At 42.8% G+C, this 72,089-nt stretch overlaps 1 protein-coding gene across 8 annotated transcripts; it reads right to left on the reverse strand.

Annotated features, from left to right (window-relative positions):
• Positions 1-1,220: 1,220 nt before the first annotated feature.
• Positions 1,221-35,996, reverse strand: DPY19L4 (dpy-19 like 4). Of its 8 annotated transcripts, none has more exons than XM_087749672.1 (19): positions 35,760-35,996; positions 32,200-32,307; positions 31,106-31,230; positions 30,386-30,476; positions 28,511-28,632; positions 27,499-27,644; positions 25,622-25,745; positions 24,923-25,054; positions 23,525-23,656; positions 23,337-23,435; positions 22,037-22,110; positions 20,047-20,205; positions 17,826-17,945; positions 16,588-16,708; positions 15,054-15,110; positions 12,638-12,720; positions 10,703-10,835; positions 10,227-10,385; positions 1,221-6,935 (listed from the first exon to the last, which is right to left on the reverse strand). In XM_087749672.1, the coding sequence occupies exons 1-19, from the start codon at positions 35,899-35,901 to the stop codon at positions 6,771-6,773; spliced, it is 2,292 nt and encodes a 763-aa protein (XP_087605798.1). In that variant the 5' UTR covers positions 35,902-35,996; the 3' UTR covers positions 1,221-6,770. The 8 variants fall into 8 exon arrangements, with proteins under 8 accessions (XP_087605798.1, XP_087605806.1, XP_087605790.1 ...); XM_087749680.1 differs by having other exon boundaries at positions 20,047-20,070; positions 24,923-25,057; XM_087749664.1 differs by having other exon boundaries at positions 24,923-25,057.
• Between the last annotated feature and the right edge of the window lie 36,093 nt (positions 35,997-72,089).

Genomic DNA, 72,089 nt, shown 5'->3' on the forward strand with positions numbered 1-72,089 from the left:
AAACGTGTGGATGTGGAGCTTAGGGAGATGGTTTAGAGGTCCACCAGGCAGTGAGGTTAACAGCTTGGACTTGATGATCTCAGAGGTCCTTTCCAACCCTGACGATTCCATGATTTTGTGATTCTAAGGCGGCTGCATTCTTACCCATCTTTTGTCAACTTTCTCCAGAGGGAAGAATGGCTTACGGCATCATTTGATATTTACCTGAATCTTACAGAATCTGCTGGTATTTACTGCAACAATGTTAAAAAAAAAAAAAAAAAAGTCAGTCTTAACAGTGTTTTGGTCTTTCTGTAACCAGCCAGTAGAGCACCATCAGGAGTCAAGGCTTGACAGCAGACACTACAGTCAAAACTTTGAAACAAGAAGTTGTTCCAAGGCACGGTCAAGCTGTTCAGAATGCTGAAGGCAAACGTGTATATACTGCTGGTGTGTCAGAACCTACTGAATAGTTCAGTATGACGCTCTATTGCTTTGCGTTTGTATATTCTATAATGCATCTCATCTCATTACTATTAAAAAATGTCTGTCATGTTTGTTACCTAAGCAATCTGAAAGCATACAGGAATTGAAGTATGCTAGTCTGGGTCACAGCAAAAATTGGAAAATCTGGGGAACTAGGTCCTAGAAACAGATTACAGAGCCACTATTTAGTAGGGAAAAAAACCCCAAACCAACGGTAATTTTACCTAACACCTCTCAAACATTGATTATAATCAGATATATATTTTATACAGATATATACACACATAAAATATATACACATTTATATACACCTATTTATGTACACATCTAAATATAAATTCTATTATAGATAATAGCATATTCTGTATTTCACAGCTGGTAACCATGGTCTCCGTTTTGGATAAAGACAGGGAAGAGTACACAAACACCAACAAATATTTCATGGTGCCAGGAATCTCCATTCCCATTTCAGCTAAGCAATCACAAAGCCTGGGTGCTTGAAGAATTCACGGATAAGCTTAAATACTCCAACATCACCGCATTTCATCTTTTTAAAATTAAGCTTGATTCCTGACTGGTCTAAAAGGAAGCAGTCTGATGACTTGTTCAAACCCATTAAGAATTAAAGATGTAAATACCTATTTTTTAGGTGCTGCATGACTGATTTTTGGAGAGCACTTTATCAGGTATTTTTATCATCTTTAGAATTTAACTGAAATAATGTCAAGGTTTTCATGTCATTACATGGTGAATTATTACAAAGCAGTCTGCATTCCAAGACTTCTCTCCTACTAATAATATCTTCTAAAATGATAGAAGGCTCCAATATATGTAATCACGATCTGTAAAAATTCAAGACAGATGATACATTAGTTGATTAAAAAAAATCAGTAAGCATTTGATATTGCATAGCAATTTATTTCCAGGTGACGTGCTTGCCGTAGGAGGATCTTTAGGGAGCAAGTCGGAGTTCAACAGTTCCGTATGAAGCACCTCGTATTTTGCTGCGCCTCCTTATACTGTTGTGTCTCAACAGGTCGGCACCGTCAGCACGGCCTATGGATCCTGTCTGAGCAGGCTGCTAATCCTCAAGAGCCCTAAGAGCATTTACGCTGCCCCGTCAAGACAGGTATTTGAGCTATGCTGTGCAGTCCTCACTTGACTGAAAATTGCATATGCAAATAATACAACAGAATACAAAAGTCATTTTATTACCGCAACGGAGGAAGGAGGTTCATTCACTATGAACTACATGGTTTTTGTGAAAGGGTATTAGATTTCTCAAAAGAAAGCATAAACTGCTTTGTGTCCCAAACAATCCATACTTTCTGCACTTGGCTTTTATTACAATTTTATTTTTTTTTTTCACAGAAAAAGTTTATCACAAGAGAAAAATATTTACTGTGTATACATTATTTTGATAAAAAAAAACTGTCCAAGACAACAAACAGGATAAAAGGAATTGGATTCCTTAGGTCTGTTATGAAATACCTGCACATAGATATGTCCATACGCCACATATATGACTGCTAAATGTCACTGTTAACAAGTAAAGCACCACCAGTAATTCTGCATTATTGCAGTAACACAGTTTGAAACTTTGAAAGGCATTAAACACCCACCTCTTTTCCATCAAATAAATAGGTAACCTTAAACATCACTTGAAAGGCAGAATAACATACATTTAACTGCGCTGAAGTTGAAAACGTTGCCAGATTAATTACACAATTAAACATCTAGTTGAGGTACCAAACAATTCAGAAGACCTTTAGGCATCGCTAGCCCTGCATTTGGCGTAGTGAGAGTGCAGCAACACAATGGCGATATTTTCTTTTAGCTGTACTGATGATGTAGAAATGATTACTAAAATAACACACGCTGCATGTTTTAGAATTTTTGCTTTTTCCCCCACCCCCTAAAGTTAAGTTTTAAAAAGAGTACTAAAGGCATGATTATACAGATTTATGTTGAGGTATTATTTCACATGAAATATTGCTTGTGTTGGAATAAACTCAGCTTTTCTTTCATCTCTAATACCATCGTACTCTACAGTCCACCTGCCCATCAATATTTAGGAGATTTAGAGATTCAACCACCATTAGAGGTAACAGAAGTTACTCATTGTGTCTCCAAATCGCAATAGTAAAACAGACATCTCTAAATGCAAATACAACACGCGTGCCCACACATTCACACAAACAGCCTACGCTTTCTCCTGTTCGATTTTTGGTTAAAGAATACAAAACACGTAGTTAACGGCAGTCATTAAGAAGTGTTTCAATGACAGATTACAATCCCTACGACCTGATCTTGCAGCTCCTATTCATGTGAATTGCATGGGAAAGCTGATGAAGGGTCACAAGATTTGGACATTTGCAGGTGACTTAGTAAAAATAAGGTGGTAAGAACAAGATTTGGTCCCTAGCCTTCTACCTTTCAGTAAAGAGCAATGCCACCAGAGCAAATAGTTTGAAGAATTTTCAATGCCCGTTAAACCTTTTGGCCCTCTTTCTTCTATATTTGTGTATTTCCTCCTTACCCTCCCGAACGGAAATTCTATTTAAGATTGTATTGTATTAAATTGTATTTCCATTTACTTTGGAAGAAATAAAACCCAGTATTTTTTTAAATAATATGAACAGAAGCTTATGTTCTGAAATGCCTTTACTTAATTAGTCTCAAATATCTCCTGCCAAATCTATCAACTGAGTTCAAGTATGTGGTAATTCAGGAAGTGAAAGAGCGTTTTTTTAAGATTAAGACAAAGCTGTACCTGTCAGTTTAGCTGTGGTTTAATTAAACTTTAATCCACAAGTCTAATGGTAACAGGTGAGTGCCTGAAAACACTAGACTCAATTTATTCTTTCCAGGTAATTTTTTTGCATTTACTAAGATCAAGCAGATCAGAAATTGGAAATGTGAAGGAGGAAATAAGCCAGCAAAATAGCAACACCAATTGCTATGCAAATTCTCATTCTTCCCAGTGAAGAGCTGTTAATCAGACGGCTGGCACCCATCCTCGCTGCACCACTGACTACACAAGCACCCTCAGAGGCTGGGGTATTAAGACACAACGGAAGCTCTAGAAATCAGAGGGATGGGAATTTAAAAAAAAAAAAAATCTTCACAAAAAGAAACACCAATTGAGTTTTTTGTTTGTTTAATAAAAGCTCGCAAGGCACGTTTCAACTGAATTGCAACATCTATAGCAAAGCAGATCAAAATTCGCAAAACGTTCCCCTAGCCCTTTCAGGCAGTTAAACCTGTGACCTGGTTGAAAACCAAGCTAGGGTTGTGTCTACAAGTCTGATGTAATTATGCTCTATTGTCCTTATCCTTGAGGGGTATCATGAAACTTACTGTTCCCTTTTCACAGAAGGTGGAGATTAGAATAGACAATAGTATTTTTGCTAATCCATAGCTGGATAAGAACTTCAAGCTTATCATTTGCTTTGTAAGATATGATTCTTCCCGTCACTCATTTTAAAATTGATGCCTTTTTACTGGAACACGAGCAATGTTTCTCCCACGTAAAAGGCTCCTTCTGCTACTTAAGGCTGCTGTGCCAATGGTGCTGCAATACAATTTTCTCTAATATAAAAAGCAAGATAAAAATCTTAAATGATTCTCCTAAAGCAGAATCAATCAAAGTATCAAGAATACATCTTAAAAACTATGACAAAACTAATAATAACAACTATGTCACAGTTCAAATGAAGTTCAACAGGTTCATTTAAACATGTATAAAGGCCAACGTGCTACAAGATAGTTTTCTTTAGATGTATGGATGACCTTGTTTGTGTTTTTCTTAACATGTGTGCTCTACATGTAAGTATTCAAACTACATCCTATGTGGTAACTAATTTAATACATACAGCATTGCGGTAAAACACAACAGGTAGTCAAGGATAGTTAAATATTGCATCTTGGCATGGCAGTCTAAGGCACAAAGCCGTAAACTATGCGACTTCATCCACCCAAGTGCAGTTGTAACCCTGAAGTTTGCTACCTGGAATGCCTTATTGCTGTTATGAAATGGTATTCATGAACGATTAACTTCAGGCGAGTAAACGACTGACACACAGACACGCAATTCCTTGACAGTAACTCAAACAAACTGAAATTGTTAATAAAGGAACTCTAAACTTAATTCCAAATATTACATCTACAGCCATACTAGCACATACAGAGAAGGTTGCTGCAGGCCTGCAATAGCTTAAGTTAATACACTAGCTTCTGTTGCTATCTAGTAATTGAAAAGTCTGCAACAGTCCAGTGCAGGAAAACACACGCGCTTGTGCATAAGCAAATAAATGCAGGCTGCATTTGACCAGAGACACACATACACACTGTCCTCAACACAACGACTGTATCCCCAGAAAGGATATTTACTTTTAACTTGTAACTCAGTTATTCTGATAAATGTTTCTCTCAATGATCACATCCAGTATATTTGATGGATTTATCTGAACATTGGTTTCAAATAAAATGGATAATTTAACATCTTGTCAAGACTCACAGGCCTAAAAATATAACTGAAAGTAACAAATAGATTACAGAAATGTTGACTTTTACAACAATAAAGCTTTTTTCTTTTAAATCACTCCAATAGTGATAATAGGTTTTAAAAAAATCTCAGCACTATCTGTTAGTGTAGAGTAAGCACACGTGTCTGCATAGAGCAGGCAGGAATCACGCGTATACACCAACATGCTGCAGTTCCCAATAGCTTCAGAGTTAAAATCTCTGAATTTGCATTTTATCAACAAGTGCAGTAAGGATCGTTTTGCAGCTTTCATTTGCAGAATGGTTTGCAGATTTTTCAGTTGCAGGTTCATCCTATTATGCCAGATCCTTCATTAAAGAATCTGGGCTCCAAAGAATCATTCCCACATGCCTGATAGACTGGTCTCTGGGCCAGGTGTTACAAGAATCCATAACTGCAGGTAACTCCTAACGGGTGAATAACCTCTTCCAAAATTTACATCCTGGCTTTTTGTCCAGCTACACCTACAGAAGCAAAGTTACCGTTACCTTTTGTTGGATTTTTCCATTCACAACACCAGGATTAGGCCCAGAGTTGGAATTAAAGCATCATTCTCTTGAAAGCATATCAGCCAGCAACAAACAGGATGAAGAGATAATTTGTTAAGAAAAATAGTTGTAGAGGCAAAGGGGGTGATACAAGGAAGACAAATTTTAGAGGGAAGCAAGATTGCAGAGTACTTTCCCAAATTTTCAAAGATCTCAGTGTAGTTGCATAATTGATATAAAAATAGCTATGAACAACTGTACCATTATTTTTTAATGGTGGTGATTATAGTGCTTTAAATTACAGTTATGGCACTATCTTAACATAACTGTCACATAAGAAGTTGAATGAAATGAATATCACCCGTCCCTCCCCATACACACACATATACACCAGCACGCACATGGAGGGGGTGACAGAGAAGTGCAGAAGTCTCAGTAGCAAACCTAGTTGTCCTGCTACACTTGTCTAAAAACAAGTATGGCATACTGTCGTATACTGGCCCATTCTGACAGCTGCTAAGACACACATGTGCATACGCACGTACACATTTAAGCATGGAAAAACCTTGAAGACAAGTTCTTTCCAAACTGAAGGTCTGACCTTGTCAACTCCTACTGCTAGGTCTAAGTCCAAGCACTTCCACCAACAGGTCTCCAACAGCGTAGAGGTCAGTGCCGTAATCTAAGGAAGCGTTGTTCAAATAAAATCTTCCTTATTTGATTTATACAAACACTATAGCTACACATAAGATGTATGAATGTGTGTTTGATAAACATACAAGTGTTTACAGTGGAAGACAGGAAGAATTAAAACAACAGAAAACCAAAAACCCCAAACACTTACTTGAAAAGACTCGGGATACTGATTGCTTTCTTGCTAGAAAATACAAGCTATACGACTTAAATGAGCTCTTTAATTAATTTTTCTGCATTTACTGAAGTCTACCCACATCAGCTCTCCAATACTAAAGTTAGAAATCGCATTTACATGAAGATTAAGATGGTTTATAATGGGAAGAAAAATGCAAAAATGTGGAAGACTGTCACGCTTTGTAGAGACTGTAAAATTAACAATTTTTCCCGTTTCCTTCAAGGATGGTATCTGTGTCCGTTGATCCGTAGTTCAGAGAATTCCAGTTTGGTAAAATAAAGTTGTCAATACACTGCATGTGCGCACATGTATCTGCAAAAATAACTTCCTTGATCAAAAGGAACTTTTCCAACTGAATTTCATTCACAATCAATCCTTGGAAAGAAGCTCGTATGCTTTTTCACGACTGGAAGGATATCACAGTGTTGATTCTATATACAAAGTAGGATCTATTCCAGTATACCCGAGTAAAATAATTCACATATGGAGAATAGTTCATTTTGATTTCATGACAAAATCGTCCATATTTTGAGTAGGCATAACTGTCACCTTCCTCACAAACCACCTGTCAGAAAAGAAGATCTAATTAAAATACTGAAGATAAGTGGTTACAGAACATAATTCTGTACATTTAATTTACTTCTGTATTCTGTAAATTTCATTTACGATAGACATTTAATTTCCATGCTGTACAATTCCAATAATCTGAAAACATATTCCCCTATAATTTGTTTAGCAATCTAAAATAACCTTTGTGAATTAACACCTTTGTCAGGATAGCAGACATTAAAATCACTGTACCACATTCATACAATGAAGAACAACAGCAATGGAAATTATCCACATGCCCCATTTACCCAGTACTGCACACAGCATACCACCTATGTAGGGAAGGAAATTCTCAATTACCGTTTCCAGGCCAAATAAGTTTGACATACCTAATAAAGACTGAAGACACACACATATATCACCCTATAAATTCCAATCGATTGATTTGGAAGCAAATTGCTTGTGCGTTTTAGCATCTACTATCTGGTATCCTTGAAAAAATCCCTTTGCTACTCCTTCTAATGGCACAAGTTTACATGGGTTTAAAAAAAGGCGGTAAGACAAATTAATGGAGAAAAATCTGTCGGTGGCTACCAAACACAAAGATATCTCCCTTGAGCTACAGTCCTTCAGCAACAGACTGCTGTCTTGCCCTGTTAATAATCATATGCTCTCAGCCAGTGTCACAAACAAGATATCGCACTAGGACTATAGGACATAGTCCAAGCTAGAAAGTAATACTTGTCTTCTTAAACACAGCAATTTGGAAAATACATCCATAGACCTGTCAACAGCATAACAGCCTGTCCACTGTCTCACTTACTTGCGGAATAAGTAAATGCTGCAGTCTCCAACTACATATGCACTAGCTTCCACTAGTTTGGAAAGTCTTGATAATCTTTCAGTACGCCTTAGACAATTTTTGTTAGCAAGCAAACTGAGAGTTTTGTTTCAAAGCTTCCTGAGACAACACACTATATCAACTATCAGGAACAAATTATGTCAACTTTCTGAAAAAAATACTTTATTTCTGTTGGCCATTCCAATATTTTTTCTACAACTATCATTTTTAGCATCCAAACCAGTACGGACTCAGCCACAGACAGGAAGCATAAGTGATGTTCATTACTATCCAACCAATCTTTTTCTAAAAACATTGCACACTCAGTTGCCTACACTTAAATGTATATAGCAGTTGTTTTGTTACAGATTTAGATTACAGACATTCAGCAGAACAGATTTTAACTGAAACTCTAATCATGAACCTTCTTTTCCCCTTCTTAATCTCTCCACTATAAATAGGATAACCTTTGTCACTTCAACAATCCTAATTACACAAAAATAGTAAATGACCGGTTTTGGGTACTGACAGTGTTTTGTGTGGCATTTATCAAAGACGGGCTCCTTGCATTGGATGCTGTCTTTTGATGTTTTTTTCCCCTCCTTTGATTGAAATTATAATCGCAAGCAACAGCCGCTCTGAAAAGTACTGGGAAGTGTTCCTTAGTATGAGCTCCTGAACAATTGGGTGTTAGGAATTAAAGGAGGAAGAAACTCATTCTGATCTATGAATCAAGCAAAAACTTAAAAACCTGACAGTAAAACTGTGCCGCTGAAGTTAGGATGCGATCAGGATTATGTGTGAGAGAGAGGCATGCAGAAAGCATGGAGATGAGAAATACAGGGGTATGAGGGAACAGAATCCTGAAATTGTGGTTAATTGTTCCAGCTGACATCCTAAGTGTGAAGAGGGAACAGGAACATGCAAAAAACAGATCTGAGAAGAAACTGAGAGATAACGTGCTGATGCCCTCTGAGGCAGGGCTTTACTGCTTTTGTAATAACCTCTTCAGGTGTTACAGTCTTAAACATTTATAGATAGTTAAATGGTATTTAATGATGGCGGTTATTCATACACACACACTCTGTTATGGTTACAACATGGAATAATCATGGCATACATGATTTTAGCAGCAAGCCAAAGAAAGAAAAAGGACAGATTTCAGCAATGGTGAGGAAGTTAATAGAAAAACAGAGACAGTTTATCCTCCATGGATAAACTGGCCAGGAAACCTACAAGTGAAACTGACACCAGTTGGAGATTCCTGGGGAAATTAAAGAGTAATCCCCTAAAAACATATCACACCCTATAATTACTCCTCCAAATGAAAGCAACTACAGAAATTAAATGACTGCATTACAAGTTCTTTTGAAACGTGTATCATTGAAAGTAGAGCTTATAAAATACCTACCATAGATGAACAGCTTGGATTTTTCCCCAAGAATGGAATATATAACTATATACAAGAAACATATGTATCCTCCCCGTTTAAAAAAAAAAAAAAAAAAAAAAAAAAAAAAGCATTCAAACCAAGGATTAACTTGGTATAGTTAATACACAATAGGCTGTACTGTCAAGCAGATGCTTAAGTTCTTTTTCTTAGTCAGGAAACCAACCAAATGAAGCTAACCTGTGATTGCTTAGAAGTAACCGGTGACTCCCTCTCTCCTGTTGACCTGAGAATAAGCAACCAAACCCTAAGTGAGTTTAGGGCCACTCCTGCCTTTATAAAGTCAAAACTTTTGCTGGAAAGTTCCCAGGAAGCAGATGACCAAGTGGTAATGAGATCACTTTATAAACCCCATCCCATTCCCTGCTTCAGCAGCAAGAGCAGCACTATAAGCGTTCAGAACAGACACAGCATGGCAATGACTGAAGTAACAGTCATGGATATCTTTGTAACTCTACAGTTTATTCAACGAATCTTTCTACCCACTATGGCTTAAACTATCTATCGGGGTGCTAACTTATCTGCAAGACTGAAATGAACAGACTTGTAACCTCATCACTACCAAACAGGCTGTACTGAACTGAATGCAGGCTGGTCCTCATCCCAGGCAGAGTTTTAGAAGAACTGACTTTATCAGTTTTAAAATTTCATCTTTAAAGCTAGTAAAGAATGCCCTCTGAGGCAGGGCTTTACTGCTTTTGTAATAAGCTTTTCAGGTGTTACAGTCTTAAACATTTATAGATAGTTAAATGGTATTTAATGATTGGCAGAAAAGCAGCACAACTAGATACTAATGTATTACGAGGGATTAGGGCAGGTAAAGAATAGTAGGGGGTAAGAGTACGGGTGTGTAAGAAACAGACAACCCAAAACTTAATTGATCACTTTTTAAATTTATAAGTCTTTGTCTACATGTCAATTACAATCAGAAAAACAAGATCAGCATTATAAGAAGATTTCTTTTTGAATGAATTATTTATGCATTCAAACATTCATTTTTTCTTACTGTTACTTACATGACCATTAGCAATATCCAATAGATCTTTAACTCTACATCCTCTTACAGGTCCCACTTCATTGCAAATTGAATCTTCAATAACCAGAAAATTGGCTTTGTAAGATGTGAGTATCTTATAAATATCTTCTGCTGACCTCTTTGAATAAATCTGATAAATCTATAAATTAAGAAAACATATTCATGCAATGCAAAAATCAGTGATAAATTAAATACTTGGGGAGGTGGTATTTGGAATGCCGCTCACATGCGGTGGGAGTGGCACCAAACAAATAATTTGCATTGCCAGGTGGCCTGGGAGTCACAGAAGAGCAATGCAAACGTGTGTGTCATGAGGAATGTTACAAGGTCATCTTCTTTGGAGCATTAACATTTACAGTACGCCCACACATCTCAATCAGGCACTTCAGTCTTACATGATGGAACAGTCTATAAATCACTGATAGTACACACACATTTATGGAATTAGATACTCACATTTTCATTTCTTTTTAGAAGATCATCATCATTATATAAAGGCAAGCTCGACACCATCCATCCGGTACAAAGCTTAATCACACCCATTAACTGTGGGCTGCCTGCAAACACAGCAGCCACAGGAGCCTGTCGTCTGCAAAAGCAACATCAACATACATGTCTGAGTACAGGATGCATTTCTCAAAACAAAGTTTTTAATTTTAAACACTGTGTGAATCTTTTAAGGTGCTATGGTGTGAATTGGAGTGCATGAAGATATTGTTGGAGGTCTAATTACAATTGGTGTTAATGCTGCAGTGGCAGTAGTTCCCTTGCCAGGAAAAGCTCAGACCTGCAGCAGTTTGGAGTTGGCGAGGAAGGTCTCCCGCTGGGGCAAGGGCTGATGGCCATGCTCCTCTCCTCCTTGCAATCCATAGAGCACCATTCAGAGTGGTCCTGGAATGGATCAAACTATTGCTTTTCTGAATGGTTGCTGACTTGTGACAAAACAACCTTGGGAGGGAGGGCAGGTAGAAGGAGAAACAACATATGTTATCTTGTAAGGGAAAGATTCGTGATTATTTTCATTTGATCTCTAGGACCATGTATTTAATCGCCTACGAATAAGTAGTGTCATGATATAGAATAACATCTACAGTAATTATGTTTCTGGGTTTGGTTTCATCTTTTGACTATTTGTGTTCCTGCATTAGTGAAAGAAAACAGTCATTGTCACATTTTATTACAGACTTTGGGCAACTTTTCCTGCAGAGAAAATTCAAAATAAATTCATTTTATCAGAGAGAAAATTCTAAGAAAATATACTATAATAATGACATTCAATTAAAATTCCAATATGGATATCTAAGTATATCCTTAAGAAAAAAAAAATCCTTATTTTCATTAAAAATATGAACAGCTGCTACAAATAAGGGTAGTCAAATTGCTCTTAGCTGAGTGAATCTCAATGCAATTCACCATGATTAATTATGTACTTGAAGTGTAATATATGCAGACTAATGTAAAAGCCATTAGGTACTTGGCATTATTCCACTTGCTGCCTTGAAGAGCTACAGCAGTGACAAACAACATACACTACTATTAACAGAAAGAAGAAATTGGCTGGAACACCGTAATTACCAGCCTTGTCTTTTCTGAAGATGAATAGGTTGACATTAAAGACTACATAAACACAAAAAATAATATTCTAAAAAAAAAAAAAAAAAGACAGTTAAAGATAAGTTATCTGAACACATGGGATCTAACTTTCAGAGAAGTGCAGATCCTAATGATATAATTCAAAGTTAGATTGAATGAGGCCAGAATCCAGTTCTGAAACTTTTGGTGAGAAGAAAAATATATGTGTGACAATGACTTGACTCGGTATTAGCTATGCATATGGCTCAGTATGAACTATATAACATAGCTCAGTATTTGCTATGCCCTGCCTAGCCAGACAGAGAAGAACCTTTCCAGCCTTCTGGTCAAAGGGGAAGTCTGAATCATACATGTTGCACTGCATGTTTCTTGACCGGTCTCTAAATCCTTACATTCAGACATTTCATTTTACTGGCTCATGCACACAAGAATTTCAGTGTTTCTGTCCCCTGTGGAATTACAATCAACATGAATCCCCTAATCTACTGAAAAGTTAGCGTGCGAAGAGCAAAGCACTAAGATGTCCACCTTTATTTGGAAATTGGGTCTAGTAATGATATCAAGCATGATTTGCTTGTGTGTTTCAGGATCTTCTCCTCTTATAATCAATGATGAATTCCTGTTTCTTTCCATGGGAGTAATACCAAACTTAAAATACACATTTCTCCTCCCTCTACATCATGTAATGACTTAGCAAGGGAAAACACAGATTATTAATAGCAGTAACTCCACAAAATGCTGAGACAAAAACACTCTGACATAAAGAAGTAAAATAGAAATGTAGGACTTCATACTTACTTTATCCATGTCATGAGTTCTACTGTATCAGGATCATAGAATTCTTGTAGTTCTGAAAGCTCTGTCATTATCCTAGGGAAAAACTGATGGAAACATATTTTTGGTTACTTACAGTTAAAAAAAAAAAAAGAACCTATAGAGCATCTCATTATATTAAGGCCTTAAATAACACAACAGAAATGGGTTTCATCTGAGTTTTCCCTCCTGATTGGTATTTTTGCGTGAATATTTTGTGAAACACACTGTTTATACTTATCTGACAGCAGGAGACCTTCTCCAAAATAAGTATGTTAAACACAAGGTCTCATCTCTATTCCTATTTTATTAGAATACTTATAATAAAAAAAAAAATTAAAAAAACCTCAAGAAACTATGTGGCAACAACACTCATCAACTTCAACTGGCCTTACATGCACCAAAACCATAGTTCAGGTTTTCATATGCAAATACATATAAATAAGGGCACTGAAGCAAGAAGCTGACAAATCTCCCATGGTAAACTTGCTTGAACAGGAGGGGGTTGGACTGTTGTGACATGATGGAAAGGTGCTATGCAAGCGGGGAAGGAGCTATGCAAGTGGGAAAGGACAGAAGAAATTTCCTAGAAGAGTATTATGTGGGTAATGTGTCCTGGACTTTCCTCTGACTTTTACTTCAATTACTGCAGTGAAGGAAAGTACACTATATTGTACAAAGTAGGATATCTCAGTTTATGCTCTTGAAAAACATTTTGGGACCCATTTTGAGCATTTATCTGAGGAAGGCATGGCTAGAAGTTGGCCAGCCCTGACGGGCTGGAGCATGCTGTTGTAAATAGTAAATGAAAGCCACTAGTTGCCAGCTCTGAAAACGATAAAGTTTACAGGTTATGCCAGACTAAAGGGACAACTTACTTTGGGACAGCCACAGCGGACAGACAGCTGGAAATGGAAGCCTGCTTTTAACTGAGTAGTTTCCACCCCCATTACCTGGACAATTCGGCTATCAAGTGATAGCAGTCTACAACCAGACATGTTAGGGCAGCACAAGAACAGCTGCCATATGTTTGTATCAGGGCTGAAAGCTGTAGCAGTGCTGTTATACAGATATCTGAACTGTCCCCAGAACAGTGGACAGACAGGCAGAGGAATCACTACTACCACCCCAAGGAGAACCAGCTTCACTCATGAATCAGAGCCCTTAGAAAAATCTAGTAAGATGAGGGACTATACCAGACTGAGTCAGAAGGCAGCCAAGCGGAAAAATGCTGAGCTGTACACTCCCCCATTTATAGCCACAGTAACAGATGAAGAGCCTCGAGGCATTTGCACTGTCCCGTTACTATTAATCAAAGTTTCCAAGCTCAGGGATGAGTTATGAACCTGGAGAGCAAACTGTTCATCACTGCTTAAAAGCAAAAGCTGGATCTGCAATGGATGAAGCCCTCTAGAGTCCAAACCCCCACACTGCTTTTATTAAAAAATAATCCGAAAAAGAATTCTTGGTCAACTAACCTAGTTTCCTCTATTCTAATAGATTTCATAACTCTCTTGAGCAACTGTAGCTTTTTTTTTCAGGAGAATATCTATTGCTCTGGCAGAAATGTGTGAAAAGTCAGATTACACTGCAACTGCAATTTCTATTATAAGATAGATGTTACAAAATCTGCTAAAACACCGTTGGTCAAGACTGGTTTTTGTATTTGAATGCTTTCTTAAAAAAATAATTATTTGAATTCTTATAAAACTATTCTGAAGCTATGTCGGTATAGTAGAGGGTTATACTTTATGGGATATTTCCCATATTTTTTGCACTTGTGGAAGTTTAAAAAAAAATTTCCAAACACTCTTCCTCCTAGTCCATCTGTGACTTGCAATAAAGAACTAAATATTTATTTTAAACATGGAAACATCTGTAGCTTTTCTTCCCTGTACTGTAGCATGTACGTAACCTCTATACACTGCTCTGCATGAAGGATTTAACGCCATTATAATTTGATGGGAACTTTTCAAATAGACTATTTGCGTATGGCCTCCCATAATTTTACTTCCATCTAACCTCACTCCCTCTCACTAAAACCAAGATTGAGGCAACACAGTTTTCAATATCTCAAGTTTTTATTTGGCAATATTTTCTTTGTTAAGTCAGTTTATATATCCAAAGCATAACAGCTGAATATAATAAAGTCTTGATTTAAATTTAAAGACTTCTTAATTACAAAAAGCAATCATTAACAAGTTAAATTGTCAAATACCGCATACTGAAAAATGTAAACAGTTTTGTTTAAAACAAAACAAAACATATTTTCAGTGGATGACAGCTTTTATTTCATCATATATATTTAACTTCACCAAGTATATTTCATTATATTTCCTCATCATTTTGACTCATATTGTGCCTACGTACAAAACAAAAACCACAAAGGTACTTCTCTTACCTCTTTCCACAAGCTGAATCCAATTATTGTAGGAACTGCCATACTCAGAATAAGAGCCTAGAAAATACATGTTAGAAGAAATGGATTATGGACCGTTCTCTGTTCTTCAGCCTCAGACTATCTGTTGGTTCTGCTCATACAGTAGGCTGCATTTCTGCCTGAAACCTTGGAGTGACAGTAGGTGAAACTTCACGGTTTTCTACTAGGCAAAAAACTCCCCGCTAACAAGAATTTGCCTAATTTAGCATGGAAGAACTTATTTGACGCATGATAACTTTACCACCAATATTAGGAACGGTTAACTGCTGCTCAAATACCAATGATGCAATGTGCACATGATGTAAGGAACAGAAGAAAAGTAAACACCTCTCACATACATATGAAAATGAGATAATCTGAGAAAGGCAAAAAAGTATGAAACGAGCATTTCAAACCTCTGATGTTGTTGACACTTTTGTTCAGATTAACAATATTGCAAAACCCAGAAACCCATTCTTCAGTATACCATCATTCTAGCCGATATAATTTTTGCTTTGTGAAAAGGAGAAAATAGCTCGCCTGGTACAGGAAACGTTTGGTAAGGAGTGCACACAAGGCATTCTCTTGGTAATAAGCTATTAACACATCTACTGTGCAAAGAGTAATAAAGCAGGTCGATATAGAAGAAAACATGAGGTATATAAAGGAATGTGTTTACCATGTACAGGAACATATTGTTACTCCTTGATCAGAAGAACACTGTCAATGTTTCTGATGTAACAGTGCATGGCATTTTCACAAGTGACATAGTGAATCTCTGATTTAAGTATAAAATATTTATTCCCATAAAACTCTCAAAATTAAGGTAAGTAATATCCTATGGTTATTTTATTAATAAAACAAATGCAGAAAGCTGCCAATAATTGCACAAAGCAACTCTTGGCATATTAAGAATAAAGCTAGGGTTGTGGGGGAGTTGTTTGCACTGTAGCACAAGCTCATCTTCAATCGCAACACTTCTCTATAATGGCCACATATGAACAAATCTTATACAAAGTAATTCCACATACCATTTCTTATGAAGCAGCTTTACTCTCAGCAACTAAATATACCTAACTACCACATTTTTAGCCTCATTGCCTAGTGAAACAAGGCTTATATCAATGCTTGCCTGTACTTTTTGTCCTGCACTCCTCCTACAGAGCGCTTGACCCTCTTGGCCAATCTCAACTAAATACGACAGAGGGCTTGAGGTCTCAAAGATTTGTTAAAAGAAAGTGAACAGATGAGTGAAAGATAGAGAGATGAAGACAGCTCTCCTTCTTATGAGGAAAGGCTGTAGTGTGAACACAACTTTATCACCAGGTACCAGAGAACATGTGAAAGTGTGATATTATGAATGAAAGACACAGAAAAAGCAGACTATATGAGATCCACTGCTCACAGAACTACATGTTCTTTTAATGGGTTCTTCTACAGGTCTTAGGTTATTGTTGTTTGAAAAGTTATATGCTTGCTAGCTGTAATTCCCAAGATATTAGCAACAGCAACTCACGAGCAATATTGGGTGCACAGCTTTCAGTCGAAGCCACTTGAAAAGCGTCATCCAAAGTTCGGGAGAGCACACACCAAATGCAGCAAGCATGCAAACATAAGGTGTCCATAGATACTTCATTCTGAAAAACATTGCAATAACTTAGTTGGGACTCTGCACATGCCCCTGTATTCAAGCTATTTATAAAAACATTTGGATTTTTTTCATGTCAAACACAGTCTGGATGTTCAAGCAATCTGAGATCAAATTTGATGGCACTGAAGGGTAAACCAAGAAAATCTCTTAGCAGAAGAGCAGGCACCTGATTATCTGCTGCAAGATGTAGGAGCAAGATCCAAGGTCAAAGATGACAAAATCCTTCACAGAGTTCAGGGGAGGATGAAAGAAAAACAAAGAGACTAGTAAAGTCACTTGGCTGTTGCGGTTTTCCAGCCAAGCAAGGATAAAAAGCAGCTATTCAGCAAAGCTGTACAGACACTGTACTATAAGGGAGTTCCTGAAGAAAGGAAAGGAAAATATTTAATAAATAATTTACAATTTGCTGGCATTGTCTCCACCTCTTAAGGACAGACAAGTCAAGACAACTACATGGTAACACAACAGTCTGCTCACTTTAATAATTTGTGAATATTCAGATTTTTAGGACAATGAGCATAATACAAACACAAGTCTACCACCTTCAAGCTGATTTAGCTGAAAGCCGAGATTAGAACAACAACATCTTCCCAACATTAGCTTCTGTAGGTTTAAAGACTAACACAATACCTTTGAAAACAGCTTTGCTACTGCTTTAGCATGTCAAGCAAAGGTATACTTCATGCTAGCCTAGACACAAGAAGATGGATAAGAAATCTTCCATGTCCCAATATTCCAGAACATACACTGTTCATCAAAACACTACACAAGATCTCGCTAGAATACAATATTCAAAGAATTACAGTGCAGTTCTACACTTAAACACCATAAAGAAAGTGATTAAAATTTGCTTCAATTAATGTCTTGGATTTTGGCTGCATTAAAACTTGGAAAACACGTTAAAGAGACCGAGCACAATTCATCATATACCTGTATCCGATTTATAGTCAAAATTATCTCTGCTGCCTCCCCTACTAACTAGTACCACTACATGCCAAATACATTTCTGAAAAGGGGTGAATTTCAAAGGGGTGAATAGCGTATCACGTCCAGTGAGGAACTCTCTGTTGCTTTCAAAAGAGATACATCAAAATCAGACTTACCCTTCCAAACACATCGCTAGACAACCAAGTAAAATTGTGTGAATTACATGATAAACTATTTCTGGCCTCTCTCCAATTCGACCATCCTCAAGTTTAACTGTCTCTTTCAGTGGTTCACCACTGCAGTTGGAGAAAATGAGACATCACTTAATTCAGACATTATCTCAGGCACAGGTGCCAATAAAAACACTTTTATGACCGTTAAGTCAGCAGTATGCTGAGATCATTCTTTGTCATATCATTCAATATTGTTGCACTGCTTATTTGTTTTTTGTACTTCATCAATGATCTATCAGTATCCGCTGCCCCTTGTTTTAAGACTGTAACCTCTCTGGAGCAATGGCTGTGAATTAATACAATGGGATCACTGCCTATGACTGTAAATCCTATTTTAAGGTAATTCAGCAACAAGAGACAGTCTAATTTAAGAGCATGCACACTCTGCAAACATTTAGACGAAGCATGCAGTACATGCATTCTAACTAAGTTTCTTCATTTCATTAGCTTGGTGAAGAATTATGGAATCCGTAGGACAATAATTGTGTATGGAATGTGTATACCATTTTATGACAAAGTAAGATAACAAAAACAGTTTTTACTCACATTATTATAAATTTCAGTAATATATTATAAATAAAAATCATAACCAAAATCTTACAACAAATGTTTTTCTACAAACAAGATAGCAAGGCACACAATAGATAACATTTTATTCTACCATGATGTGATTTCAGGCTACAATTTAATAATAAGCTTCCTCATGACAAATGGAAAAATATTTGAGATTATTAACTGCTTGAAAATAAAAAAAAAAAAATTGAGGGGGAGAAGGTTTACTTTAAGCTTTTCTTTAAAAAGCTGTAGGACATACTGGAGTCACTGCTCATTACAAAGTAGTAAATAGCTATTTCAACACTAGCAAAAAATTGGAAGAATTTGTTTCATTGTTTTGAATATACTATCACACATCCAACCTGACAAACATTTTCATTTATAGCAGTATAATCTTTATCTATTAGAAGTCTTAGTCCTTGAAAAAATCGATTGATTTTTGCTGCAGACAAGTGAGAAATTTGCCCTAATACCTGAGCAGTTGCACCATTCATCTTCTACCAGGAAGAGATAATTTCCTAGCCATTGAGTTTCCAAGACAAGTTACGCTAGGATCTACAGTCCTGCTATTCTTAGTCTGTAAACAGACAGCTCCACTATCCCTTCTCTCAAGGGAACTGTGAATCACTGTGAAACTAAAAATAATTGAGTCAGTTTTACTTCAGCTCTGTTCTGAGCAGCAAAGGCTGATGGACCTTATCACAGTAAACAACAGTTAAAAAAAAAAACAAACAACAGCGAAGCATTAGAAATCTGAAATCCTCTCAACTCTACCCATCTCATCCTTTGCAGTATGTAAACTTAGAAAAAAAAAACAAAACAAAAAACCCTAGAGAAACAAATCCTCTAGCAACAATCAGATAACTTTGCTGTTGGAAGGGGAAAACACACAAAACATCTTTCTCCCTCGCAAGGGGAAGAGACATAAACACATCACAAAACATTAATCATAGAATCACAGAATACCAGGTTGGAAGGGACCTCAAGAATCATCTGGTCCAACCTTTCTAGGCAAGAGCACAGTCTAGATGGGATGGCCCAGCACCCTATCCAGCTGAGTCTTAAAAGTGTCCAGTGTAGGGGAGTCAACCACTTCCCTGGGGAGATTATTCCAACGGCTGACTGTTCTCATTGTGAAAAATTTTCCTCTCATGTCCAATCGGAATCTCCCTGGGAGTAACTTGTACCCATTACCCCTTGTCCTCACCATGTGACTCCTTCTAAAAAGGGAGTCTCCATCTTCTTTGTAGCTCCCCTTTAAGTACTGGTACGTGGTGATGAGATCACCTCTAAGCCTCCTTTTCTCAAGGCTGAACAAACCCAGCTCTCTCAGACTATCCTCATATGGCAGGCTTCCCAGACCTGCCAGAGCTCTGCAGGAATTGCACCTATGGGGAAACAAACCAATGACAACTCCCTGTCTTGACTGGAGGGATGGTCAAGAAGCTCATCACTAAAGGACTTCCTTTAGGAGCCTCTGGTGATCACACCCTGGCAAGCTCGATGGTGCAACAAACTTTGGAACAAGAAACACGATGACCATTCACTTAGACACCCATGAACCTCTTATTTTTAACTGCTTATTTTTCAGTATAAATAAGTTACTTACCAAATTCTCCTAAAAATGACCTGACTTACAGAAAAAAGGCAGATAATTAATACTAAAATATAGAAAGGCAATAGTGATGACTGTGTTAGTCGCAAAAAAAAGTCTTGGGAGGGTGCCTGAAGAGATTCTTGACAAAGGAGCCAATTCATTGTAAAATTCCTAGTAAGGCAAAAACATCCCATTAAAAACAATAACAATACCCCACAGATTAGAAAAAAACCCCAGCACATAACCAATCACAGTTTAACCATTTCATGTCACAGTAAACTATTTGAAATTCATCTTTGAGAAGTTATTTTGTTATCATTTGAAACCGCTTTGCAAGTACTCTTTAGCGTAACTGTCAAAAGCTTATCTTCCAAAAAAGAATCTGTGATCTGAAGAGACCAGACTACAACTCTCTTATTAAATCACAAAAACCCAGCCTCCCATGCAACTCCATTATGGGGACCACAAAGCACTTTGTTGTCACAGTAGATTAAGATTTGAGAGATATTGATGCAAGAAGGTATGCTTGTCCTCATTCCAAACGGGGTGATGAAGAGGGGAAAGTGGTCATCTGAGATCACAAACAAGCCCGAGGCACTGCCAAGAATAAAATCCTTAATGCTGAAATTCTAGTTCTGTAGCCGAACCCACTCAATCATTCTTCTTTCTCAATTAATGAGCAGAAAGATTATCTACTCTGCCAGGAAGCACTATTAATGTGTATTCTCAAGTGGAATTGGTGCAGCATGTAATGCCGTGAATGCATTCTTGTCTTATTTTGTTTCACTTTCCTCCCTCTTTTCTTTTTCTTTTCCTGCAAGGGAAGACTAGAGAACTGAACCGCTTTCAATTAGACAGAATCAGTTTAAAGATTAACAGCTGGGCATATCCAAACTGGCCTTAAAAGACAGATCTTGAAGCTCTTGTGCTGCAAACCGTAATTTCAACCCCCAGTTACACAATTTTCTAGGTGTAGTTGCACCCAGTTTGTCTCAATAACTGGCTTCATTGCAGAGTTTGACAGTCTGGAAAGTAACATGTAGCAAGTCCCTGAGGAAAAAAAAAAATAAAGTCCATAATACCTGGTAGCTGAATAAACTGAAATCCTGACCAGCAGCAGTCCTTTCTTTTCTTGCAAAACACTTAAGAACGTGCACGTATGTGTGTTGAACAATGCATCTTAGTCAATGTCATTACATCTTGTCTTCCAAAAATTCCCCAACAATTTCAGTTATGTGTGATGTCATTTTCCACTTCTTCCTGTGAAGCAGTTTTGTAAGAGAGATGCAGTTCTGAGGAGAGAGTCCCAATTCCTGCACAGAATTGCAAGTCTTGGCTTGGGTCCAGAAGGTGTCTCAGTCCTTACCAATACTCCATTTGAAGTTTTCCAGAAAATCTGTAGCCATGATGTCTTCTTCTTGTAGACCAACATTCAACTCTTACAGATGCAAACAGTTTTTCTTAGAATCACAACAATTCCCTCTGACTTTTAAGTTGTCCCTTGTCCTAATTTCTTCCGAAACATACAGGGGGTTATTGGGGGGTGTTATTCTTACAAAACTGAAAATAAAACCCCACAACCCAACCCTGTTTTGAGATAGTGTCGATAGTTCATGACTCTTTTCAGAGCCCTTTCTTTTCCAGGCTATAAAAAGTTAGTACCACCACCTTTACTCTATTATCTTTGCTTTCAAGTCTTACTAGAAACACTAGACAGGGTACAGAAAGTTTTTGCTCTTCAACATCAAAAGAAAAAAAAAAATCTATGAAATGCTTTCACCCCAAGGCATGAAAAATATTGAGGTGCCTCAAAAACCTCAAAATCCTAAGTAAATTCTGTATATGCATCTTTTTTTAATTCAGTCTTAAAACCAGGCAACAAATAGAAACTATTTCCCTAACTCCTCTATAAAATTCTCACAAGCCACTGAAATTTTATACTTCTCAGAGCAGTTTCAGAAGTTTGGATATCTTAGAAGGTGTAAAGAGTTTAAAAACTTACTTAGTTGTGTTTAAGCCAAGTTTTACTTCAATGAACTTCAGCAAATGCTCATTTTCTTTATGAGGAACAAACACCTGAAAATCAATTTCGCAGAGAAAAATCTTATCAAGTACTTGAAGCAACTTTCACATAGTCACTTCATTCAGATTACAAAATGGCAGGGAACAATCAGCTATTCAAGATTGAGTTAAAACTAACAAATTGGATTAAGTGTGCCAATTAAGGTACTGGTATAGTATTGTAAATCTTCACTTAAATAAATCTATCTTTAGGGTTTCCTTGAGAATATAATTCCCTTCATTTCATTCATGTACCCCAACAAGAGGGCAAGTGAAAAGCTGTCAGTAAGTTGTCAAAAGACTACCAAATGGTGTAAAAAGGATCATGAAAAACAGACATAGACTTACCCCCAAGCAAGCCAAAGAACATTGCGTTTGGCTCCACTAAACAATAGGACTGCAGCCTAGCAAAAGTTATGAGCATTTGTAATCTTCGCATAAATTGTTTGAGCAGCCAAAAGTTCTGTGTACTGTCTACGTAATTTAACTCATATTTTTCAAGGTTAGGTTTTATTTTTCTGGAGGTACAGCAGGGCTAGCCAGTCTGAATGGCACAAGAAAACAATCAGATCTGAGCATTCTCTGAAACTTTTTTAGGGTTCAGTAGCTTCTTTATTTTTAAGTCAACATTGTTAATTCACACAACCAGGGTGAGTTTCAGACATAGAGGAAAAGCACAATAAATTATGTAAAAGACTAGAGCCAGCAAGAGGGAGTTGCTAATCAAAATACAAGACCAGGCTAAAATCCCATTGTGTAATCTCAGCTCCTAGCTGACTCCTACACTAAGTGAAGGTCTCCGTTCCCATGTTCTAGTTGAAATTTAATTGAAAATTACCATCTACCCTGAGACTACTCATACCTGTTACTGGCTACCAGGCCTTCTCCATGCACAAGAATACTGTTTTAATATTCAGACCAGTTTGTAGAGGCCATCCAAGTTACAACAAAGAACACATTTATGAAATAGCTAAAGTGTGATTTAAAGAGTATTTCTATACTATGCTTTAACCTCAACCCAAAAGACCAAAACGCCAACAAAAAACAGCTGCTTGAGTCGTTAAAGACTTTATATAGATACAAAATTACTCAATTTTTAGTACTCCAATTTGCTATGAATTAAGCTATGAACTCTCAGATCAATAAGATAAGCAACACTTCAAAAGCTTTTTCCAAGATATATCTGCAACTTTCCCATTTAGATTTTGACAATTAAAATAATTTTTATAGAGGAATCTTACCTTTAGTAAGAAGTTTATTGTCACTGTTATTGTAAACACCAAATAAATGTACATTATTTTCAGCAATCTTGACATAAATGTACCTTTTTTCATATTCATCTGCAAAAATATTTTAAGAATGGTGTATCATTTGGAGTTCAGTTTAAATAATAAAAACTACACTCAGAGTTAGAGGAGAGTCTAGTTACCTGAAGGCATTTAGAGAGCATTAAAGCCGCTACAAGACTCAGTAACGGTGACACTAGTAAGGCTGAATTTTCAAACTGCAAAAGGTACCCCAAGAAGAGAGAAAACAAGTAGATTTTGTATACTTCATGCACCTGTTGAAGAAACAAAACAAAACACAATAAAATAAAATTACAGTGGATATATGTCTTGCTTTTTAGAGTAGCAGATAGCTCACTCCATTCCTCTGTTAATCAGGGGATTAATGGATCTCTATCCTCCAACTCATGAATCTAGCAGGGTACCGTTTGGCTCTGGAAAGTATTTCACAGCAAAATGATCTTGGTCAGCCCCAGTAACTAGTACACAATTACTTCACAAGAATTCTGTAAAAATGCCAAAAAAGTAGTAGTATTTTACAAGCTCTCCCCATTCTGTAACAGAATGGGGCAGTAACCACAATGCAACAGTATGAAAAAACACAATTTGTGTGAAAGAGCTGACTACTGTAAACATGCGCTTTCCTCGTCCTCCCAATAACTTGTTCATTTAACCTATCTCAGGAATACACAGGCTCTTACTGATACTTTCTGTTATTTACTAATTAATGAGCAGACCTGGTAAACCCTGATACTTGATTCCTTAGACTTTTACCAAAACACCCATCTTCTCCCTTATATTTTAAGGACCCTGCTTTGAACTAAAATAGATCAAACATTTCCCACTGCTGAGGAACAGGAAAAAACAGCAATTGAAGGAAGAGGTGACAACTAAGTATTACATGCAGTTTGAAATGGAAGTTACATCTAATAAAACTAGAAGGCACACATGTACAAAGTAGCATATATACCATTGCAACAGGCAGAGTAAAAATGCCTTATTTTTGCAATGTTTCTAAGAACCATTTTGAAGAATAAACTAAAATACTTTCTTGTATTAAAAAAAACAATTGGCCTTCAGCATCTGTCTAGCCTATTTATTGACTAAATCAGTACAGGGCAGGCCATTCAGGGTGAAAATGAGCCCCTTAACTGCACAGAGCCAACAGAGCAGTATTTTCGTCAGCCCCACCCTGCCGTGAATAGGGAAAGGAAAAGAAGAGGCAGCTAGGCCAAAAAGGATGCATGACTGAGTATCATTCATCACTCTCAGCTCTCCAAGGACGTTTCAGGTCTTTGTTTAGCTTCTGACCCTTTTGTTAGGAAAGCTGTCCCAAACACAGTAATCCGAAAGAGAGTGAGTTTAAAGCCATTTTATTCTTCTGATGGACATGACATGCATGTCAGCTGGACCCAGGCTGCAAGACACTCCAGTCATCACTTAGTCTGTGCCCTTTGGACCTCCTCAGCAGTACGTATGGCAGGCACCTCTGAGGCTGTATTCACGTCCCCAACGATCAGTAGGTTGAAGAGTTCTAATACCTTCTCTGTCTGTGCCAGGGCAAAGCTGTCTAGCAGAAAAAGAGAAACAGCCTGGACGAACAGGAGATAATGACTGTATTCCCACATCATCATGAAGGTATATGTTGAAGCACTCACCAAAAGGTAACAAAACTTCTAGGGGAGAAAAAGAAAAAAAAGCATTAACTTTATACTTACGCATCTCTGTCATTAAGTAACTTGAGAGGTCATTAAAACAGAAACTATGGAAATTAATTATTATTTTAGGAAATAATTAAAATACTGACTTCAGACTTATTTAACATGTTCTCAGATGGAAGAAAGCAATTACTGAAATATTCAAAAACATTTAAAGCCAATCAGAAGAAACATCTTTGACAGAGAGACAGGGAAAGGAAGTTACCACCATCTTCTCTGAGCAACAGGAAGAGCAACAAAATAGTTTACATAATGAGAAAAATTCTGCATCAGTTTATTTTAAAAAGACAGCACACAGCTCATTACCACACTGTTCTCTCCAAACCCTCATGGGGGCATAACAGGGCAGGGCACGAGTCGCTTAGCAAAAACTGCACATGCCTAAGTGAAATCCAAGTGGCTGTTTTGAAAAGAACAAAACATCTACTGTTTTCTGCCTAGTAGGGCAATAGTGACAGAGGTAACTACTCTAGAGCACAATTCTACCAGCAACTCTTTTTTAAGAAATTAATTTTGCTTTACCTCAGCAGAACAATTTAGGTTTTTTTTTAAATAGCCTGTGAGAGCTGCTACTTGACATGCAAAATATGGCAAAGCCCAATTTTCCCTTGATGGTATGGAGTAATCAATTCTTGTTGTATCTGTCCTAGAAAAAAGTACAGACAAACAAAATTATTTAAAGGTTTATGGAACAAAAATATCAAGGAAAGCCTAAACGTCACTTCTAGTTATCAGTGCGGCCTTGCAAGCAAACTATTCCTGTATTAGGTGTAAAGTAATACTGACACAATTTCGCTGCTGATACAGGTCACAAATTTAATATCAGCACGGAAGGTCCAATCTTTACTCATTTATTCAGCAGGTCTCCTTATTAGGTGGCATTTATAGGCCTGAAGCCAAAAGGCCTCTGCCTCCAGCCTTTTCTGACCCACCACAACACTGTGTGAGCTGGACGCATCACACACTGCTTCAGCCAACCTGCGCTGTGACAATGGAGCCTTCTCTGGCCATGAGCAGTGCTAAATGGTCTTATGTCCACAGGCAGGGGACTGCTGCCGTAACAGCAGCTTTTCACATTACGATGAAAATCAGCTCATAGCTGTGAGAAAAGACTCCTTTCAGTTCTCATACAATATGTTTTAAATAAGTGATTTAGGCGGTCGAGCACAACATACTTAGAATCCAAAGCAGTGCTCCCTCATAGCAGCAGCACCAGCAGATGCTCTGTCTACAGGGAAAATTCTGCCCAGCAGAACAAGAGATTAAAGACGGATGGGGAGCATGGGCCAGAACAGCAGCAGGGTCTTCCCATGGAATGACTTGACAGTATCTGCACAATTAGAGCTGTAGGAGAAAGTTTTAAAAAGTGCTAAAGTGACTTAGAAGCACAAGTCACACTTTCAAATGTGATCAAAAGGATCAGTTTCAGAGGTACATAGTCGTCTTTGTGTCTACTATGCTTTTAAAAAGGATCCTCAAGCTCCTTTATCATTCAGGTATTTGAAAGCATCACCTTTCATTTTTACCTCTGAAGCCTCTTACAGAGGCATATTTGGAGCTTTTTTAACTACTGGACCTTTCAATTTGTTAACAGTGTTTAATCTTCTTTCCTGTTGAAAAAAATACAGATTTATTCACCATTTTTCCTACTTTCCACTGCTCACACCAGCTTGATGAACAGTATTTTTAGCTACTAATCACAGATTTGGTCATGATGACTTCACACTCCTAAAAGATGCGTCCCAACAGTTCAACTTTAAAGGTCTCTCTCTAACATTTTGCTCCTCCACAGCTCTTTTCCTTGAAGTGCTCTCAAGTTCACAGAAAGCCCCAGATCTACTTGGTGACAAACCAGGAACCTGAACACAAGTTCTCATTGCCCAAATGAGGGTCCCTATTATTGTCATGTTTCATGAAGGGAAGAGACATTTTCTTGCAAGTGAAATGTTTTCAAATAAAAAAACCTTGAGATCAGGGTCATCCAAGAAGATTCCATTTTGCACAAAAACCCACTACCATCACAATATTTAGAGCTGGCCACAGAAAGCAATTCTGTTTTACAGCAGCTTCAGAAATTTGTTTTCATTCTTCACCAGCACAAAACCAAAACTTTCTGAGGAATGTTTTTGCAAAATGGAATTGTGTGAGAATACTCCTGTATTCACACACATATATAAAATCAGTTCAACTGGCAGTGTGGATGGTTTGGACAACAGGAGGCCTTTCCATTAATAAAAGCATCATGAGAATCAGTGCATCTCTGGGAGATGTTTTATATTTGGCATAAGAACTTGCTCCCACAATGAGAACACAAAGTTTAATAGAAAGCATTTCCATCCGCTCTAATATTTTAAAATGCCTTATCGACAAACTAGATTGTATAAAGATGTTTTTCTTACCTGTTAATAATGAACCATGCTACAGTCAGCATTCCTGCCAGCCAAGTCCCACTCATAACCCAACTGGTTACAAACAATGCAGTCACATAAATTCCCTGCAGTCCAAAAACTATACCAATGTAGAAATACACTGGTTCAATAACTTCCTGAAATTACAAATAAAAACGAAGAGACATAGTGGCAACTGAGCTGAAGCTGGAAATGATTACTATTTACTATTTGCATACTGCTAACAGTGTGCTAGGTGCTTTACAAACAGGTAAGAGATGGCCCCTGTTCTAGAAAAGTATTGAGCATGCTTTTATTTTGGGCTCAGGGAGAACAAAGCAGTTTGAATTAAGAGCATGCTTCGGGACTCAGCTTGCTAGTGCCACGATTTTTGTATTTGCTTTAGCATGAACATTTTATGTGTCAGATTAAATAAAACTATACTGCAGTGAGGTATAACGTTCCCAGGACTACTGGAAGAAGTTATGTAGGGGAGGAACTTGGAGAAGTAAAGATGTGGCAAAAACAGTTCCAAACACAGAGAAGCACATATAAAATAAATAAATAATAAAAAAAGAAAGATAAATGAGAGAGGACACAAATATGCAGCGTAAGCAGAACAAAGCCCAAGTAGAGCAGAAAGAGACAAAAGGTTTATCTACAGAAGTGTTTTTCCCTTTTATCTACAGGGGAATGGGTAGAGAGAGGCACCACTATAACAGACTTCTGTACTCCAAAGGAGCTAACTTCCCTGATTTTAATGGATAGCACAGATACTCTCCGCATTTCTAAGCGTTTTGTAGAAGTAAAGAATAACAGACAGAAAAGTTTAGTGCATATAAACCCGCAAAATCCTATGCCAGAGACTGATCAGAATTGAGGAGAACCTGTACCTGGTAAGAGGCTTAGCTCAATTCATTCAACAAAAATTGCATGTATTTATTGTATACAGTGTAGAAAGTCTCATACACACACACATACACAACCATAATGAAAGCACAGAAAGTAGGAGAAATGCACATACTTCGCTACCAGATGCTTGATATAAAACACTGGCAATCAACTCTGGGTACAAAGTCATTTGCTGGACTGCATTTATCGTCTTCAGTGATACTGTCTTATTGTTGTGTGTCAACTCATAAACACCTATAGACAAAAAAAAATATTATTCTTGGAATCACTTACTATTGCTGTTCTTAAAAGAGGTGAAAGGTAGAGGGAAACAGATTTGATCATTAAAGCTACTGATTCACCACTCCTAATTTTAAAGGAAGGAGAAATTTCTGTGCCAGATGCCATTCTACCCTACTGATTTAGCAACAAAGTTATTACATTTTTTTGATCTAGCCTTTAAATAGAAGGCTCCAAACTAACCAGCTGAAGCGTAGTCTTTTCAGTAACATACTGATGCAGCCCTGGAACCAGCTACCTACAGATCACCTTCACAGGCGGTTCTTAAGAAGTGAGACAAAGACCTAACAGGGATGAGCAGGATGTATTAAACCTGTCTCCACAAAGGGGTCAGATATGATGGCCTTGTCACCCTTTCCAGCCTTGAGTTTCTGAGACTTCTAAAAATCATTTACTTAACGCAATATGCCTTTGTATGGGATTGAGATGAAATTGAAGCTGGCATACTTGAAGGACACATCATTCTGAGATATTATAATTTTTAAAATGACACAATTACTTAGGACAATAGAGGGAAGAGGAAAAATAATCCAAATTAGAGAGCGGGGTGGGGGGAAAGAACAAAGCCCTCAACAACAATGGAACAGCCAAACAAGATTACCGTTTCCAGCTCTGAGCATGTCTGGGTGTGTTGGTCTGCAGCTGGTTCTCTGCAGGCCAAACCAGGTCTTGCAGGATTTACAACTGGGTTCAGCACAGCTATGATACACCTTTGAAAACTGGGTGCCCCCATAACACCTAGTAGACACGTGAGTCTACCTGTTTGCAGAGGCAGCGTGCCTGAATGGGGCAGTCCATCTGTCCACAGCATGGGTAATCTCCCCAGAGATAAAGAGGAACTGACTGTACCAAAGACCTATCATATATTGCCGACGTGCACATCAGCTGGGAAACTGTTCAACCAATAAAACTACACCTACAAAGTTTAACTGGTTTCGGATGAGGCTTCACGAGGGGACTGAACTAATTCAATGGATGATCACCGTGAGACAGGGCTGTTCATTCCCTCTTCTCTCCTGGAGTTCTCACCTTTTCCCCATGCTAGCCCAGGTGGCCTGAACTCACTAAACTAGCATGAAAGTGTTCCATCTTCTTTTCATTGCTTTAGTTTTCTGATGGTTTAGGGATCTGGGGTCAGTGAGCGCCAGAGCCAGCGCAGGAAAAAACAGCAGGAGCGCAAAGGGAGGAGAGACCGTCGCCACCCAGTTTGTTCTCCTTCCTGTTGGTTTCTGTCCCCATTGCTCAGTGCTCATCAACATCTACTCATCACAGCTGACAGGAGTCGAAACCTCTGGCAGGGACAGGATGGAGCAGATCAACTCTTGACAGAAACTGTTCCGTCTTCTGACAGAGTATGGAAAACAGTCATTTCCATCCTCCATTCCCAAATTAAAGATCAATTACGCTTACATGGCATAAAATCCACTATGTGGCATTGGCAAACCGAATGGTAACTTCCATATGGAGCAATATGAGAGTAATATTAACCCTATTCCAGAATACTGATTAAAAGCAATCTGGAATACAGGATAGTTAAATATTGTTTTTTAAAAGGCACTGAAAAGTTAGGATAGCATGCAGTTTTTAATTAATCTGACTGATATACCTATATGAGAGTATAAAATCAGTCTCCCCAGTCTGCAGGAGTTTTTACTGTCTCCAAAGGAACAGGAGTTTTCAAGGTTAATAAAACAAACGGGTTTTGTACCTCTTTCAAAGGATGGAGCCTTTAGCAGTTCTTTATAGAATGAGTAATAAATGGCGCTGTCACCCTGAAATGTAATTTCTCGTTCAAGTTCCTAGGGGGAAAAAAAAATATATTCACCTCCTGCAATCTCTTCCCATAGAAGACTATATATTTTCAGATAGACTGGTTTTGTAATACAGCACATGGTTATGACTCCACTGTACATCTTCAAAGTATTCCACAAGACATTAATCTTCACAGCACCTCTGTCAGGTATAAAATGCTCTCTATAACTTAGCAAACAAGCTTAGAATCAGAGCAACTCAAATCCACATCGTAACTCAGCACAAGATCCACAGGATCCTTTCATATTCACAAATTTGAATTTCATTCAACTTTCCATACTTCACTAAATAATACAGTTCTTAAAAACAAAAACCAAAAATATTAATTCCTGTTGTTTAGTTTATGCAATCCCAGTATGCTTCCATTTTTTCTCCAAATGATGGATGGCATGGAAAAACATATAAAAGCATGACAAGACAAGACTTCTGTTAGTAAGAAAAACACTTTTAAAAAAAAAGAAAACAAAAATCAAAAAAAGAGACTATGTCAAAGACAGAGGCCTGAGTAGAACGACATGGGATTCTGCAAGCAAGTATTTCCAACCTGACATGGATCAGCTTTGATTTCAAGGACACAATTTGGCTTTTGTTTCAGTAGTTTAACTTTTTTCTTTACCTGCCTGCTGGAAAACCAGAATTTCCGTTCATGATATGTTGAGAGGTACACAGCATACATCATTCCACTAGTGACTGCCGCAAGACAGCCAAAGAAAAGTTTCGCAAAACGCTGAATTAACATATCTGAAAAGGGACAGTGAAAAAGCTATAATAGTCCAGAGGACTTAGAAACAAACAGTATGCCCTAAATATGACTCATTTCTGAACAGCAAGTAAGCTTACGGGCATCAGAATTATCACACCATCATCAGCACAGATGCATCGAGAACTGGTCTGTTATTTCTGTCCTGCAGAGTTTTCTTTCCCAGTTGTTACCACTGCTTCATAGGACTCTCAGATAAAATACTCACACACTACACTGCAAATTTCTCTGCATTCCAGTAAGCTTCATTTTCAAATGAATTCCAAGAAGGAAAAGTGTCTTCCAAATAAACAGAGTGAACTCTAGGTTTTACCCAAAATATCACAAACTTCTTAAAGACATTAACAGAAAGAGGTGGCAATACCACACCTAACATCAATACAGAGACATTCTATTCTCCGTTCTGTTTTCAAATATAAGAGGAAGGAACTAACCTGAATTTTATCAAACTCATTCAATGGTTGTCTACTTCACCTCTAGCTCCCTCAAGTTAGTATGCACTTTTAACATAAAAGTTTTCGCTAGCTTGGTGAGCACTCGCCTAAAATTACACCTGGTTTTAGTTCTTTTTCTTGAAAAGCTGTACGGACTTTTTGTCTGTTCTTGTTTCAGTACCATTACTTCATGCCTTTCAGCTTCCCAACTGAAAGATCATTCCAAGCACAATTAAAATATTTATTTATACTCAAATAGTAACAACAGTAGGATTCTTAGCCTCTCTGCCTCTCCCCCCCAACCTGAAACAATTCAGGACTACCATTTTACTCTGCAATACATAAAATGCCATTATTAAAGAATTCTCATGTGCATGCCTGTTTTTTCTTGTAACATTCAAAGACCTAATTCAAAATAAGTCTGTTATAAATTACTGTGCTACAAATATCTTCCCATAAAACGTAAAAGAATAGTGAAAAAAATATCAGAAGTTGGCTAAAAATTCTGTAGCTTACATTTTGGCGATCTTCCCAGCTTTGAGTTTTCTTTGTTTCTCTCCTCTGGAGCCATTTTGTCAGATTCTGTGCAGTTTTGCTTCTTTCTCTGTCGCAGGTCTGCTGCCCCTGAAGACATTTTTTTGAAGTTATTGCAACACAATACCTAAAATCACACTCTAAGAAATCCACACAGCAGCAGGTAACAGCCAGTTATTGCTACTGATTCAACCCCACAGCAGATACATTTGACAAAAAAACGAAAAGTATTTCATATGCCTAACTAAAATAACAGTATAACAATACAGAAATCAATTCCTGTGTTATTCCTTCAAAAATACAACAGTTTTCTCTTGAGGCCATACTCTGGGATTACCCAGAACCCAAACTGGAAGCTAACTGGTTTATTCCATGGTGAACGTATTACACAAATGAAGGAAAGCAGTAGTTTAAAGAAGTTATATAGACACTGGGAGAAATTGGTGGCAATTTCATTCTACTCTCATCCTGGTTTTACGCTGCTATAGTACAGTAGTGTACCAGGCACATTACTGTAATACAAAAATTGGGCTAGTCCATTACTTTTAAATTGAGCTGCCTGTTACTCATATAGTGAAAGCTTTTATCAAGCAAACGTATTACTTTTTTCCTGCTTCCAGATCTAGTGGAACTAAGCAGATTTATGAATTTTTAGTCTAACATGTAACTAAAAAGCCCAGTCTGCTAGGCCACGTAGATCACATCACAAGACTGAGGGCTTCTTCGGCTTCTGTTTAGTTTTCTGTAAACAACAGCAATTTGAAGCGCTGGCCCATTTATTTTACAGTTTGAAAGGCAATGAGGCTAATTCACAGAGTGCAACTCTCCATACAAAAAGACTCATTGCAAACAATCTAATTACTATATGAAAGATGACATCCATGTGTGATGAAAAGGTTTAACTGTAACTCATACTCCAGAATTTTTACCTATCCGGTTTGATCTAGTGTCCAACATTGCTTGGAATTTTGTAGCCACTGATTTCCTCTGGACTTAAACCAGCTCTTTCATAAAGCCACTCAACTTCAAACTTCAAGTGTCAATCTTCACATCCCACAATAAAGCTTTTAATTACTCTGGTTGTATACTACTTCAAGTCTAAATCGGTCTACTTTTAACTCCCAACTATTAGCTTTAAAAGTTAGAAACTAGAGGTAGTAATATAAATAAACCTTTAAAGTAGTGTCTGCCTGTATCAGGACACCTGTATTCACGTTTTAACAGGATTTTCAAAGCAATTTATTAATTATTCTGAGCAAACCAAGATCTCAATAACATTTTTCATAGAATGAGCAGAAAATGTCTACCTTCTTAAACAAGACAAGAATTGGAAAGATACTAAACAAAACAAGGTTTAGGGCGTTCAATATCACATTTATCGTTATGTCAATCCAAAATGAAATATACACCAGTATCTCTTCATGTCATGTATATTAAGTTAACGAGCATCACAAATACCAAGTGCACTGCCATTAAAAATCACTTGTACCACATAAAAGAAAATGGGGGGAAAAAAGACCTAGATCACCAGAATGGGCAGATATGTGCTTGGAAAGACAACTGTCTGCCCTTGTCATCCTAGTTATGACCAAAGCAACAGCAGTGAGAACACTGGAGGAAAAGGCATTTCTTTCGTTTTCCTGGCAGATAAGTTAGCCAGATTAGGAGTGTAACACACTTATAAAGTCTAGAGTTAGCAGCAGTAACAGAAAAGCCCCAAAGAAAGAACAATTTAAAATTCTAATTCTGAAACAACTACATCTCAGTCAGAAATAATTTTCACTTCGGTTTTGAAGACTGCTCAACAAATTCCCCCACTTAAAGCAATAATAAAGAAAGATCCAAGTATGCTACTTCTGCTTTATTTGCAGCTGCCTCAAACAAGAAAAAATGCTGTTTCCACTTCTATGAATCCTTTAAATGGGGTGAAATGAAAGTCAAACAAGGTGACAACTAAAAATAATCTATGCCTTTGAATTGATGACACAGCCCCTAGTACCTCTCTATCCAGCAAGCAATTTTTCATCTGAGATTGCTTTCTAGTTCCCTGTAAGTTCCCAGTACATTTTATTTCAACTCTTGTTGAGACAACATGCGTTCCACTTATTTTTGTATATCTGCTGCAGAAAAGCATAACTCATTGCTCCTGCGTGCCACTATATTAATCCATTTTTCGACTGTAAATTGAGCACTGTCTGTAATTCTTGTCCTCTCATGTAAAGAAGGATAAAGTAGAGCTGGGAAACATTCAGAGATGGGCCACAAGGATGATCAAAGGTGTGCAATGACTCCCGTACAAGGAACAAGGAAGCAAGTTGAGGATGCCTCAGCCTGGAAAAGATCACCAACAGGAACATGCCAGAGGTCTACAAGCTAGTAAGTGCACAAACAGGCTGAATAGCGCAGTGATTCACCTTCTTTTCTAATACTGGAACAAGAAGTTATCAAACAAACCCGGTGAGTCAGGCTAAAAGGAACAGTTCATCGCACATCGCCTTCATGTAGATCACTCCTACCCAAAGAATGTTCCGTACACAAAGAGTTTACATCGATTCAAGAGAAGAAGGACACATTCATGGAGGACAAATAGCCAAAGACCACTAAATACATGGAAACCACATCCAGCTTAGAAAGTCCCCCAGCTGAGAACAGCTGGGAGGCTGGAATATGCCATGGGACAGTATCGCATATGCTTATGTTGCTCTTGCATTTCTCTGGGTCATGTTTCTGTTTCTACTTACAGTCATGTTTCTGTTGATTTCCCCAAGAAAACTAAATGCCACCTCCTAGTCCTCACAAGGGGGGGTTAGCACAAAAAAGACCTGGAGAAAAATGATTGTGTGGGGCGCTAAAAGCGAAACGAGAGAGGAGACAGACTAACACATGCAAACGGAGAAACGGAGGGGATGCCAAAGGAAAAGCACACTCACGGAGGCATCCACGGAGGCATCCACGGAGCCGAGGGATGCCGGCCCGGGGTGCTCTGCACAGAAGCAATACCGGGCGAGGGAAGAGAAACAGACTCCAAGTTTCTAGGCTCCCGCCCACCCGGCTCCCTCCCGCTTGGTACTGCAAACGACGGGCTGCCCTGGGCGGGAAGAGGAGGCCTCGTCAGCGGGGCCCGAGGGGGGATCGGTCTGGGCTGAGCCTGCACAGCCCCCAGCCGCTGCAGCGGTGGGACCCACGCCGCCGGGGGAGGCCGGCTCCGCGTCCTGCAAGCGGGCGCTTTACCTTCCTACGTGCGTTACCATCCCGGCACAAAACCGCGAGCCCCAGCCGCGGCCCCACTGCCGACCTGCGCCAGGGGAAGAGGGCCCGGCCCCCGCCCCCAGCCCCAGCCCCATCCCCATCCCGGCACGGCAGGCGCCGGTCGGGGCCACACCGACCTCCCGCCCCGTCCCCCAGCTCCGCACCCTGAGGCGGCGGCCGTTGGGCGCGCGCCCCCTCACACGGTACGGCCGGGCGCGGGACGGGGCAGCCCCGCCGGCGGCGGCGGCGGCGGAGGGGGATAAGGGTGACACAGACGCCGCCGCCCCCCTCACCTTCCTCCATCGCCAGCCTGCGGCCGCCGCCGCCCCCCGCCGGGGCCCCCCGCCGCTCTCTCCGGGGCGACGCCGCCCCGCCCGCGCTCCTGCCGCCGTCGCTCGCCTCTCGTCGGCCCCGGGGGCGGGAGCGCTCTCGCATAACACGGCGAGCGGAGCGCAGCGGCCCCTCACTTCCTGCGGCCCCGCCGTTGCTCCCGCCGTCGGCAGCCTTCTCCGGCGGAACTATGGTGGCGGAGCGAGAGGGGGAGGCCGGAGCGCAGCCGCGCGTACCGAGGCGCAGGCGGCCGGCGGGCCCGCGCTTCCGGCGCGGGGGCGGAGCGGGGCTCCCGCTGCAGCCGGCCCTGGCCCGCTCGGGAGGCGCGAAGCCGCGGCCTCGTGTCAGCCCGCCCCGCCTCGCAGCCTCCAAATTAACATCACACGGGCCGCGAGGTGCGGTTCCCTGCCCCCCGCGCCTGCCAGCCCGGCTCCAGAGCCGGGGTGCCTCCGGGCCGGGCAGTCCTGCCCCTTCAGAGGGGCCGGCCCAGGCCGCCGGGCCCGAACCAGAGCCTCCCCTGGGGGTGCCGCCCGCTCGGCACGAAGAGCCTCCCTCCCCGGGAGCAGGGGAGGCCTCTCTCCTGGCACCCCGCTCAGGCTGTGGCATCAGGGCTTCGCCCTCCGTGCCCAGTGCGACGCTGCAGGTTTTTAGCTGCCAAATTCAGCGCACGGCATCATCTGGAGAGTCCGGGCTTGGTGGCCATGCACAAAACTCTGGGCCTGGTGAGAGAAGGGGTTGGTTGAGCCTTGACGCACGCCTGCTTTGGGCTGCTTTTTGCATCGCGGTGAACTCGCGGAGCGTGGTACCAGCACTCCACTCTCGCAGAGGCTGTACAAATACAGCACAAAAGGATGCCCCTAATGAAGTTACAGCCTGCTTTTGGGAAAATGGGCTGTGTTTGGGTAAAGGGAGGCCAGTGAAAGAGCAAAAGGAAGAGATGAAACATCCTTAAGCAGTGGAATAGGTGGGCATTTCAGCATACCAGCCACCTAATGATTATCGTGATTATGGCTAGCACTCTGGCAAAAGAAGGATTTGGAGGGATGGGGTAATTCTGTGAATGTGAGCTGGGCATGCCTTCAGAGCGTAAAGGATAGCATGGAAAAGCGTTCTCTGTAACTTAACAAAACACCTGGGGAAGCCAGCATATTCGCTGATGGATGCAATTAGAGACACTAGTTAAGTGAGGAGGACAGGACTGGTGATGAAGGATCTTTAAGATGAAGATATGTAGTTTATGCTTGAAATGACAACAGGTCGGGGTCCAAGGAAGAGATGGAAAGAATGGTATGGCGTGGCTACAACGACACTTATCTCCTACATTGCTTATTGCAGGAGCCTTTACAGGCTCCCCCAGTCAAGACCTTGTCATTTTGTAGAGTCTCTGAAGCACAGCATTCGGTTGCACCAATCCACAAGTAGTGATGCTGCGAGAAAGAGCATATTTCACCCCAAAGCAGTAGTAGCTTGGATTTTTGGTGGTGAAAGTCCTGAGTTCTGACCATGACAATAAGTCGAGCTGATTATATACATGGAGCTGGGTTTGTTGCAGTATGACAATCATTAAAAGTATGCTGAGAAGCTCCAGAGTCTAAAGGACCATGGTCTTGGCAGAGATAGTCTAGCAAAAGCTGGAGGGCTGCGGCAAAATCTGATGCTTAGCTAAATCGTCTTAGATTTTTCTCTGTTTTAGGTCAGACATGTAGTGTCAAAGCTTGGGGATCTCTCTCTAATGATCCGGGGCATGTGTGTAGAGATGCACTGAGGTTCCCTTCCAGGGCACAGACATCGTTCGCTGCGTAAGTGCTCTGGACTAACTTCTGCCGGCCTTTGAGGGAGCCTTGCCCTGAACATGAACTGTCAGATTAGGATTATCATCTCTGGGAGCAGGATGGTATTGACCGAATATTGAGAAATTGCTGAAGACACCTGGACATTCGCTAACTAATAGTTTAGAAATAACCAGAGTGAAATAACTGACAGGTGGCCAGGATCTGTGCTGTCTGCATCTCATTGTATGTGTGTGTGTGGAGGGAGTTCCCCAGGCATGGTCTGCTGAGAGCCGCGCTGCCTGGGCTCGATTTTGGGTGGGGAGGCTGTGACCCCGGCAGCTCTCAGCAGCCGGCCCTGTCTGCTGCAGGAGTGCATCGCTGAGCAGAGCGGCTGGGCTTATTTAAACCCCTCAGAAGCAAACCGTTGGAGGAGCTATCGGAGAGGTTTGTGGAAATCACCCCTTGGGGATGGCATGTCTTCTGACATGCCTTCTGACGTGCAGTTGGGCCAATGGCCGACAAACTGCTGGAAAGCTGATTTGGTTACTTGTCTAGCAGCTGCAAGGAAAAACTAAACCAATTTGTGTGTCCTACTGGAGCGTAAAATGAGATTTATAAGTTTCCTGGATTTTTTAATAAAATCTAAAATACTTCTGCAATTGTTGATTTATTGCATAGTTAAGAGAGTTGCTTATGTTTTTAATGATCCATAAATTATCCATTGCATTTTTAATGTAATTGGTTTTGATCTGGTTTATTTTTTTCATAACTTGATTCTGTTGTAAGTTACCGGAATAAGCACAAATAATCATAGCAATCAAAACAACAGTAATTGTTTTAAATATTTGTACTCAGCCTATCAATACGTGGACAGGAATAAAACAAATGACTGCTCAGTTATGCTCTAAATTTTGTTTTTCTTAAGCCTTCTTTGTACCTGCTTTTTCATAATGTACCTTGTTACATTTCTTGTGCAACTCCAGTTTTCTACTGATGTTCCAGCATGTGGATCATCCCACACTTGGAATTCCGTAGAACTATAAATGCACATCAAGTTATTTACATGCACAACTGTACAGATAGCAGAGAAGTGAAAAATCCAGCCTGCTCACTTGCTTTTCATTTTTTCCAAGCTTTTCTATGGAAAAATTGCACCTTTGAAGGCGGGAGAAGCAAAAATCATCTTTCATGCAAGTTTCTTTCTCCCAGAATGAATATGCTGAAATAATTTTTAGAGTAATGTTGAAAATGTTATTACTGCTGCACTTCAATCTTCCAAAATGCTTTCTGTACCTAATATTATATGAAAGTTATTTCATTTGGCAGCTTACAACGTGCCCTAAACATTGTGCTGTAATACATTACAATGAATAAATACAGGGATGTTGTGTTCTTTTTCCAAGCTTTCTCTGTACAAACATGCATCATGTATCTCCATGATGACATTCGTTCTCTATTTACATATTATTTCTAAGCCCTACAGACATAACTTTCCTTTTTGTTTACAAGTCCCTGATATTGATGCTTTCTAGCTTAACAATCTTTCTTTTTCTCTTTTGGAGATGTCAGGAGGCAAACAGACACAGATGTACCTTACTAAAAGGCATTAATACTGGGCATATTTGTCATTACTCAAAAGTAAAGAATGTGTACTCGTTTATTTTGTAAACAAACCAAGTTATATTTTTTTGCATGTTAGAAGATCCCATGCCTAAATATTTTTGTAAAGTTTAGTTTCAATAATCAGGTAATGACTGCACAGATTTCACCCATTCTCCTAATTTCAGCCTTTTGTGGGGTTAATTTTCTGGCTTCTATCTTATGGTTCTGGATTATCAGTATCCCAAGGTTTTGCTTATTTTAATTATATGCTGTATATGTTCTACCAGGATGTAAAAAATATTGCCTACATAAGTGTTTGTGAGACCGAAGTTTTGCACTGTGCTCTCCCATGTGGTATAGGGAATGCAAGGCAATAAGGCGGGGGATGTGGGGGGATAATGACAATATGGAAGCATTACTTAAAACTGGATCTAAGAAGTCAGAAAATTAAACTGCACAAACCATATAGAACCATATAGAACCTTTGGGATTTTTCTATCTGTTTAATTCTCTTCCTACTTTCTCCCAGCACAGCTTCCAGTGCTTTTGATCACTTCAGCTCCTGCCTGCCTTGCCCAGGATATAAGTGAGTCAGGTTCTGTCGTCACTCGCTTCATTGTAAAACTCGGTTAATATCCATTAAATCAGTGGAGCTAATTTAGATTTGCTCACTGAAACTGAGTTGGGGACATGGAAACATGCTTTCGCTCTGTTCTCTTTGCCTCAGTCCTCTGGTGGTAAATTTATGTTTTGATTTCTGCTGGAGCTTTTGTAACTTTTTTTATCCCTTTTAGCAGCTCCCCCCAAAACAGAAGACACTACTGATGTGATTACCACGACCACCTTCCTCTTCTCTTTTGTCTTCTACCCTGCCTCTTGTATTTACCATGCCTTCAAAGATGCGTTTTTTCCAATACTGTCCTTGAAGCAGCATGAGATCCTGCACGTTCGTTTTCTTTACTTCTTCCTGTCACTCCTGATGCTTCCCTGTAATCTAGAGCTAACTTCTCAGTCAGCCTGTGTTTAGATTTGCGTGATGCTGTACAGCCTCTCATCCTGGCCGCTTTCTCTTTTACTTCCCTCTAACAATCCCGTCATCTTCTCCATCCCTTTTTTGTACCACCTCAAATAATTCCTCACCCTTCTTTGTGTTTTCACCCTCCAAAAATGCATTGATCCTTATCACAGTTGCCTTTATCTGACCTGTAATTTTCTGTATTAGTTTCTCGCTTTTCATCTTTCTTCATAAGACCAAGCCACGTCAGCTGGCTAATTGCTGTATTGCTCCTCCAGTCCAAGTGCCAGCGGAGCACTATATCAGTAATAAAGTCATGGTAAAAAGACTACAGGAGAAAAAAATTGATATTTATTTGTTTGTTTGTTTGTTTAAACACACGGACCCACCCTTAGTGATGGGACTTGCTTTCTGTACCATTTCCCTCTTTCTGCTCTTGCTCTAGTTCTTGTTTGTGCTGTAGACCAAGTTCTCCAGGGCAGGAGCCTGACCCTTGTATTTGTAAAACACGCAGTGTATTATGTGCCCAGCTAGAAATAGCTGTAAGGGAGCGTAACTGGCCGATAGCAGCCTTGCCCTCCGCTTGGCCGCTGCTCTGCGAGGAGGCCCAGTGCTCTGCCATTGCCTCTGTTCTTTCCTGCACTCCTTTTTTCTCCCTGAGCTGTCTCTGACTTTTATCCAAGCATAAAGCCCTTTGAGGTGGATGACTCACAGCTCAGCGCTTCCTTTGACTCACGCTTTGCCACCTAGGACATTGGTCAGCTCTTACTAAACCACAATTTGTTTTTTTATTGCTTATGACGACATTCCTTGCAGCTCGTGTCTCTGATTTCACTGTCACTTCTGCCGTGTCAGGGCTGTATTTATTTTTCTATGGTTGGTCAAAGCTGTATTTTCCCCCTGTCTCCCTCCCCTTGGGTTTGATGGCCTCTGGTTTTTTAACCATCCCCTGCAGATTTTGGAGCCTGGAGGCTCTCTTGTCTCTGCAGCCCAGCTGTTGGGGCTGCATTTCTGAGGAAGAAGGTGCTGCTCCCCGCCACAGCCTGCCCTGCCAACACGGAAAGGCAGCCTGGCCCCTTGCCTCCCCTTGCAGCATCATCACCGTTAATCAGCTGCTTGGCCGCGAGCAGCGCAGCCTCCCCGGATCCCGCCGGTGTCCCCAGTGACACTTGTGCGATGACAGTGCAGTTGGTGGCATTGCACAGGTGCTGATGAGGAGGGCTTAGCAAACACTTCAGCTGGTGCAAAACAAGCGCTAGAATCCAGGTCACTTCCCAGGCACCGTGTTGTCCCTGCAGGGCAGGGCTAGCATGACTGGAAGTCACTGAAGCCCCATCCCTGGCACTGACATCAGCGGGAATGACTGATCGCATCCAGGAAATTGCTCTTGGAACATCGTGCTGGCCTTTTTTTTATATAAGTGTTTTTCAGAGAAGAGGTACATCGCGATCTTTAATGTATTTGTGCCTTAGTGTCTTACTAAATACACTCATTGGGCACATCTCCCTATCCCAACACAGCGACTCCCACCCTTAGCCCCATGTTCTTGACCGGCCATGTTACTGCTGGCAGAAGGAAGGGCAATATTTGCTTTTGATGGGTTTCCAACTTTAAACAGAAAGGAGTTTGGCCTGATGCTTGAAGATTATAAATCATCAGGAATACAACTTATAGCCCTAACACTAAGCAGACACTAGGTCCCTCCTCAAGAGTTGCGTCCAGTGTTATTAAAATGTCTTGGACTCAAGCAGCTCTCTGCAGCTGGTGCTGCTTTTCAGTGGAGTGAGTAGGAACAGACTCCAACGCGGGCAAAGTGCGCTCCAACCAGGCAGCTTAGCTATTACCAAGCTACCGAACTGTTTGTTGTCTGCTAGGATTTCCTAGACAGCAGGAAAAGAAGTGGATGGAACTACATGTTGCTCTCAATGTAGGGTGCAACTTCCATCTGGGATGCAGATTCCCGACTCCCAGGCAGCTCTGAAAATCCCAGCTGTAACTTTCCGAGGAGCAAACATAAGCCAGACGGCTTGTTACAGTGTGATTCCTCTAGGAAGGGCAGTTCCATTCCCTGAGCTATTCTTGACTCCTGGTCGGCATTGCCAGGCTTTGACTTCATTCCCAGAACTGATGCTCCCCAAGCCTGGAGTTGTCTGAATTAAACTGCCACATTTAGAGGTGCACCAGGCAGTTAGGCTAACAGGTTGGACTCGATGATCTCAGAGGTCCTTTCCAACCTTAATAATTCTATGATTCTATGATTCTATGATTTGAAATTATTACTTTTACTGGCACCTACATCAGTCTGTGTAACTGCTTTTATGAGACATGGGGCATTATGAAAAACGCATGGAACAAATAGGCCTAACACGTAAGCAGGACACGCATCGCTGTATAATTATGCATAACTATACAGTTACATAAATGCTTTTCTTGGGGAATCACCAGTGACGGCAGAAAGCTTTGCCTGTCATGTTTGGGCTAGTTAAAGCACTGATTCATCATACTTTAAATACTTTGTTTCCTGCTTGTTCTACAGCAAATGGATTACTGCCTGCAATTTCAATAGTAATTAATGAAGATGAGAGATTGATCCAGTGACAAAACTGGGTCACCTGAAGAAGAGGAATGATTTATCGCACGTGTCAAAGCTCACGATGTTACTGGAATATCTCTAGCTTGTTTGCAGACTGACTCTTCCTCTTCCTGAGAGATGCATTTCTATCAGCTGGGGTAACAAACCTAAGCATATGAGCCATGATTTGGTTCTTTTGTTCCTCCTCCATCTGAAATCTCCCCATCCTTATGCCACTCACCTTGGACTCATTTTTGCAGTTGCATATTTCTTCTCAAACAGTCCCCACCATCTGATATGCAGAAAGTTGGTCAAACCTTGGGCGCAGAAAGCAGCACAGCTGTGTTGCTGCAACACTTGCCACACTCGAATTTGTGCTCCTCTTCCAGTGAAAGTAGTTGTACCACTCCTGGTATCTCCGATAGCTCGTTCAGCTACTCTGGATGAAACCTTATTGCGTTGAATGAACGTGCTGAGATGGAGAGGGGGGCTCAGGGAGCAATGCCATGAGAGGGAGGACCTGGCTAGGCAGGGATCTCGGCTTACTCCATTCCAATGGAAGCTCTGGAGGAGATGCCCACACTGATTTCTTAAAGCCCAGTGTGATCCCCAGAGGAAAGGTGCTATATTAGTGCAAGATATTTATTATCATCAGTGGTATTATTACCAGTGTTACAGTGGCTGTTACTGTAATACCTTATTGCAGTGCTTACACAAGAAGCAAATATACATTGGCAGGTGGAGGGAGGGAAGGAAAGGTATGGGTTTGCTTCAAGCAAAAAGTGGCTAAACTTGACATTTAATCTGAATACAGTCATCTCAAAACAAAAGCAGATTCTTTGCTTCCTTGTAAATCTTTCTGGGCGTTTTTGAGTTGATGATGCAAGTGCTTTCTGCTCAGGTAAAACTGACAGCCTGGATGGTAGGTGGATGAGACATCTATCATTAATGAGCAATTTATGAAGAGATTAATTTATGAGAGTTCAGATGAGCAAACATTCAACGTGTTGGTGCATACTGCTAGTGAAAGTGCCAAATGTTTATATGGTTCCTGTGATGGGAGAATCTGGGGAAACCAGGCTTTGTGGTTGAGCTTAGTTGGCCGCGCTACTTTTTCCTGTGTACGTCATCTTAGAGTCATTTGTTAAATATCCTTCCCAGCTTTACGTAACTCTGACCTTACAGGTGAAGAGTTTGGTCCTGCCCGAGGAATTGCAAAGAGAATGATGTTTGTTGACGGAGGCAGATAATACCTTCCTCTTCAGTGAGTCAGGATGTCAACAGCAACGACTTCGACAGGAATTGACAGGAAATTTAGGCTCAGTCCTTGAACTCGTCATTTTTGGCAGGGATGCGAAGGAACGAAACACAAAGAGACGGAGAGGGAAACCTGGATTCCCTCCCGGAGAGAAAGTTTACTTGAATTGCTTGGTCATGGACTAGCTCGTTTCATTCACAGAAAACATTACGGATAGTCCCAAGAGAGACTACGGTATCCATCCCATTGACATCAGGGACCCTGAGAAGCAGCAATCATGTAACCCTTTCCTGGAATATTCTTCAGAAGGGTATAATTAACCACTGTAAGGGCCCAATGTGGCTTCCCTGAATTCAAATAGTCCCACAAATATCACTGAAACTTCTCTGGTAAGTTTTGTAAACAGTATTTGACTATAAATTAAACCCAAGTGTAAATGGTGAGTATTCAAAATGTCAGTTAATTTTATCCTGAAACAATTTCTTATATGCTAGAGTTTAAATTTTCATTAGCTCAAAGAATGGACATTTTTTTTTTGGTTCATGTTTTCCAGATGTGGAGGCTTGCAAATCAATAGCCAGTCCCCTGCAATAAATTTTCGTTTAGACACTTTATGGCCAGGTCAAAGAGTACGTATGTAAATGGGGAGAAAACTGATAGACTGCTAGAAAATGAGTGTTCCTGCCTTTCCTTAGAAAGGTTAATGGACATATCAGCCTGCGGGTATTACATTTGCTTGCGGATTTTTCTTCCCTCCTCCTCCTCCCCCCTGGTTTTTGCAGTTGGCATCTGGAGAAGTACCGAACTAAATCCAAGCTATTGCATGTGTCAACTAACTCTGCTGAACTGAATGGAGGGGCAAGAGGCTGATGGGAGCAGTCCTGGGAGATTCTGGCTGCCATTTGTGCCCGCAATAGGGAGCAGTGGAAGGAGTTCAGGGTCTTATGAGAGCAGAGTCTAAATTAAGGTAGGCTCTGGCATGCGCAGTGGCAGGGAAATGCAATTTGATAGAGACGACGGGGCTCCGAGGTGAGCGAACACCACCTACACCGCTCCCAGGAGGCTCCTGTTTCTCAGAAATGTTATGGCAACATGTTGCAACCTAGATATTAGTTGTACTTTTCAGTTTGCTTTGTCATTTTGATCAGTAGCTTTTACTCTGTAACAAAAACATACTAATATGTGGTAATGTAATCATATTAATACAAGCGCATGTTTTCAATGACTCGAAAGAAGTGGGCAGCATTCTGGCGTGCACTCTTGCAGTTTCCAGCCTTGATTGCAGTGAGCAGTTCCTACCCTAAACACTGAATTTCCATCGTTACAAAGAAAGGATTCTCAGTAAATACAAAATTGTTAAGTGCACCAACAGTAGGTAGCATTTTTCCATTGGATTAGACATAGAGAAATTGTCAGGACTCATAACTTGATGGCCAGGTTCAAAGGTAAATAAGCCAAGAGAGCAAAATCAGATAGATAAAAAGCTAATCCTGCTTCTACAGCACTGACCAATGAACATTTCTTGCCCTGTGCAATGTTCAGTGATGAGGTGGTTATTTTCCCTCAATGGACCCTGCTGAACAGACACGCGTCGGAAGGCTTATTTATAGCTCACACGTACATAAGATGCTGCTCTCCTGTTTGCCAGCACTCTGCTGCTCTCATTTGACCTCATCCCTAGAAGGCTGAAACTTTATTACTGTAATGAATCTTTGTTTCTCCTTCCCTGCACCTAGGGGGATTTAAACGTGCTTGTGCCAAGACGCCGTCTCCTTGCTCGGCAGTATATAATCTAGGATACATGCAAGTTGATTTCACATGGGACTTAGAGAGGATGGAAGAGATTTGTCACAAGACATTTGCGACCCTTGTTACATCAGCCTTTGGGAACACAGTATATCAGCCAAGATGAAGACTTGCCCCGTGAAATAGGTCATTAGCACTGATAAACAAGGCTTCAAGAAAGATGGAGTTGAGGGTCAAGGTAGTAGTCTGAAATACTGAAGTCATTTGGGACATTGAATTAATGTATTTACCCACAAACAGGTTCAGGGTGGAGAAGGACAGGGCAGCCTTTCTCACCTAGCAAGCACCATGCCCTATCTGATGCCAACCATTGTGGGAGAACTTTGACCTTCGCTGAATCCTCGTTAGCCCTCAAATTGCCACTTAATTTGTATTAAGCTGATCAGTGCAGAATTCGGCCAGTCTTGTGCTCTTTTCTGTATATTCCCAATAGCTCTGGCCTTCAGTTTCGCAATGATTTATTGATTTAATGGCTCTTGTCATACCTGATCTGCTGCCCCGTGGCAGTGATCACGAAATGTGTTTTCCATGGAAGTTCTGCCCTCTGAAGGGGAGCAGACCCCTTCGCTTTTACACTGCTTTATAAATGTGAGCCACTTAAAGCGAGGCACAAATGAATATTTCTGCCCCATTTTTAGAGCCTGGATTAAATGGTTTTCATTGGCAGCTCCCAGTGGAATCAGATTTCTTCTTTGGTTGTTCTGGTTCCTCCTTTTCCTCCCAGGATGTGTAATCCTGGGAAAAGAGGTGGGATTCCTCTCCCCTATCTTGAGCCATCTGAATGCCCCACATGCTGCTCCAGCTCATCATCCTAACTCCAGCTGCGCTAATGGACACAGAGAGACATCTCCTGGGGGCTGTTCATCCCATCCTGAGAGAGCTGGCTAGGAGAGGTGTGAGGAATCACACCCGGCAAGGGTCCGTCGTCACTGGAGTCGGGACTATTGCCATCGCCGTGCTGAGAGCTGGAGGTGCATGAGATGAATCATGCCCGAGCAGCACAACTGTGGGGCTTAGAAAGACAGAAAAAGGTTTAATGCCAAGAAGCACAGATTGAAGGTAACAGATACATAGGATGAACAGAGGAGAAAGAGGAGATTTTACACTGTGGATCATCTAGTATGTCATTAATAAAAAAGTCCACAAAACTTCTACCAACATCTTCTCAGTGGTTTATTTTTAGGATATTAAATATGTTTTATTACAATATATTTTTAATTTAATACAGAATGTAAATAAATGTAAATTTGTAAATTTTTAATGCCAATTTTTTTTCTTTAAGCCAATATTTGTTTCATTTGAAACCCTTCTTTCATCTTTTTTTCCAGAAAACCTGGTGAATCACAACTTTACCAACAAACCCCAGAAAAACCTCCCAGGAGAGCTAACAGTTAAATCGGTGTGACTCCCTTTGCATCTTAAAAGTTTTCAGCAACCAGAGGCCAATAACTCCACCTCCACCTGTAGCACCCTTCATGCGTTATTAACTCTCCTCCTTTTCAAAACACATCCCTGTGCACATTTACTGCATGTAAATACAGAGTTTGAGTTTTATTTACTCCACATAGTACTGCAGAGTTAAAGAACTTTTAAAGCACATGTATATTAAACATAGTTTCTCAGAAAATTATTTAGTTTATGTTTAAAAATCTGGACCAAACCTAGAACTTTTTACAGTGTAGCTCACCTGTCACAATCATTATTTGCTATGTGACCTCAGAGTTTATTTGCTTGTATAACACAATAAACACCACGCACAAATTAGACTTTGCAGTGGTTCTGCTTCTCCTGACTTCTAAAGCTTTATATTTGTTTTATGTTTTGCTTTTAACTCACATTCCAGAAGTCACGTGCCTGGGGAAGAATCTCAGTTATCTTTCTGCTTTGCTTTAGTTTTTTTAAAAGCAAATTCCCAACTTTCATGATTAGATAGAACCTTGTGAAGACTCAAAACCATGAAGGCAAACGCATCCCCAATATATTACTCTCATGACTTCTGAGTTAATCTCCTGATGTGAGGTTTGTTAGTGCATGGGAGGATCCATGCTACGCTGTAATTTATGAAACCCATACTGCCGCATGAGTAAGCAAAGAAACAACAATCACAGTCCGGATTTGGGGTAGAGGTGATAGGTTGCTTTCCATGAAGGCTGCGAGGTTGTTTAAACTGGGGAAAAGGGAAAGAAGGATGCAGAAGTCCAGAAACAGAACTGATTAAGAGAATATGGGTTAGAACAAGGCTCCTTATTTTCCTTTTTGCAGTGTACTTCAGCAGAGAGTAACCTTAACTCGGGGCCCACCTAGGCTTTGTGGAGAAGGATGCTCAGAGCTTGTTGGCGGGTGATGTACTGACCGGTACAAGCGCGGGGTTGTCGCATGTGCGTTCCTGGCTCACTCCAGGAAAGGCAGTGGTAAAGCAGCAAGCCTCCCGTTGCACACCGAAGGGATGTTTCAATCCTCTGATCACATCTGAAGCATCAGTAGCTGCTTTGTTAGTGGAAAGAAGAAAATGAAAACAATAACATTAAAGCTGTAAATTAAAAGCCCACTGCAGATGTAGATTTCATGAGCAAAGTTATTAAGAGCATTACTATGCATATTAGAAGTAATTAAAAACAAGCCAACAGGAAGAATGCCAGGCGAGAACACGCAGGTCGGAGGAGAATTCTCCACTCAATTACACAAGTGCAAATGAATATCTTGTAAATAAATCCACCATCATTTCCATGGGTGAAGTTACAGTCATGCTGTTTATAAGTAGCTTAACCATAAGCGCTGGAAACCAAACAACAGCATACCATTTACAGTAACAAGAAGACAAAAACTAGATGGAAAACAAACCCAACTTGTCTGTCTGTTCTCAGTGGTGCCCTGGAAATGAGGTTATCCTCTCTGAGGATGCTGATAATTTGCTGAGGCCTTTGCAGGGCTGGGACTTGTCTGATTTTTTCTGAGTAATGTCATAATTGGTCAGTCACTTGAAGATATTTGTCTGAGAAGCCTTCTCCGGTACTGTTGCTGATTTTAAAATGTTGTCTACAGTTATAGTTGCTCATACTATTTCATTGATGAACTTCTTCCCTTTTGAGTATGCATAGCGGTCCCTATTTTCTCTACATAAATTCCTTATTTACGAGTGTTCTGCAAATAATTCAGAGAATAACTTCTCATTTCATGTGATGTTTAGAAATTCTTTATTCCTTGCATTTTATAGTCAAGCTGTAAAATGCATCATTGTACTTGCTCCTGACCAGAAAATGAAAAGATTTTAAAACCAGGTATAATCAACAACAATGCTCTTTTGATTAAAATAAGTAAAGGGTTTAGAAGTATTTTCAAGAAGTATTTTCAAGAAGTATTTTAATATCTGAAAGTTGGATGACTGGTCAAATAAAAGATGACTCATAGATCCCACTAGGAAAAAAAACATCCATCGTTTTCCCAAATGCCAGCCAATCTTTTAATCCTCTTCAGATTAGGTTACTCATGTGAAATCGATATGTCAAGGTGCTGCAGTACCTGCCAGATCAAATAAGTTACTAACCAAGCTGGGCTCTACAGCGCTTCTGCGTTCTATCAGGTTCCAAAAGGAGCCTCAAATGGTCTGCGGGGGAATTAAGGCCAGGTGAAATGCCAAGCTCCTTAGCTCATCTGCTGGAGAGAACAGGTCTGCAGTGTGCCTGCTCAAGTCTTGTTATGGGAATAAATCCGACGTGCCTCTCTTACTAGGTCAGAGAGAGTCTGCAGCGTCTTGATACGCAGCATGCCACAATATCGTATGTACAGCAGAAGCTGAAACACAGTCGGATTGCGAAGGAAAACACTCGAAAGTTAAGAAAGGCCAGGATTAAGGATGCTTACACAACCATCCTTTGTCTCCCCGTGGCAAGTGATTTATGATACAATCTCTGGCCACATGATCACCCACTGGTGTTTCCTCTCCTCCAGTGCCCAGGATGAGCAGTTTGTTTACTCTGTATTGAGTGTGCCCAGCCCATGTTTACTGTACACTCTTCAAACCCTGCTTTGAAAACAGAGCTATTTATTCTTACGTGGGTTTTTTCATATGATCGTATCACTGGAGTAGCTCAGAAAAGGAGAAGATGTGGAGGGAGTCCCTGGCATTTCCCACCTGTGGATGTTTCACCTGGCAATTGCAATAATGCTCCTGAGGGGGAGGAGGGTGAGGGTTTCACCCATGTAGAGGAATGGGGAAAACAAACCAAGGGAAGAAGGACGATTCCCTCGGGCACTATTGCAGTGAAGCCCACCCTACTCACCAGCAAAATTCAAAGTCTCCAGACACACTGTCTCCATCTGCAATTCCTTGCCCCTGTGTAAACCTCCTCTCCCTCCTTCCTGCAGTTTATCCTGCCTATATCCTATAAATCAGACCCTAAACTTCCCACAGCTCTGCATTCAAATCAGGCGACTTCTTCAGGGCTGCATTCACAGGTTGCATTAAGGACCTAAAATCACCATTTGCCCTTAGTTCTGGCATCTAGCCCTCACTGGACCGACAGCACATCCCACCTGGAACTGCAGGTAAAGTCATGGCCACCTTGGGCTAGAGCACTCCGGGAAGTCAGGTGTGATGCAGTAGCATCTCCACTGGGTACATGCTGATTCATTTTTCTCCCAGAGAACATAATTTACCAGATTTCTCTAATTTTCCTATGAAATTGCAAGAAGTAGATCGCCAAAAAGAAATAACGCTGGCATGACAGACTTCTGAGTATAGAGAAATTAGGCTTCCTCAAAGAAAAAGTCACCGGTGTCTTATTTTGACACAGGCGGAATGATGTCTTTTCCTCTAGCCTCACAGCTGGACACAGCTGCACTGATCTGCCTAAAATTTTCCACAGTAATTCAACAGGAGACAGAGATTTGGAATGAAAAATATTGGTTCAAGTTTGACAAAATCACAAGCAACAGAAAACAAGGCTCCTAATGGGACATGCTGGAGACCTTAATAACAGACGCTGTCAGCAGCTCTGCTTATAATAAGCTGTGGGAATTGATGGTGTTCATTTAAAAATAATTTTCACATTTAAATTTTGATGGGACCCATTGGTCAGACACTGTGTGCAGGGCAGATAAAGCAAACAGTGTTGCTAAGTCATTGGCAGTCCTGCAGGAGTATTTCGGACAAAACTCCCTTTGCATTTAAGAGGAGGATGGGGTTTGTCTCCATCACAGCTGCAGATTCGGGGCACGTAGGTCTGTTTTCCCATGCGACCGTTTCAGTGCCTCACTCAGAATGGCCCTTGTCGCTGTCCCACATATGATGCACACCTGTGCTCCGCAGTTGCCCTTTCAGAGACCAGTCCCCACATGGTATACAGGTTTACTCTATAGGCTGGGGCTTTCTCAGGGTGCTAGTCAGTAAGGTGCTGGTTTGGATGCCCCAGTACCCCAACTGGAGTGACTGATGGGCATTTTCCATTGCCTGGCTGGGCAAACCCAGGCTTCTCTTCAGTGGTTAGAAGAGGGTTATAAACTATTAGGAAGTGACCTCAGCTGACGAGTATATCATGTTCTTTCATTCTATTCACTTACAGCATTTACAACATCTCCCCATTATCGTTTTGACTTTTACAACTCTTAATGACCCTTTTATCAGAGCAGCAATAACCAATAAATCCCCTTTGGCATTTATTGCCCTGTCTTTAATACATAAAAGCCCCAATTTATAACATCTCATGAATGCTGAAGATTATTTTTCAAACTGCTAGTACTGTAAAACTTCTTCAAATCTCACTACAAAAATAAATGCTCTGATAAAGGCATTGTTTCTGTGGTTTGCTCGGCATCAGCCCTAAATGAAATTCAGCCACAACCTGCAATAAACTCTGTGGACTGGATGCTGTATGGCAGAGAGAAACCAGAAGGCCAAAATGCCTTCCCTGTAGGGAGGTGTGTCCCATCCCATGCCCATCTCCTGCCAGGAGCAGTTTTGTCCTTAGCTGCCAGGAGGGGTTTCAGGCCCGGGCATGTTCAGCAGGAGCTCTGGGGACAGGGGACAGAGCTTTCGTTGCCAACAGCCATCACAGACAGTACAGGTGGGGCTTGTACACCTGACGTCGTCTGCCCAGAAATCAGGTAACTGAAATCAGTTGGCTGGGCTTTGTCTGAAAATGGTGGAGAGAAACAGGCACCACCAGGAGAAACTTCATCGCACCCTACACAAGGTGCCCAAGAGGGACACCTCCGAGGTGTGTGGTCCCAGCTGCCCTCCTCCCTTCGACACGGGTGGAGCTATGCCCCTGGCTGACAACAGTCATTTAACTTCAAAACAGCTAAAATTAGATGTCACAAATCTCTAGGTCTTCATTTGCAGTGAGGAAAACATAACTTTGAAGTTATCTCTCTGTTATCACAGGCAGGGACCAGACTCCAAAGGGGCCTTGTTTACTCATCCTTACAATTTTTGCCCAATGCTCAGTAATGCCCTGCACTCCCTGTAGGACATTTAATGAATTACCATTAGTACCATCTGAAAGTGTGCCTTGGCTTGATTTATCTGCAAGTACAACACATTCAGCCACAGGACCCTGCAGAAAGGAGCAGGGTCTCTGCTCCCTCCTTGCTGAAACGCTCCCCCCTGCACTTCCAAACTGCAGCAATCAGAGCACAGCAAATTAGTCCTTAGGAATCATTTCAAACTGAACTGTTAATGAAGGCAACCCAAGGATACTATGTGTTCCTGGCAACAGTTTCAGTTTTGCTAACTCTATTTCTAGACGCCAGACTTGGGCTTGATTCAAAGCCTAGCACTGGGAAGACTTGACGTCAGCAGATTTTGGACAGGTCCATAGATATTTCTATGTGGCGAATGAAATGCTGTGTAAAGACGCCCAGGCTAGGTCTAAGTGAGCTGCTGCCAGGGCTGGAGGTCGGTATTGCTGTCCTTGTGAGACACCATATTCCACCTAATTAGCCTTGACGAGAAACTGCCTATTTTGACCTGGGCAGAGAGCTTAGTTAAGGCAGTGATTTTCCTCCTGACGTGAGCTAGCCCAAGCATCTCTGTGCCCTGTGAAGATGATTTCAGTGCCCAGTGCAGTTGGGTCTGTGCTGGAGAGAGCAGACATGCTCAACTCATCTTGTTTCCCATCTCCTCGGCCACCCATTTGTTGCTCTTCCCTGCTTTACCCAGGTCTATTGCCAGGTCCTCTCACTACCCACTCCCATTTTTCTCCTGTCTCCTGCTGACCCTCTTTTCCACTGCAGAACTATAAACCCAACTGCTCCCTAAAGAACTTCTCATTAATATAATTTATTAGTTAAATTATTCCTCTGACCTATTTCCCGTTCAACTAGCATGTCTCCCCGTCCACTCAATATAATTGGTACAGCACCTGAACTCTGCTGCCGGAGTTTAAAATGGCCTGACATATATCACCAAGTCACAGGATATTAAGAGAAAGGTGAGAGGATTATTGGCGCGCTGCCACTGGGATCAGATTGGATTTCTTCTCCAACCACTGAAACATGCGGTTGTATAAGAGGGTTCATGCAGGCTTGGTTTGGTCCTTACTCAAAGCTTGACTGCTTGCTTGAAAACAACATGGGGGTTTCACTAAAGACTGGGCACTTGTCCAAGTAAGGAAGCCCTCTTTGTATCCATTGTCCTCTTGATTTTTGGAAAGGGACGGTCTGCGTGAGGCTCAGCGGGATGGGGCTGGCGAGGAGAGCTGCGCTGACCTGCTCTCTCTGGAGCTGGAGTTGCATCAATGCTCTTCTACTGCCTGGCCATTTTAAGAGCTGGTAAAGGCAGCCTGCCAGCCTGCATGTGCCCCCAGACACTCCCATCACTGTGATATCTTCTTTGGATCATGGTTCTCTTCCCCACTGATCCTCTTGTTTCTAAGTCTAAGGAAATACTAAACAGTGGGCTGTGGGTTTTCACTGACAATTAATTTTGTTGTGCAGTCTTTTCCCCCTTTTGAATTACAAAACATCAAAGGGAGCAAAACACAGCCACCGTCTTTGCCAAGAGACATCCATTCTGTCTTTTTGTTCTTTTTCCCGGGGAAAAAACCCTGCTGACGTCATCTGCCTTGTTCAGGATCTTTGCAATTGGCTCCTCCTTCCTTCCCCTCATCATCCCACGTCCAGTCCCCCCCCCATACTGAGGGGTAACCAGGGAAACCAGAAACCATGGCAACCCAAAGCAGCATAATTTGTCTCCGAGGAAAAAAATATAAGCATGCAAAATCCCTTTAATGTTTATACCAGGCAACTGGGTCTAAATTTTCTCTTTTCCCTCTTCTTTGGAGCAAGGAAGCGATGGGCCTGCCTCCTCTTTGCTGGGATGACGGTGCTGCAAGCCCTGGGTGATGCTCACCTCCTGCCACTTGCTTCGCCCAGCCAAAGCCCTCGGGTCCTTGTGCCCCTGCAAAGCCAATGTGGGAGCAAGGTCTCAGTTTCCACAAGCTTGGTGGTCCTGTCCCACCAAGAGCTAGCAAAGAAATTGTACGTTCTAGGATGGCTCCCCCCACAGCATATTGCTCCCTGTTATTATCACAGGGACTTGGTTGCCCCATATGCTGGTTTTGGCTGAGGTAGAGTTAATTTTCTTTATAGTAGCTCGTGTGGGGCTATGTTTTGCATATGTGCTGGAAACAGTGTTGATAACACAGGGACGTTTTCGTTACTGCTGAGCAGTGCTTACACAGGGTCAAGGCCTTTTCTGCTTCTCACACCGCCCGACCAGCGAGTAGGCTGAGGGTGCACAAGAAGTTGAGAGGGGACACAGCTGGGACAGCTGACCCCGACTGACCAAAGGGATATCCCATAGCATATGGCGTCATGCTCAGCATATAAAGCTGGGGGAAGAAGAAGGAAGGGGGGGATGTTCGGAGTTACGGCATTTTGTCTTCCTAAGTAACCATTATGCGTGATGGAGCCCTGCTTTCCTGGAGATGGCTGAACACCTGCCTGTGATGGGAAGTAGTGAATGAATTCCTTGTTTTGCTTTGCTTGTGTGTGCGGCTTTTGCTTTACCTGTTAAAGTGTCTTTATCTCAACCCACAAGTTTTCTCACTTTTACCCTTCTGATTCTCTCCCCCGTCCCACTGTGGGGGAGTGACTGAGTGGCTGTGTGGTGCTTAGTTGCCACCTGATGTTAAACCACAACACCCCATCACTGTGTGCTTCTCAGTTTTGAATACATCTCTTGACAGGACTCTTGTGGTGTAGGGAAGTGCTTTTATCGCCAACTGGAGATGTAGAGCTTGGACACAGAAGGTTTAGGGTCAGGTTTTCAAAGGAAGAGCCAACTGGGCACTTCTCTGTAGCTCTGGACATCTTGTCCTTGTCACAAAGTGAGTCTGTGATGGAGAAGAGAAAAGTGGGTCTTCCCAGCCCCACTGTCATTCACCCTCAGGTTCCAAACTCTCTGGTTGAGGGACGAGGGTTTCTCCCTGCCGGACAAGACTAAGGGCACAGAAGTCCAGAACACAGAATACGTGCTGCTGTTACTATTTACTATAAACTAATGATGGCGTTGGAGCGGTGCTATCATCACTGCTCCTCCAAAAAGTGGGAAGGGAAGGTGGGTGGGGAGGGAAGAACGTGATGGCTTCCTTCTCTTTCTCCCCTACCACAACACTTTTCCCCCCAAACCAGGAGCGGAGTGATGCTGCTGTTAGTGCCCCTCAGGGGGGTTGTGCATGGGGAGCAGAGGCAAGGGGTCTGCCACCCTGCCCGGGGTGGCATCCCCCTGGGGCAAAGCTCTCAGGGCTCAGCCCCTGCTCCCCATCCCCTTGCCCCGCAGCCAGACCAGTCTCCTTGGGGGATGATAGTAAGATCCCAGCCCCTCAGAAACCCCACGGCCACTCCTTCTCCAAAGGGATACTGCAAATGCTGTTCTTGGTGGGGTACAGGAGGTTTTTGGTATCAGCTGTGGAAGCATCAGGCAGCATTGCCCAGCACTGCTCAGAGGCCAAGTCAGCAAAGAAATAACTGGCAGGTTTTCGTTACCCTAAAGGAGTGCAAGAGACAAACTGCTGCTTGACTTCTAGCTTATTTCCAAAATAGAACGATGACTATACGTTGCCTTCTTTAGGAGAAGAATGATGGCAGTAGTAATAAATTGTACACATTTATTTTTGAATTTGCAGATGGGTGAATGTTGAGCGATGGTTGGGAAGAAAGCAAACAAGCCCTGGCAAGCAGCTATTTTTATAGGATAGCTTTGTGTTGAAATTTCTGTAAGTTGGCAAGAGAGTCGTCATGAGACCTTTTATCCAGATAAGACCATGCCAAAATCTTCAGGAAACATCTTGCGCGTTTAATTTTTTATTTACAAAAACGGGGGGAGGGAGGGGAATGAAGACTCAGGGGAACATTTGCAGACATACAGTGTCTGCTCTGTAAGGCACCAAATACTGTTTATTCTGTGCATGTAAATGGGACTTTTTCCAAACCTGCCACTTGCTAAGTTCAAATCTGGGGTAGCTCCAAGTCAGGCCTTGCACCGGATTTGCTTGCAGGCTGGGGAGGGAAATGTCACCAGGCAGAGTAAGCAAAGTTCACGAACATTAAGGACCAGTCTGGGATATCTCACCTGGTTTCTCAGGTCAATGAGCCTGTTGAGAGAAGACTGGCTCTCTGGTCTCTCCAAGCACAGTCATTTTAAAGAGAAGTCAAAACTCTGCTGGTGATGTTGTCCCTGCCTCCTGCCTCCCTGCCAGCACCCAAACAAGGTCTGTTCATGAGAAGCATTGAGCCAAGAGGACGCCTGCTGCCTCCATGACTGCAGCTCCAGGCCCAGTCCTCTGGGAAGTGGCTTCTTTATCAATGTTTGCTGTTTGTGTTTAATGTCTAGGAAATGTCTGGACTTTCTTAGACTTCGGGCTATGTCATGAAAGCATTGCTGTGTGCATGCATGCATGTGTCTGTCCCTAAAGTCTGCACTATGAAGAAAATATTTAGAATTAAATGTTGGCTCATAAAGTATTTTATGCTAAAAAAAAAACTAGAGCCCTTGACGCTGCCCCAGATAGTTTCTGGTTAATAAGACATGTCAAAGTTCCATTTATTAGAGTTGTTCTGTTGAAATCTGTCATTTAGTCTGGCTGCAGAGGGGAGGAAAGGGTTACCTACTCTGCAAGAACAGAAATCTAAGACGGGAGCTTTATAAGTGGCTCTGTGATATGAACATTAGATAGTACTGTCTCAAAACTAAACTATTTAAGCAGCTCCAGTTTCTGTGTTAAATTGACTTTAGCATGTTTGTAACCAAAGGGACAGCTGCTTCCTGAAGAGCCTTTCTTAACGTTTATAAGGATTAACTGGTTTTGTGTTGAGATTATTGAGATCATCTTGATGTGTTTATTTGCTTTTGATTTGTTGTCTCGTTTTCTTTGTAATGTTAATAACTTAGCTTTAGGAGCATCTTTTCCTTGATTTCACTCCCTCTGTTTCAACTCAGTTTCTTTTAATAAATAGGGGCCAGAGGAGGAGTCAGAAATGGATGCCAGTTGGCCATCTGAAAGCTTGACCACCTCCTCCAAATTTGCCCATAGTTCACTCTCTAAAGATTCATAGCGATTTCCACAATGTTCACGCACATGTGCAGTTGCAAGTAACTCACCAATGTTCCTGATGGAGTTTGCTGCAAGTTTGAGCACTGAGGGAAATTTTCAAAACAGTTTGTGAGTAGCACACAGTAAGTCTTCTGAGTACTTCAGAGGTTGTTATCACAGAATCATAGAATCGTTAAGACTGGAAAAGACCCTTAGGATCATTGAGTCCAACCATTAACCTACCACTGCCAAGTCCACCACTAAACCATGTCCTCAAGCACCACATCTACCCGTCTTTTAAATACCTCCAGGGATGGAGACTCAACCACTTCCCTGGGCAGCCTGTTCCAGTGCCTGACTGCCCTTTCAGTGAAGAAGTTTCTCCTAATATCCAACCTAAACCTCCCCTGGTGCAGCTTGAGGCCATTTCTTCTCATTCTATCGCTTGTTACTTGGGAGAAGAGACCAACCCCCACCTCTCTACAACCTCCTTTCAGGTAGCTGTAGAGAGCAATCAGGTCTCCCCTCAGCCTCCTCTTCTCCAAACTAAACAACCCCAGCTCCCTCAGCCACTCCTCATAAGACTTGTGCTCTAGACCCTTCACCAACTTCATTGCCCTTCTTTGGACACGCTCCAGCATCTCAATGTCCTTCTTGTAGTGAGGGGCCCAAAACTGAACACAGTACTCGAGGTGCGGCCTCACCAGTGCTGAGTACAGGGGCACGATCACCTCCCTGGTCCTGCTGGCCACACTATTCCTGATACAAGCCAGGATGCCATTGGCCTTCTTGGCCACCTGAGCACACTGCTGGCTCATGTTCAGGCAGCTGCCAACCAACACCCCCAGGTCCTTTTCTGCCAGGCAGCTCTCCAGCCACTCGTCCCCAAGCCTGTAGCGTTGCATGGGGTTGTTGTGACCCAAGTGCAGGAGCCGGCACTGAGCCTTGTTGAATCTCATGCAGTTGGCCCCGGCCCATCGATCCAGCCTGTCCAGGTCTCTTTGTAGGGCCTTCGTACCCTCCAGCAGATCGACACTTCCACTCAACATGGTGTTGTCTGCAAACTTACTGAGGGTGCACTCGATCCCCTCATCCAGATCATCAATGAAGATATTGAACGGGACCGGCCCCAACACTGAGCCCTGGGGAACACCACTCGTGACCAGCCACCAACCGGATTTGGCTCCATTCACCACCACTCTCTGGGCTCGGCCGTCCAGCCAGTTTTTAACCCAGCGTAGAGTGCACTTATCCAAGCTGTGAGCAGCCAGCTTCTCCAGGAGAATGCTGTGGAAGACAGTGTCAAAGGCCTTACTAAAGTCCAAGTCGACAACATCCACAGCCTTCCCCTCATCCACTAAGCAGGTCACCTTGTCATAGAAGGAGACCAGGTTAGTGGAGCAGGACCTCCCTTTCATAAACCCCTGCTGGCTGAGCCTGATCCCCCGGTTGTCCCGCACGTGCCGCGTAATGGCACTCAAGATGACCTGCTCCATGACCTTTCCCAGCATTGAGGTCAGGCTGACAGGCCTGTAGTTCCCCGGATCCTCCTTCCGACCCTTCTTGTAGAGGGGTGTCACGTTTGCTAGCTTCCAGTCATCTGGGACCTCCCTGGTTGACCAGGACTGCTGATAAATGATGGAGAGTGGCTTGGCAAGCTCCTCTGCCAGCTCTCTCAGTATCCTCATGTGGATCCCGTCTGGCCCCATGGACTTGTGAGCATTCAGGTGGAGGAGCAGGTCGGTGACTGCCACCTCTTCGACAACTGGGGCTTCATTCTGCATCCTATCTCCATCTCCCAGCTCAGGGGCCTGAATACCCCAAGGATGACCAGTCTGACTATTAAAGACTGAGGCAAAGAAAGCATTAAGTACCTCAGCCTTCTCCTCATCCTTCGTAGCAATATTTCCCACCGCATCCAACAAAGGAGGGAGATTCTCCCTGGCCCTCCTTGTCACTGATATATTTGTAGAAACATTTTTTGTTATCTTTAATGGCAGTGGCCAGTTTAAGTTTTAGCTGGGCCTTCACCTTCCTAATCTTCTCCCTGCACAACCTCACAACATCCTTGTAGTCCTCCTGAGGCACCTGCCCCTTATTCCAAAGGTAGTAGGGTCTCCTTTTTTTCCTGAGTTCCAGCCAAAGCTCTCTGTTCAGCCACGCCGGTCTTCTCGACTTATGGCACATGGGGACGGCCTGCTCCTGTGCCTTTGAGACTTCCTTCTTGAATAACGTCCAGCCTTCCTGGACTCCTTTGCCCTTCAGGACTGCCCCCCAAGGGGCTTTGTTAACCAGACTCCTAAACAACCCAAAGTCTGCCCTTCTAAAGTTCAGGGTAGCGGTTTTGCTGACCCCCTTCCTTACTTCTCCAAGAATCGAAAACTCTATCATGTCATGGTCACTGAGCCCAAGACAGCCTCTGACCACCACATCGCCCACCAGGCCTTCTCTGTTCGTAAACAGCAGGTCCAGCGGGGCGCCTCCCCTGGTTGGCTCGCTTACCAGCTGTGTCAGGAAGTTATCTTCCACACCCTCCAGGAACCTCCGAGACTGCATCCTCTCTGCTGTGTTGTATTTCCAGCAGGTATCTGGTAAGTTGAAGTCTCCCACGAGAACAAGGGCTAGAGATTGTGAGACTTCAGCCAACCGCTTGTAGAATACTTCATCTGTTTCCTCATCATGGCTGGGTGGTCTATAACAGACTCCCACCAGGATATCTATCTGCCTTATTAGCCTTCCCCCTGATCTTTACCCATAAGCACTCAACCTTATCATTACCTTCGTTGAGCTCTAGACAGTCAAAACACTCTCTGACATACAAGGCTACCCCACCACCTCTCCTTCCTTGCCTATCCCTTCTGAAGAGCTTGTAGCCGTCCATTGCAGCACTCCAGTTGTGTGAGTCATCCCACCATGTTTCTGTGATGGCGACCACCAGGTTGTCTACAGAGGTCACGCCTGGGCCTGAGCAGCAGGTTGGTCTCCACTGAAGAGCTCTCAAGGGACCCCACATGCTCACCCAAAAGCATGTGCCTTATTTACATTCAAGGCATGGCTGCACCACGAGGTTAAAGTTAAAACCCTGAGACATCAGCCACTAATTAGCTTCTGTGCTCATTGCATACCCATGGAGCCCACTCTGGGCAGATGAAAGACATATGCCAAGCACTTCAGAGAATGAGGGAGAGGGAGAGGGAGAGAGAACAGAGAGAACAAAAGTTGGGGCAAGGCAGGAAGAAGGAACATCATTTATAGCCAGGTCCAGGATGGGGAGCGGTCAGGAGCCCTGAGGGAGGAAAAAAGGCTGAAAGGCTGTCTGAAATGATCGGCAACCACTAACAACCACCAAAACCCCGTCCACAGTGCACGGCCATAGGAATCAGGTGAAGAAAAAGAGGAGGACAAGACAAAGAACCTTAGGAGATGCCCATGTGCTCCACCAAGGAGCCAAAGAGGGTCCCACTTAGCTTGGTGCTAGGGAGTCTTGCAGTATGGCTCCCTTCTAGACAAGGTTCACATGCAAGGCACTGGGGTAGCATTCATCCTGTCTCTTTCTTCTCAGAACAAGTGGACTCCTTTGACAACTTGATTTCCAGCCTTCACAACAGATCTTCAGAGGAAGCTTCATAGCTCTGGCTGTGTGAATGACACCAAGAGATCATTTCATTTTGTGACACAGGACTCAGCTGCCTCTGATGGACTTGTGCTTTAGCATAGTATGCGTCCTCCTAAGTACCTCTGCTTGTTTTCTTCAGGATGTCTGAACTTCTTCCTTTGAGGCTCCATTTCCCTTACAATCTCCTAATTCCGTTATAAAATATATCTAATCATTCCTTAAGCTGCTGTTACTGCTTGCAACCAGGGATAATGTATCTGCATTATGTATCTAGGTACAACCAGCAACACGTGTCCGTCCATTAGCTGGTGTGCAATCATTGGCTGGGTGTTTCTGCCACATGGAGAAGACACAGGTGTTTCCCATGCAGAGGCCTCAAGTGCATGCTCCCGATGAGGAGAAGGAGGAGGAATTCATCCCCCGATGAGAACTCCTGGAGGTTTGGTGCTGGAGCTGGAAAGCGTGAGAAATGCTAGGAGATTGATTAGGTCTCTGAGTCAGCGGGAGACGCACCCTCGCCACGCTGCCGACTGGCCTATCCGCTCTCCCACTTGTTTGTTCCCTCACTTATCTCTTTGACTCATCCCAAACCCAGCTGATACCAGAGACAGGCAAACTACACCACGGCCCCTTTGCCAGCCTGTGGTGCACCTCCTGCTGCCCTGACTCTCGCATTGGGAATAACAACATGGCAATGAACTTTTCTTTGCCAAATCAGAAGCAAAAAAAGCTGGAAACATTGGGAGTGTAATGAGGAGAGGGCATGCTGGAGAGGAAAAGTGAGAGCCCCTGGGAGAGGAAGAGGGTTTTTTAAAAAGAGATGTTTCCCTTTCATGCACTTGCGCTAAAAATGCATCACGTTGGCACCATTCCCGTGTTTCAGTGATGGTGATGTGCTCACCATGAGTGAAGCAGCAACCTCTGTAGCAGCAAGGGCATAATATGTGGTACAGTCTTTTGGCTATCTCTGGATATGACACGGTTCCGTCAATGCTTACTTTTTTTGTTTTGTTTTAATGCCAGGTTGACATTTCACAGTGCCCGATTAGAGCAAAAGGACCAGCGTGGTGCCCACAGGCACCCTAGTCCTGGCGGTCTGTGAGCATCACCATTGCAGCCAGTTCCTGCTCCCCACTGGTTCTGAGCTCACCCATTTGGACCCAAAGTAGTCTCTTAAGCTCCTCTGCAGCAACTGCTTTTTAACTAATGTGCTGTGAGGTTGGTGCAGCTGTAGTGGGCACAGAGATAAAAACAAACTTGAGGAAGGGCGCAGAACACTTCCATCTTCTTCCCTGGGATCAGGTAGCTTCAAACAGTCACGGGCACCTTTGAAAAATCAAATTATTTCCTTCTTTCCCTGAATTTGCAAGGGGAAAACAAGAGAGATGCTGTGTGCTGCTGGTTGAGAGTAACACGGGGAGCAGATCTCACCTGCCAGCACATGCTGCAGGAGCCCAGTGGGAATCCAGCCAGGTCCAGGGAGGCCACAAAAGGAGATCGCATGGGCTTTGGTGGGACTTGACAGCAGATGGAGGTGGGGATGGAGTTGATCCAGGATTGATGGGCATGAGGAAGCTGGACCTGGGACAGAAACGTCTTAGGGGAGATGAGCAGTAGGAGAATAGGAGCTGTGAATCTGAGATCCTGCATGGGAAATTGGGATGTGCAGTGGGAAGGTGGGAGTAGGGGATTGAGATATTAGTGGCAGGGGTGGAAGGCAAAAACATAGTAAAGGAGGGCAAGGTGGACAGTGTGGGTGTACCTCCTCCTATGCATACACACACTGACTTGCAAAGAGATCACCAGAACCCCTCCGTTTGCCCCGAGGGACCCTGAGCTTTCCTTCGCACCTTGGCCTGAGGACCCCTGCTGCAGCGGCACCTCTCATGGACCCACCAGCTCCCCTGGAAAGAGTGTCTATGCTGTGGTCACCTAGCTGTAACAAAGCCAGGAGACAACTGATGTGCTCCAGGACGTTGTCTCAGTCAGGCCATTCGCAGGCTGTGGGGTGCCTGGTGGGACCTGCCCCGTGGTCACTGGCCCTGCCCCACACTCACCCGCTGCTGTCACATACACACCGTCAGCAAAACACCTACTGCTAATAGCGCCTAATCCCAAATAACCCTAATCCCAAATAATGCCTTGCAGTCTCTACTTTCTAAGACTTTCGTGTCTCAGCCTTGTGCTGCCTCCAGCCCTCACTTGGGTAGTACCAAGACTTCTTCTCTCTAATGGTCTCTTCTGCCTTCAGACAGGTACGAGGGGTGAGTCTGCTCTCCAGGAGGGTGACAGGCTCTGCTGGATTGGGCTGCAGAGGTGCATCATCCCATAAACGAAGGAGGATTATGGCTCTGGCCTGGAGATGTGGATTATATCTATTCTGCCTGCTCAATGTCCAGATTAGTCTGGCTGCTTGTTGTAAATTCAGCAGCTCCAGTTTTTAATTCTCGGTGCAGTGTTCCTGCCTGCTTTGTGAAGTCCCAGTAGCCTGTCTGAGAAAGGCAGCCAGTGATCTCCAAAACAGCATCCCAGTGCTTATGAGGAGCTTTGCTGGTGACCGAGGTGTTCGTTCAGCAGCACTTGCTCTCAGAAGCAAGGAGAACTGCCAGAGCAGACCTCCCTCCTCTAATTGGCAACCCCCAGCATTTTATACCAGGCATAGCGTGGATGTCAGTCTTTTCCTTCTGGTCTTCATTTTTCTTGCCTGGGGACAAATGCCCACAAGTCTCCTTTCATGTATGAGTTTTGACAAGGGCATCCTCAGCGGCACCTGTGTGAGGCAGCTCCCCTTTCCTGCTGCTCTGGCGGCTGCGGTGCTGATACAAAGCGCACGGGAAAGGCCCAGCCTGACAGTATGTGCTGCTGCTATTGCACGTTTGGGAACTGAATTCATTGCAAAGCTGAGGGACTCCTGGAGAAAGAGACCTGCATTCGTTTTTGTCCCCCACTGCTGCTTTTGGAGGCAGAGACATTCACCTGAGTTGAATCAGCTGCAGGAGGCGTAGCTGGAAGGCGGCAGACTTTCCTGCTTACCAACTCACAAACATGGGCACGGGCGTTCGTGTCACAGGCTCTGTCTGGGCTGGCAGAAGCTGGTGCTGGCTGGGCACAGGTGAAGTTTCAACTTCACCTGCTGTTAAGGCACATGAGCTCTGCTTTATGCTTTGTGGCTTCTAAAAACTAAGGGAAATCTCTTGTTGTTCAATGTCATTCCTGCTGCACTCAGTGGAGGTTGAAGATCCCTGATTAAAAACCGCTGAAAGGGTATTGTAGGTGTGTGGTCCTGGACACTTGACTTTGCTACCCTGGATTTGCAAACTTTACCCTTACCTTTTTTTTTACTTTCTTTACCTTTCCAGCCGTATTAGAAAGCCCCCATTTTTCCACTCCCTCTACAGCTGAAGGGACATGGAAATTCCTATGGATAAATATTCAGGACGCTATTTAAATAGGCAGCTATATCTTGTAGATTATTTGCTTTGCTATTCTGCAAATGTTGCATTTTGTATTGTGTAGTGTGCATTGTGGATATGCGTTGCATAGAGTCTGGGATAGGCCCCTGCTTGTCATAGATGGCAAGATATAATTGCACTGGACCTGATTTACTTCTCCCAGTTCTTCAGCAGGGCTGGATTTGTTTGTGAAAGCAGTAAATTTGCACATTATTCCCAATTACAGGGGTATCTGACCTAGAGCCAGAAAAGGAGTTGTCATGATGATTGCTAAAATTCAGTCTCAGCCTTTATTTATAATGAGGTTGAAAGAGAAGCACTTAGATGGCTATAGCCCACCCTATTCCTTATCACCTGCTCGGCTGTATTGGTAAATTAACCAGATGCATCCAAACTATCCTACAGCCTACTGTGAAGGAGCACGCAAAACTCCAAACCCAGATTCCAACCTGTTTGCAAACAAGTTTATGTAGTAAAGTGCCAAACTAGACCCTTGTATTCAAACAGCCCTTCCACTTGGACGTTCAAAATCCTGGTCCAAACCGAAGCTGAGTGCTGGGGCACCGAGCAGCACTATGGTATTTCCAGAAGTTGCTCAAGGAAGGTTCCTCCAGTGCCTGAACCTGCTAGGTGCCAGAAGATGCTGGGAGCTGCATCTGTTTGGCCAACTCTTGGTGTGAACCCCTGCTTGGTGGGATGAATTAGGCCCTTAATGGCTACAGAAAGGCTTTGGAAATAAAATTTTATATTTACATAGTACATTTCATCCCAAAGGACCCTAAATCACCCTGCATAAACTTTACATAAACAACAGAACTGAAATGCAGCCGCGTCAGGAATGGAGGGTGGCAGCCAGCTGGCATACGTTAGCAGGACAAAAATAAGAGAAGTGACTATTTTTGGCCAAGGACACAAGGGCAAACCCCTCTATTGCGAAAGTGCCTTCAAGACTCCAAAGCACAGTTTTACTCTAAATAGTGATTCTGGATAAGTAGATCTTTTGTAGTCAATTGACTTGTTCCCAGGCACATCTGGGGAATTCACTCACTAAAATAAGGTTTTGTTACATTTTGTGCCTGCTAAGGCTGCAGAACTTCCTCATCCAAGACAACACATTTCTACTCCAGCCCCAGCCCCATTCGCAGACTTGTAAGCCTTTCTTACACAGCCCTCGCTGCTGAGGGTGGGAGACCCAGAAAAAGCTGCTCTGGCTTTTGCAGCTGATCTGACCGTGAGCTAGCAAGTCTGGAAATGCACAATTTCAGTTCTCAGCTGGGCGAACCTGTGAGTTGATTAGAAAGACAAATTTCCACCATGCCTGTCGAGGTAACTTTTCAGAATACAACTGACCTTTAAATACCAGCGTGGAGCAGCCAGGACATTTGAAGGTCTTGCCCCAAAGCCCCTCACAGAACAGGCTGTGCAGCATCTCTTGGGTCTCTTTGGGCTACACAAACACTTCACAACACTGAAAGGCGCAGTTCCTTACAGCATTGTCACTGATGAAATGCACGGTATTTTTACAGACACATATTTACTTTGGGGCCAGGGGGGTGTCTACACTTACAGAGTGCATTGCATCTCACAGGACCCTGAATAACCTTTCAGGAAAAGTTGCCCTGTGGCAGCCGGTGGCTCCCTGTGGGCCTCCTCCCATATCTCCACGTTGTGTTGCAGGTGGTCCTCAGCAGCTGGATCCTTGCGTGTGAGCCATCCCCTGCTCCAGCATCCACGCTCCTGAGCCATCCCATCACACTGTCATGCCATTTAAGTGCTACTAGAGCGCTCCCTGGCATGATTTTGGCTCCAGACTACAGTCCAGCCCAGTCTGGGGGATATGAATGATACAGGGACCGTTCCTCAAGAGGCAGGATGGATGAGGAGAGTTTAGCCATGCCACTTGCCCTTAGGGCCAAGGAAGAAGCCCCCAGCCATTTGATTTATTAACATACCTGTGGCCTTTGAGAACAGAGCATCCCTTCAGCAGCACACTGCACTTGGGATGAACAAGGAAGGAAGAAGTCGGCCAGGAGCCAGATGTCTTTCAAGGAGCCTTCCAAGCTGGGACGCAACTCTGCTGGACCTCAATCTGATGTAATTTGGGGCTGCAGCCATCCTCCCTGTCTTCCACCCCTGGCACCAGCACTGGCACCAGTGCAACCACACAGTGACTCGGGAAGGGAGCTGGTTTGTCTGGAGACTCGTCATTTTTTTCCCCATGGTGCTAGCTTTCAGCCATCTCAGCTCCCTGCACTGGCTCCCTGCCAGCCCTGGGCGTGCAAGGCCAGTACAGCTATGGCTGGTGAGGAGGATGAACCCCTTGGCAGTCCCATTTTATATTGGTTTATGCTGCTGTGGAACAACCGCACATTACAATCATCTCCCTCTCTACAAATGTGGGATGCAAGAGGGAGCCTGCCTGCCTCAGAGCCAGCTCCCCATCTTCTTCCCTGCCTCCTCCCACCACCCCATCGCTGTGCTTAATCCTCATACTGCCCGTTTGCCTGCCAGCCAGCCGACCTTTGCCAGTGCAAAACCATATAAAACTCAGACAAGCATTTCCTATTGCTAACAATTTTGAAGTGGCATTACTCTATCAGAAGAACTGTAGGAAGTCTGAGTAGGACATACACTGCAGAGTGCTATTACTAAGGCTTCGATACAGTTAGTTCTGCTAGTCTTCAAATTCATTGCAAAGCAGTGTTAAAGGCCGTTGGGACTCGGAGCAGGGCTGCAAGGGAGGCAGATGGCATTTCAGATGCCCAAAGTGTGGAGCTCCTGGCTGCCTCCCCTAGGATCCCAAATTCATGGCTAGCTTCTACCAGCTGAGCAGAACATCAGCCAAGCCCTTCTCATGATCTAACAGAAATACGGATCTCAGTGGGTTTCCCCCAACCTTTGTAGAAACCCGCGTTTCTTGTCCTCTTGTGATTTGTTTGTCCTGCAGCGCAGTCTGTACCGCAGCCCCATGTAGCTGGACTGCAGCCAGCACGTCCCCTGTGGCAGAGGCAGCTGCGCCTTCCGCCTGCTCTGAGCTCTGAAATCACATGGGGGGAGAGGTGGAAGGGTTCACCGTTTCATGAGTCTCCCAAAAGTGGGGCAAGGCTCCAAGGGTGGCACCTGGGACTGGGGCAATGAGTCCTTTCCCTTAATTCGTCTGCTGTGCAGAAGGGACAAAGTCTGCCCATGACTTCTCTGACTCTACCAGATCTGTGCCTGAAGCATCCTGAGAGGACCTGAGAATGAAGAAAGGGAAAAGCAAAGAAGGAAATGTTTGATGACCTCATCTGAGCTCTGAGAAATGCGGAAACGTGCAGGACAGGAGCGTGATGCTCTGGGAGGAGCAGAGGCCGGGGAATGCAAGACAGCTCTCTTCCTGATCAAAGAGCCAGTGCAAAAATGGTTCATGGAGGTGGATCCACCTTTGATGTTGTCAGCAGATTACAAAGCCATGTGACACCAGTTCCCAAGATTCCCAGATAGGGAAAGCTGGTCACATACTGGAAGACTCGCCACAATGTGTCAAGCGCTCCCAGCTCTGTATACCAAAATCTCCCCTGTCCTTTAATTTAGCCCCCTTGACTTTGCTCTGTTTGCACAGCATTAAAGCATTGCACTTTCCATGGGGGGAAAAAAAACCCAACTTTTGTCTAATATTTGTCTTCGTTTTAAAGCTGAATTTTATTTTTTTTAATGCACCAGCATTATCCAACATGTAGTCCAATACATAAAATCGATCATCACCTAGAAAAGGCCTACAAAGCTTGTGGAATGACGCTGCAGGCAGGGAGGGAAGCCCCACAGGCCAGCACTTAGGCACTCAAACTGGTTATGTACAAGTTCCACAATTTTATACATTCATGAGTGTACTCAGGCACTCAGGAAAAAAATCTCACCAAGCAATAATACAGAGCCTCCCCCTCTTCTCCATCCCTTGCCTTGAACACAGGGCCCTGCAGGGAAATGCACTGTGCTACTGTTGACGTTTCCCCCGAGCAGACTCACATCCATGACGGTATGAAAAATTAATAAAGGAGTACAGAGTGCATTAACAAATGCTGACATATCTCCCACAGTTAATTGACATCCACCATTCTATTTAAAATAAATAAAGACTTGCCAAGCATGCAGAACTCACACCTCACAGGAAAGGAAATGTCCCACACAGCTCAGCAGGTCATGTCACCATATCAGTGATGCTATGTACCACAAATCATGACAAATATTCCTAGTGTTATGTCAGACCTGTATCCAAGGTGTTGCTCTCAGCATCAGTGTAGGAGGGCTGTCTGACACATGCTCTGGAAATTGCCATTCTAGTGGGTGCACGACACAGGCTGCTGAGACAGCCTGGAAGTGTCTGAGCCTCTGCTCTCCAGTCGAGGTGAGTGCCGCTTTCTTTTCCATGCAGCGAGGGGGCAGCTGTAGCTGTGGACCGATCACACTTAGCTCATGAAGCCCAGCTGATGTCTCCATACAGCTTGTGACGATGGGGAGCTGCGAAGCACTGCTGTCCTGTCACTGTTCCAACAGCCATGAAATGGACTTTTCTATGATCCAGATGTCCCACCAATGTCTTAGTCATGCAGAGAGGGTGCAGACAGGACCTTCTAGAAACTAAAGAAGAAACCCTGGCACTGCTAATGACATTCTTAAGTGGGATGGCAGTCCTCTTTTTTTTTCAGCAGTGGAGGCAGGTGACAATCTGGTGAATCTCATACACTGTAAAGATCAAGACTTCTGTAAGCTTTTCATAAGACCTGAAGTAGAGCAGACAACCCCTAGATGAAGTTTTACTGGAAAGCTGCGGGGCTTGAGGTACCACCAGTGGTGTAGCCTGAGATGAGACTGGCCCAGGTGAGCAGGAGTGATCCTGCATTTCTGCAGTCTGCCCCATCGAGGCCAGGGCTGCACCCAGTTACGGGTACCTGGTTGTATTTATTAACTCCAAGCCTTGGCTCAGGGATAACAACAGCAAGGGCTGTGCTGCCAGCCAAGCCAGTGAAATTAGGGACCCGCATAGATGACACTAACAACACCCTGGGACCTGGGCACTTTCACATGCTGCCCTGACGACACCTTTCTGGATGGCAATGGCTGTCTGCTTGTCAGCAGGCAATCTGATGTGGTGGGTCTCAGGTGAACCGCATGTGGAAAGGTGCCTCTTCTCACCTTGAAGCATGTCCTGTGGGCCAGTGGTGGCCCTCGGCATACTCCTCTCCCACTGGGGTGGAAAGCATGTTATGAGGAGGGAAGACATTTGAAAGGCAGTTCTTGCAGGAGAGCACCTTCCTCAGCCATATTGTGCTCCTTCTGCTCCTCCTCTGCATCCTCATCCTTCCGACACTGCTGTCGGCGAGGAAGAGGAAGCTGGAAAAACAGCAGCCAAAATTGCGTGGGAGAATTGTGCCTGGCTGGAAAACTTGCAGCTGTCCAGCACGGACACGCCAAATATCCCCACACCGATTGCCACCCCAGTTACCTCAGGGAGAGCTGGTTTGTTTGTAGTGATTTGTTGGGAACTTGAACAATGCTACCACCCAAAAGGTGAATCACAGGGGTTTGACGGTGTCAACATCTGGGTGGAAATCAGTGACTTCTGGCTATGCTCTGTCACCTGCCCCACTGGGTGCCACAGGAGCCATCCCGCAGCGACGGTACCGTGGGGTCCCAGCTCACCGTATGGGCTGAAGTATGCTCCCTCCCTTTCTCCAACCAGAAAAAACAACTCGGGAAGTAAAAGCTGTGTGTTCGTTTGGAGACTGCTCCTGAATACTAGCTTATATGAAGCAATTACATTGCGACACCACGCTTCAAAGTAAACTCCTTTGTGTAGCCAGCTCTGAAAAGAGAAAAGAGCTTCTCTCCACATCTTGGCTGAGATTTGGACCCATGCTTCTAAAGGAGCTACCAACTCTTTTCATTTAGGCCATGGAGCTACCTCCTTGAAAAAGGCATCAAGCCCCTCTTTGATTTTCAGTTTCTAGTCTTTACACAGGGGCTGAATCAAAGTCACTTAAATCGTGGCTTTGATTCACGTTCCCAGATCTGGCTTAAGATGTAGTTTCATGGGCTTCCTGCTATTTGTTATCATCTGCTTGCTGGAGATTCATACCTCCCTGGCAGAGCTGGTGGACCTGGATGTGTGTGTGTGTGCATCTCTGGGCTTTGATGTTCACAGCTTCCCAAGACAGTATTGAAACGCGAGCACTCGTGATCAGGAATAATGGTGAGAGCTGATGAATTAACATATGCCTTGAAATGTTCTCATTCTGCTCTCCAGGATAACACGCTCAGTATTCTGTTTTAGCAGTGTTTACACATACCCCTATCCAGTTGTTTACATCATAGTTGGTAATTACCTTCACAGAGCTGTTTGGTTGTTTCTGGGGATGATGTAATCTTTGCTTGTACTGCTTTGCCCACACAGTTTGCTGTACTGAAGGGCTTTGGAATACTTCCTCTGGTGATTTTATTTCACTGGCTTTTCAGAAAAAGCCATACCTATTTTCTCATCTAGCAGTGCCCAGAACTTTTGTCTCAGGGAAGAATATGGGAACAGCCGACTTCCTGCCATTAAAGAAGCCTCTCATTGTACAACTGGAGTTGAGACAGATTAATTCAATCTACACTTGCTACAAAATAGCTGTGCTAATGCACTACTCTAGTCTGAAAAAGCGAGGCGACAAAGGTTTAAACAAACCTTTAGGCCCCCCTTCAGCAATCTTATTTCTCAGAGGTTGTGGGGGCTTCCGTTTTGGCCCATATGTAATCTTGCATCAGTTTAACTGAAGATGTCACGTTAGCCTGGGATGGATAAACTGGTGTGTCTTGAAGCTTGGATGCATCCCATCGCACTCCTCCGGGGTGGGTGTATGTGGGCAAGTGGGTGATATAAGGCCCCTTGTGCATGATCTGGGTGGTGGAAGGGGGCCTAGGCGGGCATAGGACAGGTTCAGTTCAAATCTGATGCCTGCCCAGTGGATGGGAGGAAGATGCATGCATTTAACTATGGTCTGTCTCTGCCAGAGAGGTTCTTGGTTGGGGGCACTGTCGTGAAGTGAGTGTGTCACTGGAAAGGGTCGAGGGTGACATTTTTTCCCAGTTCTGTCATTTGCTTGCTAGGTGACCTTCAGCAAATCAACCACCTACTCAATGCTATTGGTGCAGTGTCTATGCAATGGGTGTAAAACTATCCACCTCCAACACTACTTTGAGATCCACCAGTAGGATGTGATATCTAAGACTTCTCTTTGCTCCTTCTGCCTGAATCTTGATTTCTTTCTTATCAGCAGATAATAAATCACGGGATGAGATGGAGAGTGTCCCCTTCTCCTCCAGCTATCCCACAGCTGTGTCACTTGGGCATGCTGCTGGAATGTGGGAGAGGAGGGTTTGAACTCCCTGGGGCTGTGGAAGCAGCTGTGCTGACAGATGTTTAATCGGTGCTTGTGCTGGTCATCATCATCCCACAGTGAGCTGGCAGAACCAAACCTCCCTGTGACCCCAGCTCCTCCGTGGCGAAAGTCCAGTGTCCTCCCATGAGTGGCTGATGGAGGCAGGTGCATGGGAAACTGCCCAGTTTTTGCATAAAAGCAGCCAAGATGAGCACCCGCAGCAAGGGCCACCAGCTCCACTGGGAGGGACAGACCTCTGGCAGAGGGAT

This window comes from Nipponia nippon, unplaced genomic scaffold, assembly GCF_047370975.1.
Source record: "Nipponia nippon isolate SJK-2023a ecotype South Korea unplaced genomic scaffold, ASM4737097v1 scaffold_1, whole genome shotgun sequence".
NCBI classification, from domain to species: Eukaryota; Metazoa; Chordata; class Aves; order Pelecaniformes; family Threskiornithidae; genus Nipponia; species Nipponia nippon.

What these genes read in the sequence shown, in the direction of transcription:
- DPY19L4 (XM_087749664.1), bottom strand. Translation starts at nt 35,901, where the DNA reads ATGCGAGAGCGCTCCCGCCCCCGGGGCCGACGAGAGGCGAGCGACGGC. An exon ending in TGCTCTCTAAATGCCTTCAG is followed by an intron (nt 23,436 to 23,524) that starts GTAACTAGACTC and finishes ATATTTTTGCAG; the next exon opens with ATGAATATGAAAAAAGGTAC. An exon ending in CAATAAACTTCTTACTAAAG is followed by an intron (nt 22,111 to 23,336) that starts GTAAGATTCCTC and finishes ATTGATTTTCAG; the next exon opens with GTGTTTGTTCCTCATAAAGA.